This window comes from Crinia signifera, chromosome 1 (genome assembly GCF_055691185.1).
Source record: "Crinia signifera chromosome 1, ASM5569118v1, whole genome shotgun sequence".
Taxonomy (NCBI): Eukaryota; Metazoa; Chordata; class Amphibia; order Anura; family Myobatrachidae; genus Crinia; species Crinia signifera.
The window spans coordinates 65235549-65307637 of record NC_139217.1 but is presented as its reverse complement, the minus strand read 5'-3'; positions in this window follow the sequence as shown (position 1 = coordinate 65307637).

Below are 72089 nucleotides of genomic sequence, written 5' to 3'. Positions count from 1 at the left end.
TTCTTTCTTTAGGACATGAACTGAAATAGCAATAACAACAAACAGATACATAAATAAAGATGACACTAACCAAACACTAATGGAGTTCTAGGGTCACAAAAAAGTAAAAGCTAAGATGGAGCATAAGTATACATTACTAGGTGACTTTGATACTCAAAATAAAACATGATACTGCAAAAATATTAATATCAATGTCTATTAATTAGAATAAATGATATAAGCAACAATAAATGAGAAAGGCAGTTAGTTACTGATGCTACCAAATGTCTTTTTAGAACATAGTGAATGAAAGCATATTTACCCATCACCCCTAAGTTCAAGGTAAAATTAATTTGGCATCCTTTAGAGCTAGTCAATTACATTCAGATTTAAAACATAACGTTATAAAAGTGGTTCCCTATCTTTTTTGAATCACAGGGCCCTAAAATATCATTTTGTTTATGGCACCCCTAGAATGTTTTTTTTTTATAGATTTGTGGGAAAGTGTTAAAAAAAATTACATTAAATTGGAGAGATTAAGATTTGAGTGGGGTTTGTTCATACTGAAATCTTAATTGCAGTGTAAAAATAAAGCAGACAGTATTTACCATGCACAGAAACAAAATAACTCACTTAAATCTAACTCTCTATGCAAGTATTACATTTGCCCCAACTGCAGTGCACATGGTTTTGCCTATTTTGAGAATAGATTTGCCCAGTGTTTTGTTTCTCACCTTAAGAACGACAAACAAGGATATCCTGGAAAATATAGCAATTCCAAATAATGCAATTTTCTTTTCATTAATGTAATTATTTCTTATGTCCTATCTGTATCACATTTGGATTTAGTGTTAAGGGTTGGAGATCAGTCTATCAATGATAGACAATAATAGGATGAGAGATTCAGAAAGTGAAATATTTGGTAAGAAATCTCCAGTTTTTTTAAAGCGGCAATCATTTAAACTTCAAAATCAAACTGGTTTTGCAGTGTAAACGATTGCCGCTTTAAGAAATCTGGAGATTTCTTACCAAATCTCTCCTTTTCTGAATCTCTCATCATATTAAATCCCCCCCTGAGTTTCTTTCAGAAAGGGGTAGAGGGTAATCAATGTTGCAAGATATTCTCACTTCAACATTAACTAACTGTCCTGAGCAGATATCAGCACCTCTAGTTCCTGAACAGTTTCCTATTTAAAAAAAAAATTGGATCATCTTAACCTTTATTGAATGATATATTTTTCATCTCTTTTTTTAATTCACTCGTCTGTCTTCTGTATTAAAAATTATTTTGATTTTTTTTATTGTGTACCAACTCCTTCAGACTGTATATACTGTATCATCTTGTACTTTACGTGTCTTATTACTGTCATTGGTTATGAATATGATTTGATTGGTGTCATTACAGATTCAGGAGAGACCAACATATAATTGGCCATGTAATAAGATATCACTGCACAAGTCCACATTTATTTATTTATTTATTAACAGTTTCGGTACTCTTTACCTAGCACGGCGCCCACGATTTTGATCATGGGCATCGCAGGTAAAAAAATCGTGGGCATCGCGGGCATTGAATGCACAAAAAATTGGGTGCGACGCGACCGACGCGATGCCCGTGATTTCCCATAGGAATCAATGTTAAATTTCTCAATTGACCCGATTTTACTGTTCAATGCCTCAATTGACCCGATTTTTCCATAGGAAACAATGTTAAATGGCCCACAGAGGCCAAATAGCCACCCTGAAGTGTGAAATGGCCCCCACAATTGTTAACGCCACCCCACGATCAACGTCAACCCGAAGCGTGGCGAGCGCAGCGAGCCCGTGAGGGGCGGCGGTACGCGTCCTACGACCTTTTCATACCCCCACTATCCACGTCGGCGTGGAGTTGAGAATAGAATAGTGTGGCGAGCGCAGCGAGCCACCGAGCCCGAAGCGTGGCGAGCGCAGCGCGCCCCGCGAGGGGACGCGGATACCTTCACAGGTAAACGCGTCCCTTCGCGGGCTTCACAGGTATCCGCGTCCGCTCGCCACGCTTCGGGCTCGGTGGCTCGCTGCGCTCGCCACACTATTCTATTCTCAACTCCACGCTGACGTGGATAGTGGGGGTATGAAAAGGTCGTAGGACGCGTACCGCCGCCCCCTCGCGGGCTCGCTGCGCTCGCCACGCTTCGGGTTCACGTTGATCGTGGGGTGGCGTTAACAATTGTGGGGGCCATTTCACACTTTAGGGTGCCTATTTGCCCTCTGTGGGCTATTTAACATTGTTTCCTATGGAAAAATCGGGTCAATTGAGGCATTGAACAGAAAAATCGGGTCAATTGAGACATTTAACATTGTTCCCTATGGGAAATTGCGGGCATCGCGTCGGTCGTGTCGCACCCGATTTTTTAGTGCATTCAATGCCCGCGATGACCGCGATGGGCGCCGTGCTAGGTAAAGAGTACCACAGTTTCTTATATAGGGCACACGTATTACGCAGCACTTTACAGAGAGAATATTTGAACATTCACATCAGTCCCTGCCCCAGTGGAGCTTACAATCTATATTCCCTACCACATGTACATGCCCACACAGACATTCTAGGGTTAAATATGTTAGGAGCAAAATAACCTACCTATTTTTGGATTGTGAGAGGAAACCGGAGTACCTGGAGGAAACCCACGCAAGTACACGGAGAATATACATTCTCCACACAGTTAGGGCCATGGTGGGAATCAAACCCATGTTCTCAGCGCTGTGTGGCAGTAATGCTAACCATTACACCATCCATACTGCACATCAACTACATTGAAGGACTTTTCATGCATTTTGATTATTGTGATGCTAAAACATATCACAAAGGGACATTGTAAGTGCTTACATTCAAATGGCAAATATGACGGAATCATTTGGATTGTAGGAATATGATTTCACTTCCTGCAAGCTCCATCATAATGATTTCCGCAATGACATTAGGCAACAGAAGTCTAATCTGCAAGTGTGTGCAATTGCAAAGCTGGGGTAGCTTTATAGTCCTTAACATTATCCTTGGAATAGCAATTTCCAAATTCAATTCATGTGATGGTAAAGAGGATGTATAAGTGAGTCTGATAAATAGATAGAGAGCAACTTTTTGGATGTTTACCATTGTGTCTAAGGACTTTGGAAATTGATTGTATAGAGTGTATACAGCTGTTGGCATAAATACATCGAAAATGCATGATGTTTTCTGTTTTTAACTGTTTTATGATTTTTTTTATGAGATATGAAACTAAATCCGAACCAAAATACTTGATATTTTTTGAAACAATATATTGTTTTAAAAAAAAAAAAATACACAGAGGGTGAAATGTACTAGGATGCGATTTTATCGTATCGATTTTATCGTATTTTCTGAAATCGCACTTTTTAAAATCGCATTTTTTGCTGCGAATTCGCATCTTTAACGAGACGCAAAATCGTGGCAAAAAAGTGGGATATGATGCGGTTTTTAGTCATGAAAATGTGCGAATTTGAGGAAATGTGCGATTTTGTTTTACAAAATGAGACGCCTACAGCCAATCAGGGCTGAGTGCATCTAAAGCACTCTGACAGCATGTTCCTCCGCTGTCAGCACATCGGAGGCAGCCGGCTTACCCTGCAGTCATTGCAGCATGAGCTGCTGCAGGTGAGAGGGGGAGAGTCTGCGCTGGATCCTGGTTTTGTAAGTATGGTGTAATATTAACAGGTGTGTGTAATAAACTTTTCTCAGTGTCTGTGTTTTTTTAAACATTCTTTTTACAGGTGGACTACAAGTTCACCAAGTTGACACAAACACCAGTCACGCCGAGGCGTGTGAGCAGCGCTAAGAAAGGGTGACACACACTGAAGGTACAATATAATTTTTACTCATTAAAAAATGAACATATAATATAGCACAATACAATTAGCAATATAAAAACGATAAGGGTACCATAAAAACAGGTTCTTCACATCATAAGTGAGGGTGGGCGTGATGATATAAGTCCAGTTTGGACAGTAGATGAAAATGATGAAGTGGATTTGGAGAGGGGGAAAAAGCAAATAATCACAGGTAAGTGCACTTTACCAATTGATGGAGGGTCTGGATGTCCAATGATGACAACAGGTGATAGTTGGAATCCTCACCGTGGTATATAGTTGATGAAAGGATACTGTCGGTCGGCTTCCGCTTGAGGACTTCTGGTTCTTCACTCCAAGTGCTCCAAGTGCTCCAAGTGTTGGATCCTTTATCCAGATTGGACCCGTTTGCTGGTGTATTATCACCCACGGATTTACCTGATTCACCTATCCTCCCCACCACCCCATCCTTCCCATTGTGTTTGGTGGCCACGGTTCCTCCTAAATCACTCAGCGGCAAAATTCCAGCTTGCCAACAAAGGAGGACACTGTCAAACAAACCGATACCACCTCTTCAATTCGTCCCAGTCGTGTTTGGCGGACACCGCTCATCGGAAATCATCGGGGTAATTCCCCCCCTCCCCTTCAGTTACCATCAGTATTCATAAGGGGCATCTCCTCAAGCGGAAGCCGACCGACAGTATCCTTTCATCAACTATATACCACGGTGAGGATTCCAACTATCACCTGTGGTCATCATTGGACATCCAGACCCTCCATCAATTGGTAAAGTGCACTTACCTGTGATTATTTGCTTTTTCCCCCCTCTCCAAATCCACTTCATCATTTTCATCTACTGTCCAAACTGGACTTATATCATCACGCCCACCCTCGCTTGTGATGTGAAGAACCTGTTTTTATGGTACCCTTATTGTTTTTATATTGCTAATTGTATTGTGCTATATTATATGTTAATTTTTTAATGAGTAAAAATTATATTGTACCTTCAGTGTGTGTCACCCTTTCTTAGCGCTGCTCACACGCCTCGGCGTGACTGGTGTTTGTGTTCTCTTTTCGGTGGGGACTGACTATCCCCCCATTGAGCAGCAGCTAACACCCTGAAAAACACATCCTGTCAAGCGCCTGATTCTTTTCCCTTGGACTTTCCCTGGGAATATTTCCTTTCTTCAAGTTCACCAAGTTCCCGCATGCGGGGGAGGCCTGCTGGGACTTGTAGTTCACCTGTAAAAAGCAATGTTTTGTATGATTTTAACGTATCAGGCCAGCGTCCACCACCCATGTTCGCCGGTGACAGCCCCAGGGTTCAGCCCAAGACAGGTGAAGGCTGGGGGGACCCCTTTATTTGGGGGTCACCACTCCCCCAGGTATCCCTCCAGGGCTGACTTGCCACGGTGAGCATGATACGGCCGGGGGACCTTATGTAAAAAGTGTCCCTTGGCTGTGGCATGACACCACAGGATATTGGAGCCCGGTGCTGGTTCCAAAATATGGGGGACCCACAGTTTTGTTGTCCCCGTATTTTTGGAACCAGTACTGGTCCAAGAGTCCTGGGCTGGTTTCAGAAATACAGAGGACCCCTACGCTATTTGGCCCCCATATGTTTGGAACCAGGTCCAGCTCAATGAGCCCGGGGCTTGATGGAAATAGCTCCTGTGCTGGAATCGGTGGAGGATACGGTGTTAAGGGCTGGTTCGGATGGGTCCCAATGGAGAATGATGGATGTGGATTAGATACCAAGATTCAGTGGGATGTGGATAACACCACTGACGCGTTTCACTGTGTCAAACAGCTTTATCAAAGGAAGTTTTACACAGCGAGACACGTTAAGTGTGTTATCCACATCCCACTGAATCCTGGTATCTAATCCACATCCATCATTCTCCATTGGGACCCATCCGAACCAGCCCTTAACGCCGTATCCTCCACTGATACCATCACAGGAGTTATTTCCATCAAGCCCTCACCGCCAGCTATCCTCCAGGGTGGACTGGACATCATTTGGACCAGCTTACACACCTGCCCAGGAGGCAAACAACAGCGCGGGACTGTGCCCTAAGGTGGACGGTAAACAACACCCCTTTATTTACATCTTGGGAGTGACTCAAAGGGTTACATAGGAACGGACAGATCCCCAATCTACTATTTTTGATGTACCAGGAACTGTGTGGGTTTTAAGTCTAGTGCACCAGCACCTCAGCACTGATTTCACACTTTTTTTTATCCGACAAGTGATTTTATTTATAATGTTTTATTTATATTTATTTTCTGGTCATAACATTTTTAATAAATAGTTTTTTAATTGTAAAACCAGTCCAATTGTTTTTTAGAATATATTTCTTAAATATAATTAGCGCTGCTATTTGTATATTTCCCCAGGATCTGATTGGTTACCTATAGCGACATCAGTAACTCTGATCTTGCAGCTGATATTTATATTCAACAATATATTCACAGAAATCTCCTCTGAGTGAATACTGTACATGCTGCAGTAGTGTTCCTGATTCTGCATCCAAGTGTAAAACGAAGTTTAGTTTTGCAGGTCAAGAAATTCCAATGAACTTCATTGAATGGAAATTGTGCATTAGATGGTTGCCAACTAAGCATTTTTTTTTAGCTCTGCAAAATATTCTAATTGTTGCACCACTTTAAATGGAACAGTAATCAGGAGCTATCCATTAATGTTAATGGTATTGCTTTTATGCCATCTAGGTATAATTTATATGGAAAACAGCTATAATATGCACATGTAAATCAATGTAATACAAACATTGAAATGTACAACTGCGACACTTAAAATAAATATTGGATGACTCCTTTCTTTAATGATTTAATTAAAACATAAATGAGTGTTAGTGTATTAGCAGACAAAATGATATGTTGTCCAAATGTGCTAGAAGGTCTTACTTTATGGAGTTGTTTGTTATTAGCGCCCTCCATGCAATATCCCCAGGGGTCAATAGACTGTAGAATATTGTGAAAAGTATATATATATATATATATATATGGAAGGACGTGAGGAGGCACTCCACAAATATCCAATGTTAGATGTGGGGATGGAGCTGAACAATCCGGTGCCCTCCTGGCTATGCCTTGGCTGGGTGCCAAATACGTAGAGGGGGGTTGGCGGCACTCGGAAATAAAAAGCAGACCACAAGGGTGTACCAACGTTTCTGTGCCAAACTGGCACTTTTATCAAGGTGCAGGAACCCCCCTCTCTCTCTCTCTCTCTCTCTCTCTCTCTCTCTATATATATATATATATATATATATATATATATATACAGAAAACAATATACTAGCATTAACCATTGTCTACACTTGATTATGTGATATGTGCAGTCATAGTGACCCCATTCCCTGCCTAACAATGACAGAAATCTTGGCATGTTTGGTCTGTGTTCCGGGAGGAAATCTGGATGAGATGTCAGTTTTCACTATCCAATCACGGATATTTCCGTTGCTAGGTTACCACTGACCCTTTGCGGGGAACCAGGAAGCCGGAGACAGTGACGTCTCCAACAGGTGATCGGGTCAGACCGGAAGTGAAGGAGGGTCACCGGCACACGGAGAGAGATGGACCAGGGACAGCGCAGAGCATATAGGTGAGTGCACTTCTCTGTTGTATTTGTTCTAGCCTTGACAAGGGAATAAACTTCCGAAACGTTGGCCTCACCGCCGGTGTGTGGAGCAGTTATTCATTCAAGTCCGTCTGAGTGCCACGACCCCATCACGCATATCTACCCCCCCAGCATGCAGCACCACGGCAAAAATTTGTCCATGATTGCGGAGTGCCCTCTCAACTAATATTTATATATATATTACAACAATATTCCAATTTGCGCTTAAAGTATTTCGTGTCATTTCTACAGCAGCCTATACACTAAATCCGTTGAAGGAGGGGAAAAGGAAATAACATACAAAACAGTAGTGTATTGGCGCTAGTAATAAAATAAAATGTCCATAATGGTTGCCAATGTGAATAATGTATTTTTCCAAATATCCAGAGTACGAAGCAGAAGTCTTATCCAGTGTTTTTTTTTATTAAAAAGTAAATAAATATGAACTGGCACAAGCCAACAGGTTCTTCAACAGTTTTTTACGGTCAAGAAGAGGTACTTAACGTGTTTCGTCCTTAAAATGACTTCATCAGTGGTCAGGGCCGGCGCTACCCGCTCAGCGGGTCCTGCAAAGCAGGGAGGCGCCGTGCTGAAAAGGCGCACTCCCTTGCTCTGCGAAAGTTGCCTTTGCCGCAGCACAGGTCCGTGCGGCACCTTTTTCCCCCAGATCGCGATCAATGACAGGCACTTAGGAGCCGGGAGCCCTCAGTGTCAGCGTGGACTCTCGGCAGCAGCATCGCGGAGATCAAAGCAGTGGCGTGAGGAGGAGGACGGGAGTGACAGGGAGCTACAGTACTGCTAGCAGGAATCAGCTCGGAGGAGAGGCTGGGGGAGGAGCATGAGTGCTCCGTTCCCAGGTTAGTGCTTGTATTTCTGGCTGCCTCAGCACTGCTGCTCCTATCTGGTACTGTGTGTAGGCAGCAATGTGATGTAGTGTTTTTTTTTGTGCATACAGTATGTAACGTGGCACTATCTCTAATGTATGTTTTTAGGTGACCCATGAGTGTATCTATTAGACCTGCCTCTGCCCCCTGTTTTTGTGTGTGTGTGTGTGTAAGCTGGTAGTCACCCGTGTGTGTGTGTAGGCTGGTAGTCACCCCTGTGTGTGTGTGTGTGTGTGTAGGCTGGTAGTGACCCCTGTGTGTAGGCTGGTAGTGACCCGTGTGTGTGTGTGTGTGTGTGTGTAGGCTGGTAGTGACCCCTGTGTGTAGGCTGGTAGTGACCCCTGTGTGTATGTATGTGTGTGTAAGCTGGTAGTGACCCCTGTGTGTGTATATAGGCTGGTAGTGACACCTGCGTGTGTGTGTAGGCTGGTAGTGACCCCTGTGTGTATGTATGTAGGCTGGTTGTGACCCCTGGGTGTGTGTGTAGGCTGGTAGTGACCCCTGTGTGTGTGTGTAAGCTGGTAGTGACCCCTGTGTGTGTGTATGCAGGCTGGTAGGGACACCTGTGTGTGTGTGTAGGCTGGTAGTGACCCCTGTGTGTGTGTGTGTGTGTGTGTAGGCTGGTAGTGACCCCTGTGTGTGTGTGTGTGTATATATGTGTGTGTAGGCTGGTTGTGACCCCTGGGTGTGTTTGTAGGCTGGTAGTGACCCGTGTGTATGTGTAGGCTTGTAGTGACCCCTGTGTGTGTGTAGGCTGGTAGTGACCCCTGTGTGTGTGTAGGCTGGTAGTGACCCGTGTGTGTGGTTTAGTAGGCTTGCAGACACTTCCGCATTTTGCAGGAGGCTCCCACTTTAGCCACCAGTCCCCCCCAATGCCCCACATTGCCCTCCTAATACCCCCAGAATACTAGTAAGCCTGCCAAGCACCGCTGCTGTGGTCAGCGCAAGAGCCAATCAGGCCAGAAGAGCCTGCTAGTGACCAGCCACCATGGAAAAATTAATTTGGTGAAGCAAAATGTGAATTTTGGCTCATTCTGTGTAATATATTGTTGGCATACGTATATAAGCAGTGTTGCTGTCAGCCACTGGTGTGGGCATTACTTATGAGCAGCGCTACTTCTGTCGGCAACTGGTGTGGTCATTGCGTATAAACAGATACTACTGTCAGTTACTTATTATGTATAAGCAGCAAGCACTACTACTACTGTCGGTAACTGTGGGCAATATGTATAAGCTGCGCTACTACTGTGGGCATATGAAGGAGTACTCAGGGCATTACATTTAGCATAATGTGTGTCAAGGGGCATCATAATGTATGGTATAATGTGTTATGTGCATTAGTGTGTAGCATAATGTGTAATGGGCATTACAGTGTGCTGCATATTGTGTTAGGGGCGTCAAGATGTCTTACATAATGTATAATGGGCATTACTGTGTGTGGTATAATGTGCTATGAGCAGTATGATGTTATTGGTACTTTTATGTGGCCACACCCCTTCCCCATGAAGCCACACTCCTACATTTTTGCTGCACGTCTTCGGCGCGCACTCTCACTGTATAAACTGGTGGGCCAGTCAACAATTCCCTTTCTGGCACAGGGCACCAAAATGGCCAGATATGGCACTGGTGCTGTATAATATGAATAAGATTGTGCTACTGTGTGGTGTAATTTGGAATGGGAGTACTACTGTATGGCCATGCTCCTTCCTTGTGAGTCCACACGTCTTTCTTTCAGTGTGCACTGTCCCTATGTAAAGTATAGAAGGGCGCAAATTTATAGTTTGCAGGAGGGAGCCAAACACCCTAGCACCGGCCCTGTAAGTGGTAACAGATTCTTTGATATTAGCTTTATTATAAGATGCCATATTTAACCATATTGTTGGGAAATATCAAATAAATGTAATCCCTTTTCCTATATGGGCAGACAAAGCTCATCATAGTGGGTAAGAAAAAGACTGTTAAACATTGTTAACTTTGATAGGGGTTTGAGAATGACAATTGTCAAGAGGCCGAGGCATATAAACAAAATAAGTTTTGAGACAAACAGGGACAGACTACTATGTTACAGGCTGGTTGTTTATTACTCTCCACTTTATCACTTTTTGAGACTTGGCACATCTGGCCCATAATGAGTTCAATTGTCCATGGCAGTGAGATAGAGCATGCAATTTTTGAATTTAGCAGATAAAGATTGCTGCTTGTGGAGATGTTCAGTCCACAGAGCAAATGCATTGTATATTGGTCTTGTAAGACTGTAGTATCCATTCACTTTTGAAGGAAGTCGCAAATGCATCCAAAACAGCAAATGCCACCCACTATAGTGGCTTACTTTAGGAGGGTTATTGGTCGAACCAGTACAATGTAATCAAATTAGAAAACTGTTAAATGATTTAGGGGGAAATTTACTAAAATGGGAGTTCTATTTCACATAAGATGTTGCTATGGGCAACCAATCAGAATCCACTTATTTATTTAGCACCCTCTAGAAGATAATAGACAGTATCTGATAGGTTGCCCAAAGCAACATCCGGTACTTGTGTACTTTCACGGCTCCCACGATGTGCATCGTACAGAGAAAAATCGCATCGCATGCGATCGCATGAGATCGCATGCGATCTCATGCGATGCAATGTCATTTTTCACAGAAATTATGGACATGAGTTGACATCATGTAAAATGCACCCCAAATGTCATTTTTCACACTGTTCCACCCCCACTATCAACGCCAACCCGAAGCGTGGTGAGCGGCGGTGGTACGCGTCCTATGACCTTTTCATACCCCCACTTTCCACGTCGGCGTGGAGCTGAGAATAGAAAGTGTGGCGAGCGCAGCGAGCCACCAAGCCCGAAGCGTTGCGAGCGCAGCGAGCCCCGCGAAGGGACACGGATACCTGTGAAGCCCGCGAGGGGACACGGATACCTGTGAAGGTATCCGCGTCCGCTCGCCACGCTTTGGGCCTGGTGGCTAGCTGCGCTCGCCACACTTTCTATTCTCAACTCCACGCCGACGTGGAAAGTGGGGGTATGAAAAGGTCGTAGGACGCGTACCGCCGCCCCTCGCGGGCTCGCTGTGCTCGCCACGCTTCGGGTTGCCATTGATAGTGGGGGTGGTACAGTGTGAAAAATTACATTTGGGGTGCATTTTACATGATGTCAACTTTCTGTGAAAAATGACATCGCATCACATCAGATCGCATGCGATTTTATAAAAAAATGCATAAAAATACGGGAAAATCGCATCGCATCGCATCGCATGCCATCGCATGCCACTACATATGGCATGCGATGGCATGCGATGGGAGCCGTAAAAGTACACAAGTACCCAACATCCTATTTGAAATAGAACTTCCATCTTACAAAAATTCCCCCATAGAAGTGGAAAACAGATAGAGCCCCACTCTTCCTTGGCCAGCGCTCACCAGAATGTTCCCGCTGGCGAGTGTTGCCCTGCTGTATGCTCGCCTCCCCCGACTGCCAAAGCTCCTAGGGAACATGTGAGGGGATGTGTTCGCTATCAGAATCGTCATGTCATGGATTTAATGATCCACTGGCAAATTGTGATCGGGTCAACAGAGTGGGCAATTGCCAATACAATTAAGCACCTTTTTATAGTGGATACACCCAGATTTGCATGCGATTCGATCCCGATTCGATTGGGATCGAATCAGTCTTGAATGGAATGGTACGCCAAATGCATTAAATTTGACTATATAATACAGATCTGTACTATATAGTCTTGCCTACCAAGACTATTTTTCTATTCAATGCACACTACACGGGAGCACGCATTGGGATTGAATCTACATCGAACGTAGAAAAACCCATTTGATTGTCTATTCGATTTTGCTTCTATAAGCAAAATCAAATAGAAAAATAGTGCATATCTCACCTTGGGGGGAGATTCTCTAAGAATCTCCGCCCCCCCTTCGCCTCTCTTCGCAATTATAATTATCGCATATGTTCTAACATATGCGATAATTATAGCTAAGGACAGCTCTTGCATTAAGAGCTGTCCTTTGCGGTGAGAGTCGCCGGGTACCAGCAGGTCCCGGCGGCTCCCCCCTCCCTCCCACACCCGGCGCTGCTGCTGCTGCGCTGGGCTCTCCTCTTTCCTGCACCCGGAAGAGGATCAGTGCAGGGAGGAGGTCACAGGTCCGGGCAGCACAGCTCTGTGCTGCCCGGACACAGGTGAGGGGGGGATGCGGGGCGGCGGGGGAGCATTGCGGGGCGGCGGTGGGATGCGGTAAAAGCCCATTGGCTTCTATGGGGCATCGCCAGATTTTTCTGGCGATGTCCCCCGCCGGGTTACCCGGTAACCCGGCGGGGTTTTTACTGCACTTTTTGCTTAGAGAATCTCCCCCCTTGTGTACCCTCTATAAGAATGGTAATGGTAATTATTCCCAGTTAATACATTTTACTGTATAAATAATAAGTTAAAAACTCAAAAAGATTATTTAGTTGTTCTTTTTATAAGCTAGCAGTAAGGTATATAATAAGCAGTAAGGTATATAATAGTTATTCTAGTACTTTCAAAGTTTATTGAATTTATACAATATTACAATTAGCAAAATAAGCTTTGAAGGAGTGTGACAACTTCTTAATAACTTACATGTTGTGTTAGTAGTACTTTACACTTGGGATACAAGGCAGAACAAATTTTGTTGAATTGAGGAAAAGAGCAGACAAAGCAATAAATCACATTCGTTCTTGTTATAATGAAATATGCTGAGCACACTGTTCTTTCAATGAAATTTGGCCTTTCTTTTTTACTATTTTCTCTCTGTAAGCAAATAGACTAAAATCTGTTTTATGCATTGTGATTCTAAATAAAAACATACTGTGTAAAAACAAAACATATATATACTGTAAATTGACATATAACTCTGGCAACAGGTCATTTTTATTGGTATTTTTCGCATTTTTTTCCATTCATGTGAGAAATCTGAATAAGATTTTGAATGGAAAAAAAAATCTCTTCGCATTCTTGAAATGTAATTTAACATATTTTAATAGAGAACTTAAAAGACAATCTTGTTATGTAATATTAATTATTGCTGCAAGGTATTTAATTAGAACATGTTACATATTTAATTATTTTGTGGCTCATTTGGATGTGGATGGTTTTTCAGTTTTGTATTAATCCATAAATCCCTGTAACACTAATGTGTTAGCAACTGAATACAGTATCGGCTTCTTTCACCTTAGTTGGGTTTTATAATAGTAACTGTTATTCTGCTGGGAGGCAGGGATATGGTTAGGGGGACAGGGGGCGGTACTTAGGTCATCCATATTTATCCCATGTATGAATATACAGGTTGAGTATCCCTTATCCAAAATTTCGGAATTTTTTATATAGCACTGAGGTATAGCATAGACTCCCTGCAAACTGATAAGAAGGGGGCATCTAAATTTAGACGCTAAAGCGTCTACATTTAGTTCGGTCTACGGGTACATAGGGGTGCACTGTGCAAAACACTATTAAACCTGTTCACAATGACACTAGTCGACGTAACAGCTGTCGACCTTGTTAATTCCACTATCCACGCCACCCCGAAGCGTGGCGAGCGCAGCGAACCCCGCGAGGGGACGCGGTACGCGTCCGACCGACCTTTTCATTCCCCCACTATCCACGTTGGCGTGGAGTCGACTTTATAAAGTGTGTCGAGCGCAGCGAGCCACCGAGCCCGAAGCGTAGCGAGCCCCGCGAGGGGACGCGCGTAACTTCACAGGCATACGCGCCCCTCGCGGGGTTCACTGCGCTCGCCACACTTCGGGCTCGCTGCGCTCGACACACTTTAGCGTCTAAATTTAGATGCCCCCTTCTTATCGGTTTGCAGGGAGTCTAGATTTAGACGCTTTAGCATCTAAATTTAGGTGCTCCCTTCTTCTCGGTTTGCAGGGAGTCTAAATTTAGACGCTTTAGCGGCTAAATTTTAGCGTCTACATTTGGGACACCCCCTTTCATAGCGGTGTGCCGGGGTGTCTAGTTTAGAAGCCCCGTTCATTAGCGTTGTGCCGGGGTGTCCACTGTGGAACTACAAGTACCCCAATGACCTGTCAGCGCTGGGCAGCGCGCGTTGCTGCAGCCAGTGCTATGCTGATAACGTACATTACATCTAGAGCGGCACGCGCACAGTAAACACAGAGTCTGGCAAGCTGCCAAGTTTCATGAGAGACTGTGTGCACGGTGGCGCCGTGAAACTACACAAGTACCGTCTTGTCTTCCTAGCAGTGGAACCTTTTTTGTCTCCTACTAATCACGGATGTCTTAGATCAATCTGACTCTATGACATTTTTATATAATGTCACTATTATTTATAAATAGTATAGTTTGAATCCATGCAATTTTGTTGCATTTAGCAAATCACATGATTTACGTATTTTACATTAAATCACATGAAAATATGTGATTAGTTGAAAACAATTTAAAATACAGTTTACTTTTAACTTAAGAGTTTTAGGAGCTGATTCAATTAGTTGTGATAACCCAATACCCCACATACTGTATTGAGGCATTGTCGTTTCTACAGTGTACAGTATAACAACAGTAGTTTACTTTCAAAGAAGAAAAATTTGTAATGATAAAGCTGACAATGTGCCATACCAGAACGGCATATCACAAACAAACTGCTAATTGAATTGCCTATTTATAGCTTTATACTAAACAAAAAGAATCTCTTAGCATGTACAATGTGGTCTTACGTAACCACCTACACATAGGAGTGTCATAGTTTCATGGGATTGTGTTTGGTGTGTAGCAAAATATCTATGCATTTCTGAGGCATGGATATGGAGAATAGACACCTCGATAAAGCCATCCTAATGGCGAAACGCGTTGGTGGCTGAGAGGGAGTGCACTGCTGAAATTTTGTCTGCCATATAGGAACCTGCAATTGTCCCAGAGACCAGACCAGCCTCATAGAATCTTTCTCCATCAAAATCCTCCCTTCACCTCTTTAATCCAGCTCAGAAGTGCTGTACCAACTAATGGTGTGGAATGAAGAATTATGATAACAAGTTATCAGGGTAGAGGCACATGGTGATGGGTTGCTATGCCAAGCTGCAGTGTACCAAACAAGGGGTTGTCACACCCGTAAGTGAAAAAGGATGTAAAGAGAGAGGGTGTACAACGCGCTCAATTAAGAACAATTGTAATACAATTTTGGTAGTTGTTAAGTAAATTTGATTGAAAAAAAATATATAAAACATATGTATTTATTAACAATCAAAATATAAACAAATAAACCGATATTAAAATGTATATAAAGTAATAAACCCAAATGCTGCTAAGTAAAAGGCTGTACCAATAAACGATCAAGATGGTTCTCAAAAATTATACAAATTTATTACAAATAAAAAATAAAAACATTAAAATAGCTGGTATAAGGTGAATCGTTGAACATGAGGTCAATGTAAACAATTCAAGTTATATCGCAGGGATACTTTTGCATTATTTTTCATGGAAATAGATGAGGGCTGACAAAGAAATGATATTACCATCCAAGTAGATGTTGTGTTCAATGTCGGGTGACTCAGTAGTCCTTGGTTTGCTCTATAATTTCAAGGGCTCAGGTTTCCCACTTTAATGGATCTTCCTCCTTGGCTGGATTTTTTAGGAACAATGCAGATATCCCATAGATGGATCCAGATGATTGGAGGTTCGTAGGTGAAGGATGGACAAGGTCACTGGTGGACTGGATGGTGTCAGCAAATGCAAGATGAGCAGCTCAACGTGTTTCCCCGGATGTACCTCCAGCTTCCACAAGTGATGGACTTTTCTTAAGAGGCAACATAGGAATGGACCTGGACAATCAAGCCGATTATAAAATATGGTACCATATGGACTCTCATTTCAATCACTCCCCTCAAGGCAATATTCCATTTTTTATATTAATTGTTTTACTTTGTCTCTGAAAGCACCTACTATGGTTTTTAATGCTAAAAATACTTTTTATTAAACTTTATTAAATTGAACACATATACTGTACTAAAACTTGTGTAATATACAAAATTAATATTTACTATAGAGCAGAGCACAAACCTTTCTTTCTGTGTATACTTTTGTACGGGTGTGACAACTCCATTAGGTGCACCACAGCTATTTCGGATAAGAAGTTATCAGATCTCTACACCCATATGGAGAATGGAAGCTTGTCCTTGACTTATCTCTTGCACACAGCAGGTCTCTAATGCAAGTGCCAATACTAAGGATCCCCATGTAAAACTAATGGGTTTCATAGGCTTCCACTTGCATATGCACAAACCCCAGCATTACTTGCATGGATACTTGCACTAGCATATGCAACTGTAGTAAACCTTGCTCCTGTGGATTGCCACAACTCAAGTCCTCTATGTATGTTCACAGCAATGATTGTCTTCTTCTGTATGTGAAAATTATTGTAAAGCCTGTTCTTACTATAGCTAGTATTTAGGCCCTTACACAGATCTGATCGCAGTACAAATTTGTTCTCAAAATGGGCAAAACCATATGCACTGCAGGTGGGGCAGATGTAACATGTATAGAGAGAGTTAGATTTGTGTGAGTTATTTTGTTTCTGTGCAGGGAAAATACTGGCTTTATTATTTTTACACTGCAATTTAGATTTCAGTTTCAACACTCCCCACCCAAATGTAATTCTCTGCACATGTTACATCTGCCCCACCTGCAATGCACATGGTTTTGTCCATTTGAGAAGGAATTTGCCTCTGCGAGTGAACCAAAATAAGGGCCTTAGTCTGCAGATTTTTATTATAAAATGATTACCATCAACTGGTCATGATGATATATGTACGGGTTTAGTATATTACGTGCACTTAGTTTTATAAGTAATTGTGCTAAATGCCCTACTTGTAATAATGTATGAATATATACTGTATGAATATATACAGGTCGGGTATCCCGTATCCGGGCATCCCGTATCCGAATTATTCCAAAAAACGTGTTTTTTTGGAATAATTCAAATCCCCCCCCCCCCCTTCCCAACCGTCTTTTAATACTTACCAAGTCCTCCGGCGTCCATAGCAGGCCTTCAGCATCCTCTCCGGCGTCTCCAGCGGTCCCAGTAGTGCTTTGCGCGAGTGCGCGCGCGCCGGTGACGTCACCGGCGCGTCTGAGAACTTGCGCAAAGCACTCCTGGGACCGCTGGAGACGCCGGAGACGGTGCTGGTGGCCTGCCGTGGACGCCGGAGGACTCCATGGACGCCGAGGGACCATCGGGGACCCACCAGGGGCAGGTAAGTATGCCTAAAAAAAAATATTCCAAAAACCGGAATATTCCCTTATCCGGAATGCTCGTGGTCCCGAGCATTTCGGATAAGGGATACTCAACCTGTACTTATATCCATGAAAAAGACAATTCTAAACTGCAATAAAATATATACAGTAGATCCCTAACGTGTGCTGTAAAAAAATAAAATGACAATGTATTATATAAGTAATTACAATAAAAAGTATGATGCTTTGTAGGCACATAAAACTAAGGTAAAATTGAATGTGTACATTGTATTATTAATTAAGCCTAATTCATTTGTTCTGCTATTGCTCATCATTAGTTATTAGTTTCAACAATTTATATAAACCACATCTTAAACTTAGCAAATGTAAATCTTGAGCTGCAAGTTTCAGACAGTGTAATTAAAATAGGGAAAATGATAACAAGTTTAGCATGCAGAGTATGGAAAAAATAATAACACCATCATAGAAAATAATCTGGTGTAGTGTTATTATGTTAGTCACATTTGTATACAATCTAAATATTAGCACTTAAATCATGTTCATGTGAAGACTAACGTGATGATGCAGGAAAATAAGTGTTGAACATTTTAATTGCAGTATGTGTAAATGAAAATATTAAATAGATCAAACAATGTAGTTAAGCAGCAGCGGCAAGCGTAAATTAATGAGAAATTTATTGTTAATTGTATACTGGAACTATGGGGGTTATTTTGGTTCACTCTTTCTGACAAATTCCTTCTAAAGCTGGTTTCACATTGCAAAAACCTGCTTTCAACCCGTTTTTGTAAAGATGTCTTAAAACGGGTCAAAAGCCAGTTAAGCCCCTTTCATATTGCATGATGTAAAGGTATATTGCAGTTTAAATACCGTTTTTGTACCTTCAGATTCAACCCGTTTCACCCATAGAAAGCCATACAATGTCATTTTAAATGTTTTTTCCCTGCTTGTGGGCGGGGATCAAGTGTGGTTATCATTTATAGCAAATACCGTTTCTGAACTGTTCAGACTGCAGGGAAAACGGCTCTGAAACGTGTACAGTAGGATCCTGATTTTAACACGTTTCAAAATACCGGTATTTTGTAACCGGTAAATTGATTGTGGAGCTTTCAAATTGCAGCTGGTACCGCTTTAAAGCAGTTAAAACTCAGCAATATGCCATGTTAAATGTGAAAGGGGCTTGAGATGGACAAAACCATGTGCACTGCAGGGGGGCAGATGTAAAATGTGCAGAGAGAATTGCATTTTGGCGAGTTATTTTGTTTCTGTGCAGGGAAAATACTGACTGCTTTATTTTTACACTGCAATATAGATCTCACTTTGAAGTAAAACCCCACCCAAATCTAATTCTCTCTGCACAAGTAACATCTGCCCAAGCTGCAGTGCACATGGTTTTGTCCATCTAAAAAGGATTTTGACAGAAAGAGTGAACTAGAATAAGGCCCTATGTCAGTACATACAAATAATTGTACAATTAAATAAAATACAATGTAAATAGTAATATATATATATATATATATATATATATATATATATATATATATATATACACAATGTAGTGCATGCTATGACCATTTGAACCATCTAGGCAGATTACCAACACTTCCTGTACAGCAATTTATTTAAATGTATTTATATGTTAGATACATTTATGATCATTGATAATTCAGTAAAATATCCAACCTGAATTTCGAGAGAAAACATATAGATGATGTGTGAAGCTATACTGGTGAGAAAAATGTAACAATATCTATTGACTCTTATGGGTTTATTTGATAATTTAAGATGAGAGTGAGTTTTATTGAAGATGAGATGTTGCTATAGGCAACCAATCAGATACTATGGGGTATGGTCAGTGCCCTGATGGCGAGATATGATGGCGAGAGTGCCAATAGCTTGCCATCAGTGTATTCAACTCACTCCCCTTCACTTGCTGTTTCCGCCTCGCCTGTTCCCTGTGTCAAGATGGAAACGGCGAGTGTGGCCATTAAATCGAAGGGGCTCCCCAGATTAATCCATTTTGGACAAAAGTACATGACATCTTAAAATCTCTCTCTGGTCTTTCACTTCCACAAGACCAATGGTCTTTTTTACTATCCTGCCCATTTCCTAATCTAGACCCACCTCTGAATAAACTGCTCTCCCATATATTAACAGCAGCCAAATCGCTTATTGCCAAGAATTAGAAGTCTTCTGCTGCTCCTACAATACCTGCTCTAAACAATTATGTTTGGTTTGCTGCAAGCATGGAAAAGATCACATACTACTTACATGACTGCCCCATAAACTTGTTCTGATATGGGGTCCTTAGCTTCTAGCAATGGCTAATCCTATCCCACTTTAATAGCCTCACAGTAATTGATATCTCATTTGATTAACCTCTTCAGTGGCAATCCCGAGAATTTTCCGGGCTGTGCCTCAGTGCCCAGTCTGGCAAGCCCGGAAAATTCTCAGGATTGCCATTGTTTACAGCTGGGCAGCGCTGCTGATTTCAATCCGGCTCCCTCCCCTCTGCGGCGCCTCCTCCTTCCTCCTCATCCCCCCTCCCCTCCGGGTTTTGTATTGAAGTCCCTGGCGCCAGCTCATGACAAGCCGGCTGCCGGGGACAGGGACGCATTGCGGGGACGCAGGTCCGGGCAGCCGCTGATTGACAGTGCAGTGGCACTGCCCAGACCCAGGGAGGCAGTGGTGGGTTTTAGATAAGGAAGTGCTCCCCATAAAAAACTCGCCCAGTGGGGAGCACTCCCAAAAAAAAAACACCACTGAAGGTTTTAATACCCCAGAGCTTGGACCAACCCCCGGAGTCCTACCTGATAATAATTATTTCTGCATTAGATAACTCCCTTATAGTCCTCATAAATTCTCACTGTACTTATTGTACATCCGGATAATACTGTCCACCTTTGACCATCTTACCCCCCTCCTCTCCCCCACCCTTTTGCGGTACCCCTTTCTTTCTTTCTTTCTTTCTTTCTTTCTTTCTTTCTATCTCTTTTGTTGTTCATTATTAAATAGAAACATTTGGGGAGAAATGTATATGTTTTATATTTATCTGTTATATATGCCTGAAGTTGTATACTCTAAATTGCTTTCTCCTTAAAAAAAACAAAAAAAACCCGGCAGCGAACCTTGCTGTTTAAGGGTATCCATGGCAAGGATTTGGGCCATACATTGAATATGGCAAGGGGACAGCAAGGGGGTCCAATATATTATCTTATAGAAAGTGCTAAATAAGTTATAAGTAAATTCTGATTGGTTGCTATGGCCCATCTTTAACAGAACTCCCATTTTAGTAAATAAAACCCTAACAGAGTGTTCAATAATTGTAGCATTTTTACCAGCAGTAACAAAAACTATTTTGAACACAAATAAATTCTCAGAATTGGGAGGAACAAATACAGCAAAGTGTAGATCACTGCTCTATAGACTATAAAGGATTAACTTGTGGTGCTAGAAAGAAAGACAAATCTCCCATAAATAAATATATACAGACACAAGAATCAGGCACTCGTAAATGGGAAACTTGATTGCGACATTGGGCATAAACAATACTACAATGTTTGCAATCTCCAAAGGATGTTGTTCTTTCATTTTTTTCCTGGAACAGCTTCTTCAAGTAATTATATTATAAATATATGTTTGCAACATTTTTCAAATATAATTATTCAGTGATTGCATTTTTAAAGTGAAGGGATGTTTTGTTTAATTATTCTGTTAGTATTAAGACAATTACTGTATTTTTATTATCAGTGTGTGATCACAATGTTTCTCCCTACTAGATTGGGAGCGCCCAGTTTTATATTTCTTTACAAGAATACATAAGAAACATCATTTTGGTAGAGGGCACTGATAAAGGATGAGATATTCAGGATAAGGCCCTTTGTCTAACAATACATAAACTGTATCCCACCCCAATCTTGCACACTGTCCACCACATTCATTACATCCTCATATAGTATAGGTTTAGAATTGTGGTCCAAAGGAAGTTGTCATCACTATTTATTATTATTATTATTATTATTATTATTATTATTATTTTATTTATAGGGCGCTACAAGTGTTTTGCAGAGCCGTACAAAGGAACAGTACAGGGAGACAAAACTTAGCATAATTTTAATCTAATAACAAAAAAAGGGTAAAGAGCGCCACAGTTCAATACACATTACAGCTTAAATATAAGTAGTGAGGACTTGATCAACGTACTACTAGAGGCTTGAGGCCAATGATGGAGATGTGTATGCAGACAAAGATGGTTACTGAGTGTTTGAGTATGGGAGAGCTGAGTGACATGTGAACAGAAGAAGGCTTTGACAACAGGAGGGAAGAGGGCCCTGCTCTGAGGAGCTTACAATCTAGTAGGAAGGGAATACAGACAGATTACATGAGGTGCAAGCAAGTGGGAGGTGGCTTGATAGCAGGATGTAAGCAGGCAGGGGGTCGGAAAACCAGCCTCAGGACTAGTTTATGCAGCAGAAGGGTATGCTTTTATGAATAGGTGAGTTTTCTTTCATATTTCTTTATTTGATTTTTAAAATTTGCAGACATACAAATATACAAAACCTCACAGATACATGTGGTTAGATATAGACAGATGTTAAAGACCTATATTAATTCAGCAGATCAATCCAAGCACATGTATATAACATACAACACTTAACATACATACAACAATTGGTGAATTAAACATCCTACCGCTCTCACCTACCCCCCGTATCTCTTACCCTGTCCTAAGTTCAGTTTCTACAATACCCAGTTATGCCCCCAGATCCTTAGGCCTCCTAACTCCATACCTTAACCCCTGCAACATGGTTCTCCCTCCAGATGAAGGGTACTTAAGCCTCAGACAATGGGTCATATATCATAGATTATTTTATTTTAATATCGTTTTTTAATTTAGATTATCTATCCACTAAACCTATCGTGCATTCGTGATCTATTTTAATTGGAGATTATTATACTGAAAGCTACTATGTGTCGATCATTTTTATTTTATTTTTATTTTTTATTTATTTATTATTATTTTTTTTCGATGTTAAAATATAGAATAAATTTGATAAATTTAGCTTAAATGCACTTTAAGATTAAAAATTATATCAAAATCATGAGAGCACGAGTGGTTTATTAGTAAATCAAATAAAGCACATTTACGCCGAGGTCGGCACTTAAAAAATTCTTTCTCTAAAATAATTACTTAAAATGAATAAACAAATAAATAAAAAGAATAGGTGAGTTTTCAGTGCCCGTTTGAAGCTTTGCAAGGTCAGGGAGAGTCTAATGGAGCGAGGGAGTGCGTTCCACTAAAGGGGTGCAGCTCGGGCAAAGTCCTGAACTCTAGTGTGGGAAGCAGTGATTAGGGCAGAGGGAAGACGACAGTCATCGGCCAACCGTAGAGGTTGGGATGGTGTAAGAATGGTGATGAGGATAGAGATATATGGAGCAATGGAATTTGAGATGGCCCTGTATGTGAGTGTGAGGTGTTTGAAAAGGGTTCTATAGGGGAATGGGAGCCAGTGCAGATTTTGTTAAAGGGGAGTGACAGAAGTAGAACGTTGGGAGAGGAAGGTAAGCCTGGCTGCAGAGTTGAGGACAGATTGGAGAGGAGCCAGTGTGGATTGAGCGAGGCCAATGAGGAGAACATTGCAGTAGTCAAGCCGTGAGATGACCAGTGGATGATAAGCTTAGTTGCTCTCTTTGAGAGATAAGGCCTGATGTGAGCAATGTTGCGTAAATGGAAAAAACAAGAATAGACCAAAGCTTGAATGTGGGGTATTTAGAATCAAAATAATAAAATATAATCAAGTTGAATGCTGGGAAGTACAAAGATTAGATTCACGCACAAAGCTCCTGGGAATGATTGTCTTCTTTTCCTAGCCTAGATAATATATGATTACTGATCATTCCAAAAGTATGGTGCAAACTACTTACTATGTATAGAATTCCTTAATGATTGTCAAAAAATATTGTTTAGGGGTGAAGCAAGGACCAATGGCCTTACCATTTGGGAAATATAATATGGCCAATTGTTGGAGTTAATTTCCTTCTAAGGAGAAGAAAAATCCCAGTCCTCTTCAACATGATCCATTGTAGACCTTTCTGTTGAAAGTTTCCCTAATTGAAATGCAAGTGCTCTTCAATTTATGGAATCTGCACCAGAAAGGACTTTGTCTACATTGACAAAAACTTATTTTTACCTCAATTGTTTCAAGATATGTGTGATGAATCTTGCTTTGTTTTTCACATCCTGCAATGCTAATCTCTACTGGGAAACAAACTGGGCATGGTTATCTCTACTGGGAAATAAACTAGGCATGCTCATTTCTACTGGGTAATAAACTGGGCATGGTCATCTCTACTGGGAAATAAACTCTGCATGCTCATTTCTACTCGGTAATAAACTGGGCATGGTCATCTCTACTGGGAAAAAAAAAATATTTTAAAAATTGGATTGGCTAACATGGGTGCATTTTATAGAGTAGTTTATAATCTTTTAAGAAAAAAAATTGAGATTGTAGTTCACATTTGCAGCTTGCATAAAATAGACTTTAAAATAAACTAAATGTTTGCCTTGCTGCCAATCTCAACCTAACTCAAAAGTAAGTTAAAACATTTTATAGAATTAAGGAAAAGATGCAAATAGCAAAGATTAGGTTTAATTCAGCACTGATTGCTAAATTGAGAAAATGCAATTTGGTCACTAATCAAACGACTGTGCATGTACAGCATTTGCAATCAGTGTCCATGCATGCAATTTGCTAATTATTCTGCGTACTCATTCTGCTTTAATGCAGTTGCAATTTGTATAACAGGAAGCTAGCATTTAGGGGAGGAAAAAGGGTATTTTGTGGGTGTGTTTGTCCAAATGCAGGCATGATGTACTAAGCAAATTGCTTTCTCCCTGATTTTTGCCATGATTCACCATTTTGCATTCAACATCTTTTTAAGGTGAATTGGAAAGTGATCTTTTAAAATAAAGTTTTGTTTTTTTTTGGTGACAAAAAAATCTATTTTTTTTTCTGTGAAGGGGCGTGCTATTTTTATTCATGTGTTTGAAGCACATTAATATATATTTAATTTTTATTTTATTTATTTTTTTAACATTTTTTTTTTACACTTTCGCCAGCAGGGGGCCGGGAGCCACTCATTAATATTCATAAATTCACTGCACTCTGGTCCCGATCATTACATATGCAGGATCGGGACCAATGAGTGCCGCGGCTCCTTTTCCCATCCCTCTGCCAGCTCTTGGGGGGCTCTCCCTGTGTCCCTGCAAGCCCTCCTTAACCCCCTCAGTGTCCGGTGCAGGCAGGGAGGCTTCCACCTCCCTGCCTGCCACCGTCCCCCAGCTCCCTGTGGCATTAGCCATTGGGGTTAAAATTAGCCCCCCCTGATGCGTTGAATAGAGTGACACCGAGGGCTGGCAGTGAATGCTCCAGCCCTCTGGAACCTTGCGAATGTGCAGCAAATCCTTAACAGGATTATAATTTAGTATAATGTAGTTTCTGTTGTCTGTGTTTGGGGTGGAACAAATTTGAAAAAAAAAAATCAGCCTTTTCCATGGCATAATGTGTATAAGAGGCACTACTGTGGGGTCATTCTACTGTGTGGTGCAATTTTCTGCAAATTATACAGTCTACGATATAGTCATCTATTATCAGCTTTTATCATCTATTACCTCGTTCTTGTTCCCTTACTCACTACACTATCTCGGCTTTTCCTCTTTCTGACCATCACCTCATCTCTTTCTCCCTCACTGCTTCCCCCTCTCCCACCCCCCTCCCAAGCGCATTGTCTCACGGCAAAACATCAACACACTAGATCTTGCTGCCTTCTCAAACACGCTGTGTCCTCTTCTCGCCCCAATAGCTGTCATGTCCTGCCCGAACCTCGCTACCTCCCTCTATAATGACACCCTATCTTCGGCATTGGACTCTGCCTGCCCTCCCTCCTCTATCCCCCTTCAATGCTCCAACCCCCAACCGTGGCACTCGCCTATCACCCAAATCCTTAAAAAGTGCTCTCGCACTGCTAAGCGCTTCTGGAAGAAATCACGCTCCCTCGCGGATTATCTCCATTTCAAATTAATTCTTTACTCCTTCAGCTCTGTCCTTGCTCTGGCCAAGGAATCCTACTTTAAGTCCCTCATCTTTTCCCAATCATCCAACCCCTGCAGGCTCTTCGCCACCTTCAACTCCTTGCTCTCCCCCCTCCTCCAGCTCTTCCGTCCACCATCGTAGCCGCTGATTTTGCTACCTACTTTTCAACCAAAATCTCATCTCTCAGGACTGCCATCACTGCTGCCATGACCTCACCCTTTCCCTCCTCCCCTCCTACATCTCCTCTCACCTCCTTCCCACTCCTGTCCTCATTTTACCCCACCACTGCCGCTGAAGTCCACTCTATCCTTCAATCCGCTTCACCCTCCACCTGCTCGATCCTATCCCCTCCAATATTATCGATCGTCTCAGTTCGTCAGTCTGCTCTCACCTGGCTCACCTCTTTAATCTTTCACTATCCTCTGGGATCTTCCCTTCCTCCTTCAAACATGCTCTTGTCTCCCCAATTCTCAAAAAAACAAATCTGGACCCCAACTATCCATCCAACTAGAGGCCCATCTCATTTCTCCCTTTTGCATCCAAGCTCCTAGAACGTCTGACCTATAATCGTCTCCTAAGCTACCTTACTGCTAACTCCATTCTAAACCCCCTCCAATCCGGGTTCCGCCCTTTACATTCCACTGAAACTGCCCTGACCAAAGTCACTAACGATCTACTGTCGGCTAAATCCAAAGGCCTCTTCTCTATCCTCATTCAGCTTGATCTGTCGGCTGCCTTTGACACTGTTGACCACCCTCTCCTGCTCAACACCCTCCGCTCCTTTGGCATCACTGGCAGGGTCTTCTCCTGGTTCACCTCATACCTCTCTGATCGCTCCAACTCCGTCTCCACTCCAAGCTCCTCCTCTCCTACTACCCCGCAGCCAGTCAGTGTTCCCTAAGGGTCAGTCCTTGGCCCTCTCCTTTTCTCCTTCTACACCACCTCTCAGGGCACCCTCATCAGCTCCTATGGTTTCCATTACCAAAACTATAGAGAACACAATCAGGCGCAAATTGTAATAATATTGTTGATATTCCACCAGAGCCAATAGTTTGAGTCCAATAGACTTATTTTGATTAATAACTATATCACCACACTAATGTATACTTAAGGCTGCTCCCATTTGCAACAAGGAGATTGCCAAGTTACTGAAATGAAAGCTTATTTATACACTTTGAATATATCTGATTGTAAGTATATTAAGAGAGCGCCACACAATCAGAACTAACAATTATTTGTTTTTAATAATAAGAAGTAAGTAATAAAAAACACAATAAAATTATACACATATACATACAATTTTTTTTTTTAAATAAAGTTTAATTATCGGGAGATTTTCAGTAATAAGAAATATATATGCAATATTATCCAACTCCAGATTGTTTAGTGTGTATTGCACTGTCACTTTTTAATAGAGTTAATATCAGCATTAGTTGATGTAACTCTCTCTCACAGTCTTGCCGCTTTCACCTACAGTATGCAACATCTCGCGCATAAGACCATTCCTCTCCACTGACGCGACCAAAATTCTCATTCACTCTCTTGTCATCTCACCTGTCCTCCTGTCCTGTTCTTCCCTTCCTCTACTTCATCTTCAGTCTCCTCGACAATTTCGACACCTACTTCAGAACTGATGCTGATTTTAGTTCTACCAGCTATACCCCTATTTATGCTGTATTTTATCATCACACCCTGTACGTTACCTTGTAATTTGTTTTTTGTTTGCTATGTACGTCACTTTGTGGCGCCTTATAAATAAACGTACTACTACTACTAATACTTTTGATTACCACTTTTCCTTTATATTCTGCACCGTGAATGTAGTGTCCTCTTAATGACATATGAGCATTAAACTAATGATATTGTGCTGATGAATAGTGCTGAATTTAAGGAGCATGTAGCAACCTCTCTAGTAGTGAACTAGGGATGTGTTGGCACATCCAGGTATCACCCGCAGAGGGGTGACACCAAACTCCTCCAGTGACAGGAGCTAGCACTGCAGACCAGACTGTCTCCGGGGCAACATGCATCTCCTGTACCCCCAGAGTGATTCAAATGGGAGTTCAGACCCCAAAGCCATACCTCCTACACAAAAGGCTAATGCCTTTTTTCACTGGAGCATGTGGGAAAAAATAACCACCCGTACCATGTGTCAAAGGAGGTAGGGACACCTCTGCTCTCCACATGTATTGCAGTCAGTACCTTACTATACTGACATCTCCTGTCAATACCCTGATATAATACATCCAATTGTAGTCTTCACTTAGCTCTCTATCACAGACACAGCAGTTCCCAGCACTCTCTGTCTGCTCTGTATTCAAGCAGGTGTGTTTAGTTTCTCACTGCTACTCACTGTCTCTGTATGCTGGGTTTACCCTCAGAACAGTTATGTCTCCTCTCAGATGCCTCATCTCTACAGTCACTCACCTCTGCAACTGATTAGGCTGCAGACTGGAGCACTGGGTCTTGGAGGGGGGGCGCACCAGTACAATAGATTGTGCTGGGTTGGGAGAGATTTCTGTGTGCTGCTGGAGTTAGGGCTGAGCAAGGTCGCATGAGATCCCCCAGGAAATATGAGCAGCGGTGCCTGCTGGGATTGTTGGCATCACTGATGCAGGACACTTGGAACAGGCCAAGGCTGTGGTTGACACCACTGCCATCATTGCCAGCACTGATAGGGCACTCGCAGATCAGAGACACCATAGAGGTGTCTCTGATCTGCAAGTGCTGGAGAAATCATTCAATGGTCGCCGATAATCAAATGATTTCTCCCCTGCACCCAAGGCTGCGAATGGATGATAATGCAGGTGCAAGGATGGGCGGTCGGCACTGTGGGCGGCGTTAAGTCCATGAATTTTGCAGCGTTGCGCGTGGACCAGAATAAGGTCCCTGATCCAAGTCAGTGGGGATGTTATATGCAGTGGAGTTTTGTATTATAATAATCACCACTATGGCATCGTATACAGAATTCTGGGTGATATTTACATACTAAAGCAAGTACCACTATGGCCTAGCATACAACATCATAGGCCTCATTTCAGGCTGACCAGTACTGATGATGAACACAGTAAGCACTGCTATGGCATAGTAAAAACAGCTTTAAGGGGCTGATTCTAAAACTTAAAAGAGGTGATGTTGCCCATAGCAACCAATCCGATTCTGTCTATCATTTTTGAAAAATGTGCTGGGCATTCCAGTGTGGTTACAGGGGGGTGGGCTAATCATTCTCAGATGTAGCATAGCATGTGAGTTTTGCAGGCATGTTGCTGAAAGCGGTTACGTGCACAGCAGTGGTGTACCTAGGTGCCACAGTGCACGGAGCAAGGGCATGTTCAACCCCCCCCCCCCCAATTTGTAGTAGGTAGAGCTCGTGCATGGTGAAAAGGCGGAGAGGCCTAGCTGGACATGTGGGGGAGGAGGGGAGCGGGTGAGCAGGGCAGGGGAGCTGGTGACAGAGCTTGAGATGCACGGCTCCGGCGCTCTGTGATATTTCGGTGCCCGGGGCATGTGTTCCATCCTTTCTACACCCCTGGTGCACAGCCACTAAATCGCTCACATTGGATGCCATATTCAGATGGATGATCTGCACCTACTGTAGCAGGTGGTGCTACTGTTAGTGCACCAAGATGTGTTGCAGAGTCTGTATACACTGACAGTGGAAGTCTCAGTCCTTGCACAGTTGAGGACATAGATGTACACCAGAGAAGGTCTTGGTAGTGGCTTAAGGAAGGCCAGGTCAGGCTACATGATGAGGCAGTATCCCACCCATATTGACAGACCACACCGCAGGTTGAATTTCATTCCCCATCCTCCCCTGATGAGGGCACACATGTATACTTGAAATTCAAAGTTAAAAAATTTATTGCAAATACAATCTCAAAACTTTAGAAGTGATTTACTGTTCCATAGTAATGTTAGTTTTCTTGATTACAGAGTAAGGTTTGCAATGACAAGCTTAAAAGTGAAAAAGAAACAAATAAAAATGTTCCATTTGTTAAAAGAAAAACAGCAGGAGAACTACCACACAGCTACCTTATTACAATGGTCGTAATGCTTTTTTGATATTTTTAAGGCACTCAGTTTATGCATTTTTAGGGTTGTTAAATGTTGGTGCAGAGATTGCTTTGAGAAACACCATGATTTACTTTTTAAATCACCCATACATGAGTTTTATTTTACTCCTACATAACTAATAAAATGTCTTATTCATACAGTATGTGTCCACAATAAAAATTTGGAATGACATGCTGTTCCATTTAAGCAATTTTAATTTCCTAAGCCACATTTTGTTAAATTCTGCTGCTGTGGCTAACTGTTAATTAGTATGTGTTATTTCCTTAAATATTGCATGATTAACTATTCTATTCCAAGTGCTAATTATATTAATTGCATCCACTTTCAGTTTTTAGTTTTGTTTTGTTGTTGTTTGTCTGATGCTAATAAGCTCGAGACAGCTGAATATTAACAACAAAACATATTTTTTAATATAGTTAACAAATAATATTAAGCCATAATTTAATAACTTAGAGCTACTGTAAAATCCACCACAGCTGCTTTGTACAACACCTCCAAATTAATCTCTGGTTCCCACCACAACGCAAGCTGGACACAGGTTAAGGGGTGTACACACGAAGATATTTTGGCAGGAAATTTTAACCAGACAGTCAAATCTCCCAATTTTTGTATGGATTAGATACCGACGATATGTCATTATCTCCTAGCATAGATAGACTGTGCAGACAAGGCAATATAGACTAGGTCATAGACTATCATACTTCAAAATCAGTTAGTCAAAATCTCCAGTGCATGTAGCCAAAATCTCTTGTGCATCTAGTCAAAATTGCTTAGTCAAAATCGCAAAGTCAAAATTAGCCAATATCTCACCATGACTTTAGTGGTGGATCTTCCTCTTGCCAGAGAACTGACTCGCTATATGGTTTAAATGAGACCTGGGTTGGATGCCCCACATTACTTATTTACACTGCACCCTTACCAGGGTCCCTCCGGGCAGAATCCCAGGTAACTGGAATTGGGGCTATTTTTCTGACACCCTTTTGACTGAGCCACAACCTGGGTAGACAAGGCAATAACCCAGTTTGAAATTGGATATAACATTAAATAGGCTTGATATTGGGTTGGGCGCACATTAACTAAACATAAAGAAATTTGGTAAAATTTTGTGTCAAAAAATCTAACTCCAGATTATAATAAATGACAATAAGGTAAAAAAAAGAATGATGAATAATAAAATATGACTCGGATGCCACTCTAATTCTCATCTGCCTAACCCATTCAGAGTGAATAGATTGTGGATGCATACTCATGCTCCCGCTATCCTGCTCAATGCATGCATCGCAACAACAATCTATCAGGGCGTATCTATATAATGATCTGACAATAATTAAACAAACTTCAGTACGAGAAACTCACAAAAATACTTTTATAACAGGGAGTGAATACAATCAACAGAGCGGTGCTGCACTTATAATGTAAAATCAAAGGTATTGGTATGGCAAATTGATGTAATAAATACACTTATTATATAATAACACCATATAAAATAAAAATAAATTCACACAACAAAACAAAGAGATTTCAGACTCAAAATATATGGGGTAACGGGTTCGGATTCTCCAAATCCTAACACCACCGAACAGCCCGTATCTGAACCCGGTCTCCAAGCCTGTTTGGGAATTTCTGACCCAGGCGCATCTCGGGAAAACTTCAGATCCCGCTGTTGGATCTCACAAGATCATGACCCCATATAATTGCACTCGGCTCGGTGCCATTTTCAGTCCTGGTTTGGATGGAGAGGGGATACAAAGGGTCTGTGGTGTGCTCTGTGGTCTGGTGTTGAGCACATGGGGTGGCAACCTGGTGCTCTGTCCATGCAAAGTCAAAGTGCTGCTAGTCTAGTCCAGTGACAGTCTGTGATACTGCCGTTAAAATCCAGACTGGTGATACCACTGCATAAGTCCACTCCAGTGATACTGCTGCATAAATTCAATCCATTGATACTACTGTATAAGGCCAGGCCAGTGATACTGCCACATTAGTCCAGTCCAGTGATACTGCCACATTATTCCAGTCCAGTGATACATCCATATAAGTCCAGTCCAGTGATAATGCTGTATAAATCCAGTCCAGTGATACTGCTGTATAAGTTTAGTCCAGTGGTAATGCCGTTAACATCCACAAATACTGCTGCATAACTTCAGTCCAGTGGTACTGCCGATAAAGTCCACAAATACTGCTGCATAAGTCCAGTCCATTGATACTTCTGTATAAATCCAGTCCAGTGATACTGCTGTATAAGTTCAGTCCAGTGTTACTGCCATTAAAGTCCAGTCTAATGATACTGCTGTATTAGTCCAGTGCAGCGATACTGCTGTATAAGTTCAGTCCAGTGGTACAGCCATTAAAGTCCAGTGTCACTGCTGAATAATTCCAGTCCAGTGATATTGTTTTATAAGTCCAGTCCAGTGACACTACTGTATAAGTCTTGTTCAGTGGTACTGCTGTTAAAGTCCATTGGTACTGCTGTTTAAGTTCAGTCCAGTGACACTGCCATTAAAGTCCAGTCCAGTGATATTGCTGCATAAGTCCAGCCCAGTGATCATTCCATTAAGGTCCCTTGGTACTGCTGCATAAGTCCAGTCCAGCGATACTGCTGCATAAGTCCAGTCCAGTGATACTGCAGTTAAAGTTCAATATAGTGATACTACTGTATAACTTCATTCCAGTGATATTGCCATTAAAGTCCAGTCCAGTGATACTGCTGATTAAGTCCACTCAGTGATACTTCTATTTAAGTCAGTACAGTGATACTTCAGTTAACGTCCAACCCAGTGATACTACTGTATAAGTTCATTTGAGTGATACTGCCAATAGAGTCCAGTCCAGTGATGTTGCTGCTTAAGTCCAGTCCATTTATCCTGCCATTAAAGTCCAGTGATACTGCTGTTGAAGTCCAGTCCAGCAATACTGCTTCATAAATCCTGTCCAGTGATCCTGCCATTAAGTTCCATTGGTACTGCTGCATAAGTCCAGTCCAGTGATACTGCAGTTAAAGTCCAATCCAGTGATACTGCTGTATAAGTTCAGTCCAGTGATACTGCCATTATTGCCCAGTCCAGTGATACTGCTGCATAAGTCCAGTGATACTCCAGAAGGATAATAGAGAACCAAAATTTGGAAGATAAAATACTAAAAGAACAAGACCCACTTCCTCCTAGTGCTGAAGCTGCTGCCACTAGTCATGACATCAGATGGAGCGCCTCTCAGCCAGCGACAGGGATCACCAGTATGCCCCCGCTGGTGATTGCTGGCAGAGAGGTGCTCCAACTGACTGGAACAAGCGAGCATCCCACATACATGCACATCCCAGTTTTCGGGTGGCAGGGGAACCAAACCTTGCCCATCTCTGCTTCAGGGAGATGGGCAGGGTTAAGGGGGGTGCGGGGAGGAGGCAGGGACAGATGAGGAGCTCCATTGTAAGGGGACGCGTGAGCGTCTCTTGCGCGCGCATCCCCTTCTGGCGGCTGAAAGGGGGCTGAATTAGCCCGGCTCCATCTGTAGAACATGTAATTCCATCAAAGTAATATGCCGAGGCTGATACCCAATGTCATCGTAGAGGGCATTATTGGCATCAATAAACCTAAATGACCACTTTAGGGCAGCAAAGGTCACTTCTGCGACCCTTGCCATAGCTATTGCATGGTATTTAAGGTCTCACATTCATTTTTGTGAAATAAAGTAGTTCAAACTATTATCATTGGTGATTTACACATTTTTAAACATTTGCTATAAATAAAAAAATACATAAAAATCCATCAAACATTTTTTTAAACTGTGCCAGCATAAAAGTTGAAGTAAGATGATTCAGAAAATCCCCTATGTAAGATACAAAGGTTTGGTATCTTTTGATCTCTCATTCTCTCAAGTCACGATAAAAGTTACTTTGAACAGTTATACTACTGTTATTATCCACTACAATGAATTAAATCTTACTTTTAAAAATATATTTTTATTATGATGACACTGCAGCATTTCTATGCATTGGAGGCAAGCATAACTACAACCATACAAATACTTATAAAAATATAAACATATATCAATAAATAAGCAGATATAAATATATTTAGTTGTTGAGTTGTTCATAAATTAAGCGTCAGTTTTGCTTAAAAACTTGCCAAACTTGCATATCTTTACCTTTATACAAAAACAAATAGGTTCTATATTGTTGGAACTGTAGCATGTACAAAAGTAGTGTACAGTATCTACATATGTACAGTCTCTTTTTATGCATTAGAAGCATTAACAATAGATTTTATTTAAACAAAAAAACAATTTGCAAATACACAAATAGAATCAATTAATTAATTCACTCAGTAATACCCCTTTCACACGGAAATTGAAATTCCCGGGTGAAGAAGATACATTCAGGAATTTTAATGAAATACACGGGTCCTTTTCTGTGTGAAAGGGTCAATCCAGATATTAAGCTCTGGGTCTCTGACCCTGCAAATGACCAGGGTCAGAGACCCGGAGTTTAGGACCCAGAGATTTGCTCTCTTGTGTGAAGGGGTCTGACAGCATGCATCTGAATAATTCGGTGTTTCAAAAGCTGGGTAATTGCCGAGTTATTCGGCCGCATCTGTCTGAAAGAGGTAAAAGTGTTCTTACATTAAACCTGCATTTTTATGGTGTTTCCACATAATAGCTATATTTTATACATCAGCAATAATAAACACCACCAATAGTTACCATGCACCAGTACTCACATTGTATACATAATTATTTGTCCATGTAATCTATATTAAATAGGCCAGACTACCATAATGATGAAAGAGACTGGCTCTTCATCGTATGGCCTTACGACAAGCCTTATCTGGTAAATTACTAGACCAACCTGTGGCCAAACACTTTCCCGAGAAACAACCTTCCCTTGTATCTTTGAAATATATGGCAGTGGAACACATCCCAACATCACTCAGAGGAGGGGACAGGGCAAAGAAACTTTTATGTTTAGAGATCAAGATGATTTCTGTCCTCAATACCATCCAGTGGATTAGTACAGATGGGGCTGGCTTTTCTAACGCCAGTCCCGCCATCACGCCAGCCCCGCCAGGGGGTACGTGAGCATGAGACGCTCGTGCGCCCCCTGGCAACGGATCCTGCCTTTGGTCCCCACCGCCTCCCCAGCCATCAACGCCCATCGTTACAGGTACCCCTTGCCGCCCCAAGCGCCCCCCCCCTAACCCTGCCCATCTCCCTGAAGCAGAGATGGGCAGGGACATGCAGCATCCCCGCCAAGAGACTGGAACGCGTGTGCGTGTGAGATGAATGCGCATCCCAGTTCAGTGTAGCCCCTGCCGCTTGCCAGCGGGGAGGGTCTGGCGAGCCCCGGCCAAGGATGGCAGGGGCTCCATCTGTACTTCTTAGTTCTAGAAGAGACTTGATTCAAAAAGGGGAGCCATACCTAATGCCACTCCAAACATCACTGTCCTGGACTCGCTGGCAGTTGATGTGACCCCTCTCTTTGAATTATGGTATCTGCTAGAGTCCAACCTCTGTAACTGCCACTGGCAGGGAAGTCCAGGAACAGAGCATTTCGTACCTAATGGAATGGGTCATGTTGGAGGGTATGCTTTATTTCACTTTCTACTTTGTTCACTACTGTAATATGTTGATGCACTTTGGTTTTTCCAGCGGCACCCACACATGTCAAATATGGTTATTGGTTACCAGGACAACCGGATGTCAGCCATGCCCCATGATGCAGTGACCTAGGAGACCAGACGCAGATGACAGATGACATCACTGGAAGTGTTTCCAGGAGATTCCTGGAAGCACCATGGAATCCTGTGCAGATGTTGGTAAGGAGTTTGCCATTCTTGGTCACCGGGGCACCTCCTCCTTGCTTTTTATAGGGATGGTCTTTTCACTTAATTTGTTATTACATCTTGAAAAAGATGCATTCAGCCTCAAAATGTTGGTTCCTTTTTGTGTGATCAATACACTGGATCTCTTCACTTAATCCGCAAGTGCCGCTGTTTTTTTGTTCTCTACTTATACTGCAAGCAGAGGGCACCACGATCTGGTCAATTCAGCAAGGGGAGTGCCGGTCTACTAACTACAAAACAAAGACCAAGATCTAACCTTAACCAGTGTACTGTACATATGTCAGACTCATTCCTTGTCACAAAAAAATGCAGTTTTCACACACATTACACAAAATAACCTCAAGGAGTCAATAACTGTTGAATGGAAGATGTCCTGACTTAATAATCATTAGGTTAAAATACTTGCTACATCAGCTTCCACAGTATTTAATTAAAACATATAACTATTTTGGTGACTGAGAATGCAAAAGCTAGGTCAGCATAGAAGATTTGCATAAGTCAAAACATTCAAGGTATCGAGATGCAGTGCACTGCATTAATGCATTTTGGTGTGTTAAGAACCCACAGCATCTTCAAAAACATTTACAGTACTTGCACTCTAAAGGTGATGGCTTTATAGATCTAAGAATATCAATATTCCTATCCGGACCTTGTTCATCATGTTTACTATCTACCAGCCTCACCAGCTGACATCATACTGCTGCAAGGTCAACTTGCTAGAGACAATTTGATGGACTTTGTGGGTGTAATCGAGGTGATTATATTCCATTGTTCTCTGATAATTAGAAACCCTTAATTGTGCACATGAAGACCATTTTATATGTTTGCAATAGGACTAATTCCTAAAAAAATGTCAATACCATCAATGGTCTAGACTTCCTTTAGGTGTCACACATACATACCATTGACAGAAACGGCAGCCAATCGGGAGCGGTGGCAGGTGGGCTATTTTGCGCCCCTGGCATAACGTGTAATGGGAATTATGGCATGTAGGATAATATAAGTGTGTGACGTGTAATAGCTATTATGGTTTGATTTTTTGGCGCGGACTGTCTGTATTGTCCCTAGTTTTTTTTTTTTTTTATTGTCCAGTCATGGCATAATGTGTAATGGCCATGTAGTATACTATGTAATGGGTGTGTGATGTATAATAGGCATTATGGTGTAAATTTTTGGCGCGCACCTACGATTTAAAAAAAAGTTGGTGTGCCCTGGCATAACGTGTAATGGGAATTATGGCATGTGGTATAATATGGGTGTGTGACGTGTAATAGGCATTATGGTGTAAATTTTGTTCACGCCTTTGGTGCGCACTGTCCAGATTATCCCTTTATTTATTTGTTTTTATTTGTCCAGTCATGGCATAACGTGTGATGGGCATTGCGGTGTGTGGCATAATGTATAATGCGCATCACAGTGCTTGGCGTACTGGGCATCATGGTGTGTGGCATAACATGTAATGGGCATTACAGTGTGTGACATAATGTGTATGTGGCACAACCGTGTGCAAAATCAAGAATAGATTTGAAGCAAATGTAAAAAAAAACATGATAAGGTGGTTCAAGGGGTGTGGCTGGGGCGGGTCAGTGGGTGGGCTGTGGGTTTGTCAAGGGGCGGGCAACTGTCCGGGAATCTCTCAACACAAAGGTGTTTCCAGTGTCTGAATGCAGCTTCATTCAGTAGCTGCATTCAGACACTGGAAGCACAGGAGCTACAGTAGATCATTGATCCAGGTTAATGCACTATACCTAGTGGAAATATGTTCCTTTAATCCTACTTGAGATTCTCTTATCCTGTGGAAAAGAGTTCTTTTCCATAATCTTTAACACTATCAAGAAATTTTTAAACCTACTTCAAATGGTTTAGAGAACATAACCCCTGATGAAGTCATTTATGACGAAACGCGTAGGGTATCATTTTTGGAAGAATTGGATTATGGAATCCATGTCTGTTTTGATCTAATAAATTTTACTGATTTTAATTGTATAGTCTACCATTTAATTGTTGATTGAGGTGGTGTTGAATTGTTGATCATATCAAGCGCGCCCTATATCTTTTTCATATATATATATATATATATATATATATATATATTGTGCAGGTAAACAGCATATAAGGTTCACATTTTGGAAATTAGATTACAGCACCGCAGGTATTTCCACAGGATTCACAGACACGGTACATTCCATAGCACGTAACCAGCCAAACCTTGATCATATCAATTTAGGAAACCTGGACTGGATCTAATTTCCTGCTGCTGCTGTAAAAACCTGGACTGGATCTTCTACATTAGCCTCATGTGGAAATATTCTGTCTCTGTCACAATATTATATATTATACTACTAAGCCCGCTCAAAGCAACAGCTTTGAAATCTAGTCTACTATCTTCTGTGTTTGTGCATGTGTGAGAAAGAGGAGTAGTTTCACTCTCGGCCAGCAGATGGCAGTATTTCGGAGACTCACGGACACAAGACATATATATAGATGATATGTATATATATATATATATATATATATATATATATTCATACATACACACGCACACACATACACAATATTATTACTTTATTTTGTGTAATACACTTACAGAATAATGAAATGCATTCAGTCACTAGCTGAAAAATACACTTTTTTCAGTATCTATTCTACTGGTTTTTAGCAACACCTGTTTTGTTATATCAGTACTGTCTTAAGTAGTAGTGTTATTATCAAAATAATTTATGAATTTTACCAACACACACACGCAAAAACATTTCAGTAAATTTGGTAACATATATATACATACTCTTTATAGTTTTTTTTATGGATGGAAAAATTATTTTCTCTGGGTTTAAATATGATTTAACGTAATTTGAGTACTAAATTGAATCTAATGCAAGGAAATATGTTTTAGCTTGAAAGGAAATGTGTACCACTCCACAATACTAATTTTAAGGAACTGTTGAATCTCAAAGTGCACTTCATTGGTTAAATGCACTGCACAAATAATAAACACCCGCCAATGTTCCATTAGTTGCTAAGCAACATGTTTTTATGTTCTGTTTTGAAGACAGTTTTAGTAAATAAAATACCTACAAGGACTATCTGCTTTTAACCTATGTAGAGTTTAAAGAAATCTCATGCAGCACTCTTGTATACCTGTGGCTGCCCTTTTGTTACATCCGTGGCATTATAAAAGAGCCAAGAAAGATAAGATGCTCCACTTTAGGGTAGAAATTATATTTTAAGAATCTTTTCTGTAAAAATAACACTAAAATGTATTATTACAAATATACAAATGGAGTGTGTTATATATGATTTTTTTCTCCACAGTTTTAATTACTTTAAACATTGTAGATTTGGTGCAGAGTTGGAGTTAAACTGATTGAACAGTCTGTTGCACTCAAACGGAGTACAAGGAAACAAAGCGTACTGTCTGTTCCATTATATGCATTTTATAATATGTCTGCTATTATATGTGTACAACTACAACAGGTTATGATGACCTGCAGCTACTCCTTATATACGCATGCCATTTGCGGCATGTGTGACAGGAAAATAGGCGTCTGGGGGTGGAAACTGACCATTTATTGCGTGTTCCAGAAAAAAATGCTGTGAGTACGAGGAAATGCCAAGTGTGCCTTTGCGTTTTGAGGGAGGGTGTATGACATCAGCAATAGGCCAGATACACCTTTTTCCATTGCACAGCTGAGTCTCTGGGCACAAGTCATTGCAGACTCAGAGTAGCCAGTGTAAAAATCATTTGATGCTGAGCCTGTTGTGATGGGTGTTGGACATATTCGCTTGGCTGAGAATAGAATTGTAGCCGTACACATCCACTGGCCCAGCCAGCACATTAATTCGCAAGGCGGGACTTCACTCTAGTGGGGTTAGCAGCTTTACTGAATTCTGGCTGTGCGGTCAGGTCTGAATTACCCCCTATGACTTTATATACAGTATGAAGTGCTACAATGTAGAAGCTGCAGCTTTTTATTAATACAAGTTCGGTTGTGCCCTGTATATAGGCTCACTCACACACAATATATAACAGTGTAGCATATCAAAGTAATCAGCACAGTCTCCTGACGCATCCTTCTAAACAACACGTTGTGATTATGATTTATTTTTGGCTACAAAATATGCCTGATGCTAGCAGGGAGAACTGCATGGGACCCGGAGGTCAGAGTCAGCTCTACAAATATACTGCCTTAATCAACTGACTTTTGGGTTCAGAATAGGGGGGAATACTGAGTCTGAATATCAAAAATTTAAGGATTTCAGAGATTAGAGCGGTGATTTTGCACCACTCGGGAACAAGGCTTATTCGGTCCCTTTCCAATTGTGGGGGGTCTGCGCATGTGCAAATGTGTATTTGCGCATATTCAGACCCCCATCAATGAACGGCTTTGGCGAGGTACACACTAACCGAGCCGTTAACTGCGGGGAGGAAGGGCAGGGGGCTTACAGTGGAGAGAATGGGGATCGCCCATGGGAACAATTAGCATTTTATGGGCATCCCCATGAAAACACTAAGCCTTCCTATGGCATGCCTGCCAGGGGATGGCGGCTGACGTCACAGGATGTCAGTGCCCACCCCATCTTCTGCGATTTGCGGAAGAAATAAAAGTGAGTTCAGACTGACTTTTATTTCCATAGGTAGGAGAAATCATTCGATGGTCAGCGACCGTCAAATGATTTTGCCTGCTCGTGGAGACTGCAAGTTGATGTGTTAGCAAGCAAATCCCCTTGCATGATACCGAGGGGATGCGGCGGCGGTAGGAGTCATTCGGTAGGGAGGCGATTCAATGCTCAGTAAGCCACGTTCTTTGCTGCTTACAGAGCCAAGCTGAATCAGGGCCTAGAGGTAGATATAATGTATCAGGTAGTTGTACAGTATGTAGATATAATGAATAAGGTCCTAGATGTAGATTTGATGTGACTATTTCTGAATCAGGTCCTAGATGTAGATTTGATGTGACTATTTCTAAATCAGGTCCTAGATGTAGATTTGATGTGACCATGTCTGAATCAGATCCTAGATGTAGATGTGATGTGACCATGTCTGAATCAGGGCCTAGATGTAGATTTGATGTGACCATGTCTGAATCAGGGCATAGATAAAGTTTTGATTTGACCCTGTCTGAATCAGGTCCTAGATGTAGATTTTATGTGACCATGTCTGAATCAGGAGCTAGATGTAGATTTGATGTGACCATGTATGAATCAGGACCTAGATGTAGATTTGATGTTAACATGTCTGAATCAGAGCATAGATTTAGATTTGATATGACCATGCCTGAATCAGGGCCTAGCTGTAGATTTGATGTGACCATGTCTGAATCAGGGAATAGATGAAGTTTTGATGCATGTGACCATGTCTGAATCAGGTCCTAGATGAAGTTTTGATGTGACCATGTCTGAATCAGGTCCTAGATGTATACTTGATGTTACCATGTCTGAATCAGGGCCTAGATGTCGATTTGGTGTGACCATGTCTGAATCAGGACCTAGATGTAGATTTGATGTCACCATGTCTGAATCAAGACCTAGATGTATACTTGATGTTACCATGTCTGAATCAGGGTCTAGATGTCGATTTGGTGTGACCATGTCTGAATCAGGGCCTAGATGTAGATTTGATGTCACCATGTCTGAATCAGGACCTAGATGTAGATTTGATGTTACCATGTCTGAATCAGGACCTAAACGTAGATTTGATGTGACCATGTCTGAATCAGGGCCTAGAGGTAGATTTGATGTGACCATGTCTGAATCAGGTCCTAGATGTAGATTTGATGTTACCCTGTCTGAATCAGGGCCTAGAGGTAGATTTGATGTGACCATGTCTGAATAGAAGCGCATACTGTCAGATGCAACTCTCAATCATTCACTGAAATGTCACCATCCTCCTATTTATAAACCAGGCCTCGCACAGTGTCTTTAGTTTCACTCCATATTTATGGTTTTAAAATGCAGCGTATATTATTGCTGTCCTTTGAATTTTAGTGCATTTTAAAATAATTATGGTCATAAAAATATGATTTTAATAGTAATACAATATTAGTCTGGTGCGAAGTGTATTTGTTTCCATTTTCATTTGCAAGGTAGAGAACTTGAAAGCCGAGGATTGCCTGCAATTATTTCAATGTAGCGAGAAAGCAGAAAACAGTGTTAAATAATAATACCACTGAGGGTCTTCAATCTTTTAATATTACAGCTACTCACTTGCTACATAAAAGCAATTGCCAGTTTTTTTTTTACCCTAATCCTATAAAATGGGTCTGCTTGTGTGAGATTAATCCGAAACAATACCTGCCTGCTTTCCCGCTGCAAGCAGATGTCTTCACTCCTGCACAATTAGAGCAAAGCCGCTGTGGCCAGTATGATGCTGCGGCTGGTGCGATCCGTGTTATATGCACTGTCAATTCATCACACATAAAAGTGTCAGTGCACACATAAAATCCCCACTGCCTTCAATGGATGAATAACAAGGCTTTCAGAATAGACAAATAATGGGGCTTCCAGAGCAGCTCTCCTGCTTCTGTATATCATGACACACAGTTTTATGTTTAGTTTCATCTGGAACACCTGTTATTTGTCTATTGCAGACTTTGGAACTTTTTATGGGTTTGCTACTTTTTTTGTCATATACAATCAATGTAAAGCAATCATACTGTAGGCTGTAGCATACCTCCCAACAGTCCCGATTTTATCGGGACAGTCCCGATTTTCAGGGCCTGTCCCGATGTCCCACCCGCGGGCGGCAGTGTCCCGCGGTGTGGGGGGGGCTGTTGGGAGTCCCCCCTGTCAGCTGCTAAGCAGCGGGGAATAAACGCTGTGCGCATGCGCACAGCGTCTATTCCCGCAGCCAGGGGACTGGGGGCATGGCTAGAGGCTCACAGAGCCTCTGGGTCATGCCCCCATAGCGGCAAAATGGGGGCGTGGCCTTGCGGAAGAGCCGCGAGTATAGGCCACGCCCCAAATTAGCCCCCCCCCCCCCCCCCCGAAATTTTCAACGCGCCTCCGGCGCGCAGGAGCAGCGTCCCGCCTGCAGAACTTCAAAAGTTGGGAGGTATGCTGTAGTCTACATAATGATGCTAGTCACTGAAAAGTAATTAATACACCTGGACACTACAGACAAATGATCTTTTCTGAAGTGTCTGTGATCTCTCACAAACAGACATGGAAGCCAGGAGCTGTCAAACACTTAACTGAAGAACAAACATAAAGCAACACATTTTGCTGCAGGTTGTAAAACAGCATTGTAAAACAACACAGTGGTGAGACATGGTACTGCAGGGTTGAAAAAGCATTGTGAATCTAGCAGAGCCATATTCCAATATTTAAAAATTCCCTTCTTTCTATGGGCCAGAATTCCCTTCTCTCTGTGGGCCAGATGTATCAAGCTTCAAAAAGTGATGAAGTAGTTGAGAGTAATTAACAGCCAGCCAATCAGCTGTCATTTTTCAATACCCAGCCTGTACCTTGACAGGTAGGAGCTGATTGGCTGGTTGTTTATCACTCTCCACCTTATCACTTTCTGAAGCTTGATACATATGTCCCATACTGAACATAAATGATCCCATAGTCTTAAAATTCCAGTCTTGTGGTGCAAATCTTACATGAGGAGGCTACGTTATATTAAAATTCAATAAAAAACAAGTAAAAAACGAAAAAGTACAGGATAGGATAAAATCAGTCATGAGGGGGACTGGGGACTAAGTAGCAGCAGGTGAGAGGATAAAGGATAACAAAGTGAAATTGCTGGGGGGGGGTCTATAAGTGTGAAAAAGATGGAGCTCTAGAACAGAAAAAGCACATGGGGGAGGTGGAATGAGGTCAAGGATGACAAAACATACAGCCACTTGCACACACAGTCGATGTGTCGGTACAGAATATTGTGGGCTTGTAGCTGCAAACCAAGTTCAGCAGAACAATAAGGAACTGGTTCAGGTGAAAGTGCTTTTACATATGCAAACAAAGGTCTCAGTGCTTGTGAATATATACAGTTAGCTTACATTTATTTCTATAAGATTTTACACTGTATACAATGTGGGATCACGGCTGTCGATCCCCGCCGGAAGCCGTGATCCAGGCCCGTTTGTGGTCAGATCGACTGCATAACAGACGGGATTCAATGTCCCACCTAATGATGGAGGCAAAGGGGGCGTGGCCATGAAAACGGCCGTGGATTGTCGATCTGTGGCCCGGATAATGACAATCCATCGGCAGAACGGGCCCTACAGCTTCTGAAGTTGGGCCCGTTCTGCCGTGATCCCGCATCAATGCTGTCGTTAACGCTGTCCCACGTCGGAAATAGTGGCGGAAGATTGCATACTACCCTATGTCTCTATCTATCAATCACATATTAATCTATCCGGCCCCATTTATTAAGTGCCCATGGCCCACTGAAGGTTTAATCCAGCTCTGGCTATATGTAAGCCGCAGCATGACATCATGACATCATGACATAACGCAGTGCATACAGAGAAGGGAGCAGCAGTGCACAGCACAACCATACACCTCTATCTGAGGGATGCAGACACCATGACGATGTGGCTGAGGCTGACAGTGACAGGCAGGCAAGATATTTGGGCAGCAGAGCAATGTAAAATTATTGCAACTGTGCAGTTGCTGGTATCATCTTGGATCCCCCCATCATGTAATATACTATATGTTTATAGTATATCATTTATAATATAAGTGTATTCATATAATAAAAATAAAAGTGTTTAATTTTTATAGAACTCATTGGAAAAGTAATGAGGGGTGAGGATGGTATTGAGGGGGCTGAGGAAGGTAATGAGAGGTGAAGACGTGATGTCTGGGTCATACTTGCCTAACCTCCCGGAATGGCCAGAAGGCTCACAAAAATGGTGTCCCAGCCCCTGCCAGAAAGGATGGCAAGTGCCCCGCATTTTTACTTTGACTCCTGGACTTCCAACCCGCCATCCCAAATTGCCCTTAAGTAGAGAATTTAAAACGACCATTCTCAGCAGTCCGGGTGGGGCTAAATGACACAAACTGCATCATTTTGTGTCATTTACATCAGCATCTGCTCCAACCCCAAAACTGCAGGCTTCTCCCGGAAAGGAGGACACCAAGGTATGGTTTGGTTTGGGCTGAGGAAAAACAATAATGCATGTAAAAAGGAGGATTTCTACATAACTCAATATACCTTACAACATAAAGAGTTGGAAAGAATGATTAGTAAACATTGGGGATTACTAAGAGACCCTTTCCTGATGTTACATATAGGCAATAAACCAACATTTATTTATAGAAAAGCCAATTGCCTTAAGGCCCCCATATACAATGCGATGAGAAGCTGCAATGCCCCACGGGCATCCCATTGCACAGTACAAAAAGTATGTGCTGCACATACTTTTTGTACTGCCAGCGGATCACATCGCATGCATTCCGCCCGATAAAGTGTCGCATTGCACGCAGTTATCGTAACGTGTATGGGCACCTTAAGGGATGATTTGGTGAAAAGTGTCTTCCCTTAACAACCCGCATAACTTCAAAAGGTTTTTTTTCGATGTGGCGAATGCAGCATCTGTAAAAACTGTAAAACCAATAATAAAGTTGTAGAGTATAAGTCTAATATAACAAATGTTGCTTTTCCCATAGATGATTTTATTACATGCTGCACAAAAAATGTTGTGTATTTATTAGATTGCATATCTGGGCATCAATACGTTGGAAACACAGGAAGGAGATAAAAAAAAAACGTTTAACAGAACATGTCAAAAACACAAAAAAGGGTTTTGATAAGCATAGTGTGTCGATGCATTTTAAGGAACACCACAAGTGTAATATGAGGGGCTTATAAAGCTTTTGTGGAATTAAAGATTGTAAATAAAAATTGGAGAATCAATAATATGGAGACTTCATTAGCACGTTTAGAGAAAAAAAAATTATATGAGTTGAGAACCCTAACTGGGATACGGTCGTACTTTCGACCAGTCTTAGGTCGACAGTCATTGGGTTGACACCGTTGACACCATTGGCAACAAGGTCGACAGGGTTCTAGGTCGACATGGGTGAAGGTTGACAGGTGTCTAGGTCAACATGGGACTAGATCGACATGGTTTTATGTTGACAAATGTGTTAGGTCGACATGGGTTAGGCCGACAGGTCATGAGGTTAACATGGGTTTTTTCACTGTTTTTTGAGCTGACAGCTGGTATTTCATGCCCTACCATCCACTAGGGCATGGCAGGAGAATAAAATTGTGTGCCAAGCGCAGCGAGGCACCGTGCCCGAAGCATTGCGAGCGAAGCGAGCGATGCGAGGGGCTGCATTTGACTTCCAACTGTGTCCATGTCGACTGTGTCGACATTCAGGTAAAAAAACTGTGAAAAAACATGTCAATCTCGCGACCTGTTGACCCATGTCGACCTAGTCCCATGTCAGCCTAGAAACCTGTTGACCTTCACCCATTTTGACCTAGAATCCTGTCGACCTTGCTGCCCGTCGACCCAACAGTGTCGACCTAATGAATGCCAACCTAAGTCTGGTCGACAATACAGTTAGTCCCCCTAACTGGCGGACTAAATTTGGACTTGGAGACAAGTGGTTTATACTGTATGAGTGTAATACAGTATGTTAATACCTTTGTAAGAATGCTTCATTTTTGTTGCCACTAATATAATCTCCTTGCCCATCGCAAAATAATGCCAGAAGCGTGGCGAGCATAGCGAGCCCCGCGAGGGGACGCGGTTACCTTCACAGGTAAACGCGTCCCTTCGCGGGCTTCACAGGTATACGCGTCCCCTCGCGGGGCTCGCTGCGCTCGCCACGCTTCGGGCTCGGTGGCTCGCTGCGCTCGCCACACTATTCTATTCTCAACTCCATACCGACGTGGATAGTGGGGGTATGAAAAGGTCGGAGGACGCGTACCGCCGCCCCTCGCGGGCTCGCTGCGCTCGCCACGCTTCGGGTTCACGTTGATCGTGGGGTGGCGTTAACAATTGTGGGGGCCATTTCAGACTTCAGGGGGACTATTAGGGCTCTGTGGCCCATTTAACATTGTTTCCTATGGAAAAATCGCGGGCATTGAGGCATTGAACACTAAAATCGCGTCCATTGCCACTTTTAACATTGATCCCTATGTGAAATCGCGGGCATCGCGGGCATCGCGTCGCACCCGTTTTTTTAGTGCATGTGATGGCCGCGATGCCCGCGATTTTTTACCCCCAATGACCGCGATGGACATCGTGGGCGCCGTTCTAGGTAAAGAGTACCAATACATTGTGCCTTTCCTTCGTCTACTGTAATAGTACTGAATGTTTGTCTAGAATTTGCCCTAGCAGTAGTAATGACATCCGACGTAAGAGGACATTTTTCTGATCTGCTAAATGTTATCATTAGATGAAAAGATATCGGGAGTAACATGACATTTTTAAGTTTAACTAATAACTTTGAAGCTTCTTTCCAGTAAATGTGCATTAGCCCTAAATTACAACATAATTTACTGATGCTCGCTGATCCTGCAGTGATAAGTTTTGTAACTTCATTGGCTGGATTATGTTATCCACGATGAGAAGTACTGTATGGTTTCTGCTCAATAAATGTTACCATTACCACTTATAATACAGTCTATGCAATGCATGAGACTTTTTCGACAGGACAGAATACAGAGCAGTAGCGTTACATACCTTTTTTCCAATATGGAAATGTTCATTCTCAAATACTTATAAAAAAGAAAATAGAATACAGGTTGTTTACAATCTCATTCGCTGTCACATAACTTCAATCCATGTACTAAACAATGTGAAAGTATGCATTTATTTTTGGGCAAAAAAACCTACTTAAATGCCAATGATTTTGGCACATAAGGATAGAAGATTCTCATGCTTATGGCCTCACTGCAGGAAGACATTTTGTGGGCTTAACCAATATTCAGGAGGCTGCATATCAACTGACGATACACTGATGACATCACTGATACCTGTACCCCCTACTGCAGTGATGTCATACACTGAAGGAAGACATTTAGTGGGCTTAACTAATATTCAGGAGGCTGCATAATATCAACTCACTAGACACTGATGACATCACTGATACCTGTACCCCCTAATGCAGTGATGTCATTAAGCTCTAGTGAACTAATAGAAACAATATTGATGAGACAACAATTACTGTACTTGAATCAAAATCCTAGGTATATGAAGTTTACCTGGTGGTACTAGTGTTGAGTCACCCTTGCCTACAGGTATATGAAGTTTACCTGGTGGTACTGGTGTTGAGTCACCCTTGCCTATAGGTATATGAAGTTTACCTGGTGGTACTGGAGTCACCCTTGCCTAATTGGCCTGTATTTAGACTAACTTCTGCCAAAAAAACTTCTTTTTGAAATAGAAAATGTGTTTTAGTATTTTTTGTGGGCATATGCAGTGGATTTCACATCAACATCTTGAAAACTTGACTCGGGACTGGGGGGTTTAACAAAATATGTCTGCAAGCCATGCTTCCTATTTTCCGTTACTGTGGAGGCATGCCCAGTGCTTCGGGAGCTGCTGGCCATGCCCCTGTCCCTATTTCCCATGAATAAATGCTAATCAAAGCAGCAAGTGGCAGGTGCCCCCCCTCCCTTTCCCCCCACTGCGGGACACTACGGGCTGCAGATGGTAAAATCCTAGAAAATTGGGACTGTCCTGTAAAAATCAGGACAGTTGGTAAGTATGCATCAGTAGGTAACAGTTACCTACTGTCCCTTAATGAGTATTGCCAGATTAAGCCTTCGGGGGGCACTTTAGACAGGGGGCCCCCTTGCACTTGTCATTACTGGCCTCAAACTGCATGGGAGAATATTACACTGTCAAAACACAGAGTAAAGGCAGTATAAACTTGGTCAATGGGTAACTGCAGGGGTTATATATATATATATATATATATATATATATATATATATATAGTCCAGGATCCACACTCAGTGTGGAAGCAGAGCACTCTCCAAAATCACAAATCAGCCTTGTGATTTATATAAAAAGATGATTTAATCCAATAGGTGCAGTAAGGCAATATACTTAAGAGTATGTATGCTCCGACGTTTCGGTCCCAACATGGACCTTTATCAAGGAGCGTTTTGCATCAAACTAGCATTCAGTCAACGGCGTGGGTATCAGCCTGGTGCAGGATAGGGTCAGCAAGCTTGCTGACCCTATCCTGCACCAGGCTGATACCCACGCCGTTGACTGAATGCTAGTTTGATGCAAAACGCTCCTTGATAAAGGTCCATGTTGGGACCGAAACGTCGGAGCATACATACTCTTAAGTATATTGCCTTACTGCACCTATTGGATTAAATCATCTTTTTATATAAATCACAAGGCTGATTTGTGATTTTGGAGAGTGCTCTGCTTCCACACTGAGTGTGGATCCTGGACTATTTGTTGGGTTCATGCGTTTGCATGCACCTTTGCCGGGCACCCCAATTGTTGCTTTGTTGGGTGAGAGTGCGGTCTTTCCAGATATCTATATATATATATATATATATATATATATATATATATATACAGTATATATATATATATATATATATATATATATATATATATGTACATACACATAAATGCATACCACATGAAAAGCCTGTGTTTGTCCCTCTGCACCTTACTCTGTAGGAGACCTCACAATCCCAGTGCTGCCTCTGATTAAAAATCCTCCCATGACTAGGCTGCTGCTGCTCTCCATGGGCCTGAGAAGCATGTAATGAGCTGTACCAATCAGAGCTTAGCACAAACATCTCAGCCTCTGCCCTCTGGTGCAAAGTGTCATGGGACTTAGTCAACTCCGAGTAACGCATTGCACACTTGTGCAATCAGTGTGCCTTGGCTCCCGATGCTCAGCACCATTAATCATTGTCACATTGGCAGATAGGTGAAGCTGCAGCACTACCCCACTCCCATGCAAAAAAAAACCTTTAGCTAAAAAAAAAAAAAAAAACATGCCAACCACAGGGGGCCTCTAGCTAGAGGGTGGCCCAGGGGTACTGACCCCTTGTGCCTCCATTATAATCCGGCCTTGTTAGTGAGAACAATTTATAATTCCATGTCTTTAGTTCAGTAACTTTGCAGCGATTCTTGTTTATTTGTTTGTCTGTTTTACCGGTTATGGCGCACATTTAAACAACTGCTAAATTCTGAATACAATCTATTTTATTTTTAAATTAATATAGGTCTCCCACATTTCTTCATTTGTTGCTGTGTTATTCTAATTAAATGACTAGCATGCATTCAGCCAGGGGATATGAAATTCTGTAAGTGCTGTATTGGCCCAGTGCCTTATATAAAGTGTGCACAATAATGATTCTGTTGAAGTTTCCATTGCGTTAAGTGTTCTTGCATGTTTTACATATCCTTTCACTATGATTATATTATGGCAGAGAATAAATTTGTAATCATACCTTTTATTTGGCATTCAGGATATATGAGAAAATACCAAATACTGATGGAAAAACAATTCAGAATATTTTTACCAATAATTAACTTCTTTTGATAAATTATACTATTACAAAATTACTAGGTACATTTACTATACTGTCCCCATAATGATTAGTAGTATTACTCTTTTTATGGACAATTCCTGTTTAGTGAATGTCAATTTGACAAATCATTACATTTAAAATCAATTTTCAGAGAACGATTGTCTGTAATATGAATTTCGGTTTAGATTTGGCAATACTGCTCTTTTAATCACTAGACAAAAAAAATGTCACATAGAAATTTAAAATGTATTTCGAGGTATGCTAGGTATCACCACCTCAATGTTTTCCATGTATTTTTATAAAATGCCTAGAATAAAAAAAATCAGTTTATGTTATAAATAAATAATTTACTGATGTGTTTACATACACTATTGCTGCTGTCAAGCCAAAACCCCCTTCTGGGTGGTTCAGACTTGTTCCGGGCGTCTAGTAAGATTCTGAAAAATCACTGAACAAGACTGTGCTGATTAATCTGATATTCAGCACTTGTTCGTCTGCGAATGAGTCTGAGGGGGAAATTTACTAATTTATTTATTAACAGTTTCTTATATAGCGCACAAATATTCCGCAGCGCTTTACAGAGAATATTTGAACATTCACATCAGTCCCTGCCCCAGTAGAGCTTACAATCTATGGGCCTTATTTTGGTTCATTCTTTCTGACAAAATCCTTCTTAGATGGGCAAAACCATGTGCACTGCAGGGGTGCAGGTGTTACTTGTGCAGAGAGAATTAGATTTGGGTGGGGTTTTACTTCAAAGTGAGATCTATATTGCATTGTAAAATAAAGCAGTCAGTATTTACCCTGCACAGAAACAAAATAACTCACCCAAATCTAATTCTCTCTGCACATGTTACATCTGCCCCCCTGCAGTGCACATGGTTTTGTCCATCTAAGAAGGATTTTGTCAGAAAGAATGAACCAAAATAAGGCCCTATATTCCCTACCTCATGTACACACACACACAGACATTCTAGGGTTCATTTTTAGCTGGAAGCCAATTAACCTACCTGTATATTTTTGGAAACAGATATTGGGGGAAATTTACTAAGATGTGTATTCTACTTTGTGACGTCTCTATGGGCAACCAATCAGAATCTACTATTTATTTATTTAGCACCCGCTAGAAGATGGTAGACAGGATATAATTGGTTGCCCATATCTACATCACATGTGAAGTAGAATACACATCTTAGTAAATGTCCCCCAATATCTGTTTACAAAGTGCTACGATCTGTGGCTGTATTTTATTTCAAGTTCCATTGTGCTTTATCAATGACTTTAGGGTTGTTTCATTTTCAGTACTTTTGCAAAACTTTGCATAAGGACAACTGACATCGGTACTCTAAGGGGAGGGGGGAGGTATGATTATTGAAAATGTTCCAGCCCCCTGGAGAGGAGCTGACAGAGAGAGGATGCTTCATCAGAGAGAATTAAAGTGGATCCAACAACTTGGATATCCAAGGGGCCTAAAGGAGCATGTCTCCCTTAATTTTTTTAATGATTTTTTATTTTTATTTTTTTAAACGGATTGAGCAGGCTAGGGTACGGATGTCTATTTTTTTCCCTTATGTCACTAATTAATGATTGCTGGAGCACTTTTGTTTCAAAAATCAACACTGTCTTGTTTTTGTGTATGTTTTATATGAGTCTCTATATGTATTGGATGTGTTAAATAAATCCATTCGATGCCTATTAATATGAAATGATGTGAATGGAGAGGTGCATCTCAATTAGATGAAATGCATAGTACATAGTACATACTACATACTGCCCAGGTGCCTAGTTGTATATATATAGTTTAGAGCAGAGATGGGAAATGGGGGGCATGATAGAAACTTTCAAATATATCAAGGGTTTTAACAAGGTCCAGGTGGGAGACATTCTTCACAGGAAGAGGAGCAACAGAACACGAGGACATGCACTGAAACTAGAGGAATGAAGATTCACAGGAAATCTGAGGAAGAATTACTTCACAGAAAGAGCAGTAGATAAGTGGAATAGCCGACCATCAGAGGTGGTAGAGTTAAATTCAGTATAGCAATTTAAACATGCTTGGGATAGGCATATTGATATCCTTACAAAAAAAATAAGGATCAAATATGGTTTGAGGTGACATATTTAAAAAAAAAGGGGCAGACTAGATAGGCCAAGTGTTTCTTATCGGCCATCAAATTCTATGTTTCTATGTAAGCATTTTCACACTGAATAAGTTGCTACTTCCGGCAGAAGTATGTTCCTACTGGGTGGAATGCATGATGCTTCTGGGTAGGCGGGGTTTGTGTGTCTGGATGCCACTTCTGCTAGTGGGATGCATTGCACTGAGGTGGAACGCACAGTACTACCAATCCCACGAAGTTGAGATCATGTGTCTATTATAGATGCGCTGTACACTTTGAGGTATTGTTAATTATATGTGGATATGGCGCTTATCCTTCTGGTTTGACATATATATAATACATATTTAAATTAACTTTTGTTGTGAATCATGTACATTTTATTCACTATGGGTAATACTGTTTTGTGATTGGCTGAATTTGTAACTTCCTGTCTATTATCACACACAAAAACAAAGGTGCTAGATTTTAGTAAGGCTGATTTTGTAGAAATGGGAAACTCTGTAAGGGATTCTTTGGCAGAGTGGAGGAACTTGGAAGGAGTGCAGGAGAAGTGTAAAAAATAAAAAGTGCAATATTAAAAGCAACAGAACTTTGTGTCAAAAGGGTTAAAAAACACAAGGAAAAGGAAGCTAGTATGGTTTACAAAAGAAGTAGTAGAAGTATTGTGAAAGCAAAGAAGTTGGCCTTTAAGAAATACTGTATAAACAGATACAGAATAATAAAGACAAAGAGGTGTATCTTGTTACACAGAAGGAGGATAAGAAGGTAATCAGATATGCAAATGCACAGGCTGAGGATAAAATCACCCAGTCAGTGGGTACAGGGGGGGATTTTTTTGTATAATTGAAAGGAGAAAAACAAAAACTGGAGTAATAAGACTAAATACAGAGATTGGAAGTCTTCTTGAGAGAGACAATGAAATAGCCGATTATATTAATAATTGTTTCTGCTCAGTATTCACTGATAAAAGAGAAGGGAAGGGGCCAAAGTTAAGTTGCAAGTATAGTCAGGGAGAAAGTCCAAACAGAACTCACAAAACTGAAAGTGGGTAAATTAATGGGGCCAGGTGGGATACATCCAAGGATACTAAAAGAGCTTAAAGGGGAGCTGGTAAAACCATTAACAGAATTATTCAACCACTCATTAGCTACTTGAGTAATCCAAAAGGACTGGAAAATAGCTAATGTCATCCCACTGCACAAAAGGGGGAGCAAGGAAGAGATAAGCAACTACCGACCAGTGAAGCTTACATCAGTAGTAGGGAAATTGATGTAAACACTCTTAAAGAGTTCTAGAATATCTCAAAACCAGAAACTTACAGGATCTAAACAGCATGAGTTTACTGGGGGAAGATCATGTCAAAAAAATCTTAATGACTTTTTTTGACTGGGTGACTAAAGTAATATATTAAAGTGTGGCTGTAGATGTAGCTTATCTAGACTTTAGTAAGGATTTTGACACTGTCCCACATCGCAGACTGTTAAATAAACTTGAAAGCTTGGGATTGGATTCTAAGATGGTTGAATGGATACGATTTCGGTTTGTAGGACAGAAAACAGAAAGTTGTAGTAAATGAAGTGCAGTCACAGGAGGGGAAGGTTCCCAGTGGAGTAAACCAGGGATCTGTACTTGCACCAGTGTGTTTTAATATCTTTATTGGTGATATTGCAAATGGAATTGAGGGTAAAATGTGCCTTTTTGCAGATAACACAAAGGTATGCAACAGGGTAGACACACCAGGAGGGGTAAAACAAATGAATGATGGTCTAGGTAGATTAGAGGAATGGTCAAGAGCATGGCAACTACAGTTCAATGCCAAAAATGCTAAATCATGCACTTGGGTCTCAAACATCCAAAGACTTAATATAGTTTAAATGGCACTATAATGGCAACTAGGAATAGAGGGGTCTAGTTGTCACTATTTCAGATGTCTTAGAGACAGGTAGGCAATGTAACAAAGCAATGAAGAAGGCAAGCCAGATGCTTGGTTGCATAGGGAGAGAAATCAGCGGTAGAAAGAAGTAATAATGCCACTGTATATGTCATTGGTACAACTTCATCTAGAGTACTGTGTTCAGTTCGGGAGGTTATATCTCTAGAAGAAAATAAATACATTAGAAACTATACAAAGAAGGACATTTAAAATGGTGCATGGCCTACATCACAAAACTTACCAGGAAAGACTGAAAAATCTTAATATGTATAGTTTAGAGCAGGAAAAAGGGGGACATGATAGAAACTTTCAAATATATCAAAGGTTTTAACAAGGTACAGGTGGGAGACATTGTTCACAGGAAGAGGAACAACAGAGCATGAGGACATGCATGGAAACTAGAGGGAGGAAGATTCAGGGAAAATATGAGGAAAATTACTTCACAGAAAGGGAGAATAGCCACCCATCAGAGGTGGTAGAGTCAAGAACAATTGAGCAATTTAAACATGCTTGGGATAGGCATATTGATAACCTTACAAAGAAATAAGAGGTTTGAGGTAACATGCTTAAAAAAGTGGCAGTCTAGATGGACCAAGTGGTTCTTATCTGCCATCAAATTATGTTTCTATGTGGGTATATTAGCCTGCTCCTGATTCATTGGTAGTTAGGTCTCTCATGGAGTAGGATCTCATTCTAACACATGGCCTGATGTCTTGAAAAAGGTCTGAGATGCAGACCAAAATGTTGACCAAACTATTGATATAAATATGCTGCAATAAATGTAAGATTTTTTTCAACTACTCTGCTGAATGGTGAGTGCACTTTTTTGCTCTCTATATTCCCAACCACATATACACCGGATACCCGGTGTAAACCAAGGCAAAAAGAAATTGAAGGACTGAAAATAAACATATTTTTCTGCAAAAAGTTTTGACTTTGGAAATGTAATATAAGTATAAAATTACTGTAATACAAACACATGTTGTGAATGTATCATACTTTATGTAATTGGGTACAATTAGATAAATAAGTGATTTACTAGAAATAGAATTTTCACCGTTTGGTTAATGATTAAGATTCATGGCAAGCTACAGTAACTACTTTACAATAATGCATGGTAATTTCAGGTCAAAAATTGAATTTAAAAAAGTTTTAAAAGGTGCATTTGTAGTTTGCTTATAGCACTTTTTATTGGAGTTAGAAATATATTCTAATTAGAAGACGAGTGTAGGAAAATATAAATATATGGGTGTGGTATAAAGATCTACAGTATTTAGGTTGGCAGTCAATAGGGTGAGCCCATACAACAAACATTAGGACAACCGGTACAAAAGGTTACCAGGGTCAAAGGGTTGACATGACAGTTGGTGACAAGCAAATGATTGATTTTGCATTCAATCTTGCATGTTCGGTAATACGTAGTACTATCAGTAGAAACATATTTTCTTCCAGGCTCGCTTTGCTCCACACATTTCGGGCATGATTACTTCCAGTGTTGTTAGGAAACATGTCAAGCATTTGTGTCTAGACCATTGTCATGTCTACCCTTTGAGCCTATTATACTTAAGCACTCTAGATCTTTACCTAAAACATAGAATTTGGTGCAAGATAAGAATCACTTGGCCCATCTAATCTACCACTCTTATTAATTTACCTATTGACCTTTTGTACGTAGATCTCATGATTGTTGGCCATATGGGGCCAAATGTAATAGGGTGTGAAAATCAGAAAGTGTGATATTTTGGGAGAGTTTTCCCATTTATTTAAACTGGCAATCATTCACACTGAAAAACCTGGTTGATTTTGCCATGTAATTGATTGCCGTTTTAAAAATGGGAGAATTCTCCCAACATCTCTTAAATCTAACACCCTATTACATTTGGTGTCAACCTATTAACTGTCTACCTAGACACTGTAGATCTATCATCCAGATACTGAAAAATATCAATTTTCGGTACTTGTGTATTTTGGCGGCGCCCATCGCATCGCATACCATAACACATACGATGGTATGCGATGCGACGCGATATCGTACGATAGAGCACGATGGCATACAATTTTGAAATTGTATGCCATTGTACATGGCATACGATGCCATACGATGCGATGCGATTAAACATTGTATAAGCACCCTAATGGGTGCTTATACTATGTTAAGCACCCAAATGGGTGCTTACAATGTTAAATGCACCCCCACGCCACCCCCCACTATAAACGTGAACCCGAAGCGTGGCGAGCGCAGCGAGCCCGCGAGGGGCGGCGGTACGCGTCCTACGACCTTTTCATACCCCCACTATCCATGTCGGCGTGGAGTTGAGAATAGAATAGTGTGGCGAGCGCAGCGAGCCACCGAGCCCGAAGCGTGGCGAGCGCAGCGAGCCCCGCGAGGGGACGCGGATACCTTCACAGGTAAACGCGTCCCCTCGCGGGCTTCACAGGTGTCCGCGTCGCCACGGACACCTGTGAAGCCCGCGAGGGGACGCGTATAACTGTGAAGGTATCCGCGTCCCCTCGCGGGGCTCGCTGCGCTCGCCACGCTTCGGGCTCGGTGGCTCGCTGCGCTCGCCACACTATTCTATTCTCAACTCCACGCCGACGTGGATAGTGGGGGTATGAAAAGGTCGTAGGACGCGTACCGCCGCCCCTCGCGGGCTCGCTGCGCTCGCCACGCTTCGGGTTCACGTTTATAGTGGGGGGTGGCGTGGGGGTGCATTTAACATTGTAAGCACCCATTTGGGTGCTCAAAAGCACCCTTTAGGGTGCTTATACGATTTTTGGTCGTATAGGGGGTCAAAATCGCGTCGCATCGCATGCCATCGGGTGCATGGCATGCGATGCGATGCGATCTGTTCGTCGTACGACGGACATCGGGGGCGCCGCCAAAATACACAAGTACCCAATTTTCTAACAAATTTGATTAGCCAGAGATCTTGTAATCAGGGGCAGATTTACTAAGCATTGGAGAGAGATAAAGTGGCCAGATACACTGATATCTCTGGTGCCCCCCTAACCCCCCTACCCTCCTTTGAGCAGCAGATTTTTATTAAATTGCATATTGACTGTTTTTTATTACAAAATAATATTAATATTCAATATGCAGTCATAAACATCTGCTGAACTACTGCTGAGCACAGTGGCCATAAAGCACTTGCACTGTTTATACATTTACAATTAGCTTTGTGTGTGTGTGGTTATAACTAATAACTGCCTTTTCATAAATCAGACCACTTGGGTGGTCGCACTTTCACACTGTCACTTTTACCAATGCTCCTTCCTGGTACTGCCGTTGCCACTCGTCAGGCTCCAGGTTCCTGTCCACATGTCCACATTGCCTGTGTTTCTTCACCTAAGTGGATAGACTGTTGCCACTCTAGGGACAGAACAGGGAAGGACAGATGGGAGGCTGCAGCATGTACGTAATGTGGTTCAGTGCGCAGCATGAAGTCACCAAATTCATTAGAACGGGTAGGCGGACAGGTGACCAGGCCCGGTGAGGTTCCGGAAGGAGGGTCCAAGTAGGTGCAATCGCCCCTGCATCACTGGCAAGACATCTGCTAAGTTTAATGATCTCATGGTCTATGTACTTTTACATATATAATGACGACTGGTGCTGTACATTTATAATAGACAACATTTCTAGTGTTTTTCCACTGATTTTCTCAACTCACTCAACTTTGCCATTATTAAAACAGCCCAAGCTGACCAATATTTAATAAGGGTGAAGTAAGGTTGTCATGTGGAGATTATCAATTGCTGAGTAGAGTTGTTGTCACTGTTTGACTTTAATTAACTAAAACTAGTCAACCACATTGATTGCAATCAAGAAAAAAAATATCAGTCATTAGCAACAGCAGGAACACCTATGCTATCATCACCACCCCCCAAAGACTGGATAGGAGAGGTTATTCCCTGATGTATGCGAAATGTGTGCACCCACACCTTGGAGCCAAGAGTCCCTTGGAGGGTTCATCTCATACACCTTTGTTAGGGGCAACATAGATGAAGTAGAGGCAAGACTAAGACAATGAGAAGATAAAGGTGTTGGTGAATTGGTGCCTCTTAAAGTGTGACATCGTGGTGCCTGGGTATGGAAGGCTTCACTCATTTGTGGACAGTCCATGGACAGAGGAAAAGAAATAGGCGTTTAGTTACTGGTGTTTGGAGGGGGCTAATGCTTGTCTCACATGTTATATATGTGTCTCATATGTCAGTCAGCTGTGGCAACAGAGATACACCACACATGTATGGACAGTATATATGTGATCATACTGTACTATATACACACACACTATGTTGAATGCAGGTACCATCTCTGTGCCCCTTCTGTGTTGGTGCCTGGGACATGTGCCTAGCTCACCAATGCCTAGTTGCACATCTGTTCCTTAGATGTGTCACACAGAAGGAAGGGGCATGGACATTACATCTGCCACCTTCTGAGAGCGCCACCAAGGAGAAATTAGTTATAAATTAAAATAAAGAGAACTCATTGGGGAGCCTTATGTCCTCATATGGACCATACTAGCCCGCACTTATGTACTGTAGATAAACTTTATGTTTAGTGGCCACGTAACATAAACAATTAATTACACAAATGTGTGGAAATGAAGAATCATGTCTCCATTGTTTGCAATGTGAGACAAGCAATAAGTCAATTTGTTCATTTCTTTTTAAAATAAGGTTTATGGAGTAGTACACATGGATTCCATTTAATAATGGTAGTAATTGGCAGCAGCACACTGCATTCACAGTAATACTAACAAATATGCGGCCAGAATTTAGCAAGACACTTCTCTGGCATGGACCAGTGACATACTCCTCTTTCACTCTTCCATAGACCTCCAATCTGTTACTGACAGCCTATAGCTGACTGCGATAGGCTGTTATGTAATGTGCATTCTAACTTCTATCTGCACAGACACATTACACTTCAACCTGCCACACAATGCTAAGCAGCATTACGCTTACTGCTGTTTGTTAATACAGAAAGGAAGACATAGGGGTTTATTTAGTAAGATGGGAGTTCTATTAAAGATGGGATGTTGCTATGGGCAACCAATCAGATTATGGACCTTATTCAGGTCCATTCGCAAAGCCGTGTGCATTTGCATGCTGCCACGATGAACAAACTGTTCACTTGGTGCACGCACCCATCCTTGCGAGTGGAGGGCGGGGGCGTGTGCTGGACCTTTAGCATATGGGAACACCCAGTGTTTCATGGGCGTTCCCATGAGAACACTGGGCATTCTCATGGTAATGGGTTGATGATGCGGGCATGGGGGGGCGGTTAGCTAACATCCCCGGATGTCAGCCACCCGCTCACTTCCCTTTCAGGGCTATTATATCCTTTTTGTACCTGTAGTATGGATTCATTTCTACTGTTCCTGAGGGCAGCGGGGTTTGCTGTCAACATTTGGGAGAGTGCCAGGCTGCACACTGACATATATATATATATATATATATATATATATATATATATATGTATACATGTATATACAGTATATACAGGTATATATACTAGTAAGCCCACTGCAAGCAAAAGCTTCAAAAGCTATTCTGCTACCTTCTGTGGTCGTTCATGTTGGAAAAGGAGATGCAGTTTCACTCTCTGCCAGCAGATGGCAGTGTTTTGGAGACTCACGGACACCAGACATTATATATATATATATATATATATATATATATATATATATATAAACCCTTTCCCTGCAGCCATGGATGTATATTGCATAATGATGAAGTCATGTTGGAACACAAGCATTGGTGTTGCTATGCAACGTGCTGCTGCGGGCTGCAGGAAGTAGGTCATCTGATGCACTGGAGGGATGTAAAGTGGTTGAGTACAGTATGTTCATAGCTGTAGTTTTATTTGACTTATTGAAAACGCCTCTTGAGTGCCGTTACTTGTGAAAGTTTTATATATATATATATATATATTTATGTAATTTAATTATATATATATATAATTTTATATATATATAGATGATAGATATGCATTAAAATTATTAAGCAATATAGGAAGACTTAAATGTCACTTTCTTCCAAACGTAAGAAATACTGTTCCTCCCAGTGGCGCCCTAAAAAGAAGAGTACGTCCCTGTGAATAGGGGGACGATCCTCTTCTCCGTATAGACGTGGTATTGTATAATACCCCAGACTTCCCTCCTTTTGATAAAGGGATCCTCTTCTCTGTATCACAAAGGAAAGCCAAAAGTAGGTGTTTAATCCCTTGGATCATCCACAGGGGGCAGAATTCCCTCCAATAGCATGGATACCGAAAAAAAGAGTGAAAGGAGGTACATAGAATAATACCCTTTATTTAAACATAAAATGAAATCCACACAAAACAGAGGTAAACAGTGGCCAATTACCCAGGTGTTGGAGAACTTAAGTGGGTACAGAAGTTCTCTAATGCGCATGAGATGAGGGTGAATACCCGGGATACACCTTCACATCCAGGCCAAAGGGGTAACAGGTCCAAAGTCCAGTCCTCACTTGAACAATAGGCAACAGGAGCTCCAAACGTTTTCGATCATCCACTGTGATCTTCTTCAAAAAGGGAGTGCTCCTGTTTGCCTCTCCTACCTATTTAACAGAGTCTAATCCAATCAAATATCCTGAAATCTAAAATCCTCCCATTGTAAACACCAATCCAATAGATGTTCCTAGATCAGTGTATATTAAATTCAGAGCGGAAGCAACCCACTTCCGGGTTGCGTTCCACCCGCACTATGTATGCACGCTACGCCGGAAGGTTCATACTTCCGGGTTGCGTTCCAGACATGAAAGTATCCGGCTGGTGAAGGACGCGTATAATACATTGCGTCACTTCCCCCGGATGTGTGGCTCCGTACGTCTGCCGCCATCTTTGTAGGGGAAAGGGAGAAGCGGGCTTCCCACGATGTTCTGGGTCTAGTTAGTCGCGTCACTTCCGCCGGATGTCTGGCTCCGTATGACCATTCGTCGCCATTTTAGTGTGGGAGACAGATTTTCTCACGATGATATGGGGTTTCTTGCTTTTTCAGTACGATCTGTCCCCATGCGGGTTATTCAGTCGCCATTTTGTTGGTTAGATGACTATTCAGCACAGCTCAGTGTCCTCATTTCAAGGCTGGTATTAATAGTAACAGATCATATTGGAAGGAGTAGAGTGTTTTCATCCATATTTTACTCCATATCCACACGACCAGATTTTAACCTCAAAAATATAAGGGGTATAAGTATAAGTAGGTAAACCATAAATACTATCAATCATGTGCAAAATTGCATTTAAACTGTGCAAAAATTAGCGAAAAGAGGAAGTTTAATCACCCCCACATAATAAGGAACATAAAATACATTTTAAAATATAATAGGATCACATGCAAATACTAAGCTAAAATCAAGTGGAATAAAAGCAAGCAAAAGCAAAATCTTGGGGGATATTTTACCGGATCGTCCGAAATTTATATATAGAAAAGCCCCCAACATGAGAAATAAGATTGTACGAAGCGCCCTTTTAACTACCCAAAAAAAGGGAAGGACACTGACCAAAGGTTTCCACAGGTGCGGATTATGTAAAGGATGCCGTGAGATCAAAAGTAATGGCACCTCCAAACATACCGCAGTAATCATCAATGGAGTCTCTTTCACTATCGAAGATTTCATTACGTGCAATAGTAAAAATGTAATTGTCACGGCCGCGGTTAGGACGCGCCGCTCACCTGTTCATCTCCGGCGGCGGGGCCTGCGGGCCATCCGTCCGGGTGCAGGGCGGGGAGCGCGGCGTCTAGGTCTTCCGGCTGCGACCATCCTTCTGGGGCCTGCGGCACACGCGTCCAGCATGAGAGCTAACCAAAGTTGTTTGTCTCCAGTCCGGTCGCCGCCATGTTGTTGTAGCCAGCCAATGGTTCAGAACCCCAGTTCAGCTCCTCCCATCCAGATCCGCCCTGGGGTATAAAGCAGAGCCCTCTGGGGCATACAAGCGCCAGTACTTTGTTGTCAATCCCTGTGGAAGAGGCTTCAGCCTGTGCTCCTGCTCTTGCCCTGTGGTATCTTTCATCCCTGTCTTCGTTACCTGCAGTTCAACACCTGATACCTGGATACCTGCATTTGCATTCTGCTTCCAGCCCTTACAGAGTCACACCTGTTTCCTGGACTTTGCAATTGCATCCTGCCTCCAGCCCTTTCAGGTTTACTACAGTGTCTCAAGCCTCTGCACATGCTTCAGCCCTGCGTGTCTGTTGACACATCTACACTCCTGCTGTCGACCAGTTGCATCTACTGCCAGCCCTGCGTGTCTGTTGACACATCTACACGCCTGCTGTCGACCAGCTACACCTGTTGCCAGCCCTGCGTGTCTGTTGACACATCTACACGTCTGCTGTCGACCAGTTGCATCTACTGCCAGCCCTGCGTGTCTGTTGACACATCTACACGCCTGCTGTCGACCAGCTACACCTGTTGCCAGCCCTGCGTGCCTGTTGACGCATCTACACTCCTGCTGTCGACCAGTTGCACCTGCTGCCAGCCCTGCGTGTCTGTTGATACATCTACACTCCAGCTGTCGACCCGCTGCTCCTGTCGTCAATCCTGCGTGTCTGTTGACACATCATCACGCCTACCTGTGGTCCAAGTGCACCTGCTGCCAGTCTCCGTGCCTGCTGACGCTTCATCATCCTGCTGTCTGCCTCCGCACCTACTGCCAGTCTTCCGTGCCTGCTGACGCCTCGCTATCCTGCTATCAGCACTTCCAGCTACTGCCAGCCCTCCGTGCCCGCTGACGTTTCTCCATCCTGCCGTCTGCATCGGCACCTGCTGTCAAGTCCTCGGATGTCGCTGACTTCCGGCTTCCACTGCCCACTGCCGTCAGCTCCCACAACTAGCCATTGTGTTTCCCTGTGAACTAACAGAGACTCTGGGATCACTCCCATCATTCTGGACTTTCAGCTGTTACCCAGGTACTTCACTGGGTTCCCCGATCTACAGTTTCATATATGGTTTTACCTTCTCTTGTTGGTGCTACAATAAAGAGTTATATTAAACCTGCTATTCTCCAGTCTCCTTCAAGCCACAAACACCCAACCTCCGGGCCTCAGACAGATCCACGAGGTACCCCGAGCGTGACAGTAAGTACTGGCCCAATGGATCCGTCCGCCAGCCAGGAGTTCTTTCAAAATGTGGTCGCTCGGCTGCGAGCACTGGAGGAATCCCAGCAGCAAGTTACTCAAGCCCTTCAAGGCATATCCCAAAGGCAAGCCGCAAACCCTCCGTCCCAGACTGTTTCCCCGTCTTTACGATTGTCTACCCCTTCTAAGTATAATGGTACCCCTCGTACCTGCCGGGGGTTTATCAATCAATGTGAAGTACATTTTTCCCTGCAACCAATGAACTTTCCTTCTGATCGTGTTAAAGTGGCTTACATTGTCTCTCTATTATCAGATTCTGCATTGGACTGGGTCTCCCCCCTTTGGGAAAGAAATGATCCCCTGCTCTCCAATTACTCTGACTTTATTTCCCAATTCAGGAAAATTTTTGACGAACCAGGACGAGTATCTTCTGCTGCTTCAGAAATCCTACGGATTCGTCAAGGCTCCCGCTCCGTTTCTCAATATGTTATCCACTTTCAAACTGTGGCATCTGAACTGAAATGGAATGAGGAGGCGCTAATTTCCACTTTCTTGGCAGGGTTATCTGAACGCATGAAGGACGAGTTAGCCACCCGAGATCTTCCTACCTCGCTGGGTGAGGTCATATCGCTCTGCAATAGGTTGGACCTCCGTTTCCGTGAGCGTCAACTGGAGAAATCCCGACAAGAGCGAGGCAAGTCTATTCCCGTGTCTCCTCGCCTTGGGCCTACTCCTCCTCCAAATTCTTCTGATGAACCTATGCAGATTAATCATACTCGTCTAACTCCCGAAGAACGCCAGAGAAGACGGCGACAGAATTTATGCCTGTACTGTGGGGAGTCTGGTCATCTTTTAGCCAAATGTACCCGTCGTCCGTTAAACTCCCGGTCCTAGTTGGTTGTGGAGAGGCCAACCTAGGACGAGTAGAAAATTCTCCAATCAAGTCCGACTCTTTGCTATCCATACAGGTGGTGTTACCCAACGGGTCACTCGCAGTATCTGCTTTACTGGACTCTGGGGCAGCCGCCAACTTCATTTCAGCCCAGTTTGTGTCCTATCACGGCCTGGACTCTCAGAGACTTTCACAGCCGCTCCATTTATCTGCCGTTGATGGGAGTCTCATTCCTCAAGCCTCCATCACTCATCGAACTCTGCCCATTAAAATTCAAGTTGGGGCGCTGCATCAAGAAGAATTGTCTTTTTTCATCATTCCTAAAGCGAACCATCCTGTGGTGTTGGGGTTTCCTTGGCTCCAGCAGCATTCTCCAAAAATCAATTGGAGTACTATGGAGATCCTGTCCTGGGGTACGAACTGCCGTCATACCTGTCTTCCCGAATTAGTGCGCATCCAGTCCACCTCGCCTACGTCTCCTGATCTTCTTCCTCAAGCCTATCAAGCCTTCTCCGACGTCTTCTGTAAAGGTTCAGCCGACAAATTACCTCCGCATCGGCGCTGGGACTGTCCCATCGACCTTATTCCAGGTAAAATGCCGCCAAAGGGCCGAACCTATCCACTCTCTTTGCCAGAGACAGAAGCCATGTCCCAATATATTAAAGAGAACTTATTAAAAGGCTTCATCCGGCCTTCCACATCTCCAGCGGGAGCCGGATTCTTTTTCGTTAAAAAAAAAGATGGAGGTCTGAGGCCCTGTATTGATTATAGGGGACTGAATACCATAACAGTCAAAAATAAGTACCCGTTACCCTTGGTGACTGAGTTGTTTGACCGAATCAAAGGGGCTAAAGTCTTTACTAAATTGGATCTCAGAGGAGCCTATAACCTTATCCGTATCCGAGCAGGCGATGAGTGGAAGACAGCTTTTAATACTAGAGACGGTCACTACGAGTATCTTGTTATGCCATTTGGTCTCAGCAATGCTCCAGCAGTATTCCAAGAATTCATGAACGAATTATTCCGTGATTTACTGTACTATTCTGTGGTTGTTTATCTCGATGACATTCTTATTTTTTCTCAGAATATTCCGGAACACCGTCTGCACGTGAAGGAAGTGTTACAGCGTTTGCGATCCAACCAGCTATACTGTAAATTGGAGAAATGCGAATTTGAAAAATCTTCAGTTCCTTTTCTTGGCTACATCATTTCAGGTACCGGGTTAAGCATGGATCCTTCTAAAGTGCAAGCAGTTCTTGATTGGCCACAACCTCATACCTTAAAGGCAGTTCAACGCTTCATTGGCTTTTCCAATTATTATAGGAAATTCATCAAAAATTTTTCTTCCATCATCTGTCCCATCACAGCGTTGACTCACAAAGGATCCAATCCTGCCAAGTGGCTTTTCGAAGCGGTGGCTGCATTTCAGCAATTAAAAGATGTATTTACTTCAGCTCCAATTCTTTTGCAGCCTGATTGTTCTCGCCCGTTTATCCTGGAGGTAGATGCCTCTTCTGTCGGGGTTGGGGCTGTACTTTCACAGAAATCTGAGGATGGTCACCTACACCCATGTGGGTTCTTCTCCAGGAAGTTTCTGCCAGCCGAGATGAATTACCCCATTGGTGAACAAGAGTTACTAGCCATTAAATTGGCCTTGGAAGAATGGCGGTACTTGCTGGAGGGGGCTAAATTTCCTATATCCGTCATCACAGACCATAAAAACTTGTTATATTTGCAGAACGCCCAGTGTCTGAACCCCAGACTAGCCCGATGGGCCTTATTCTTCACGAGGTTCGAGTTTGTGTTATCTTTCCGTCCTGGGTCTCAAAATGGCAAAGCGGACGCACTCTCCAGGTCTTTTACGTCCTCTACAGAAGATCGTACCATAAGCCCAGTTCTTAGCCCTACAGTGTTTGCCAAGACTGCTGTAGTAGCCATTCCTAGAGGAAAGACTTTTGTTGATCCTGGACTCAGATCATCTTTGCTTCAGTGGGCACACTCTTCTCGTTTTTCTGGACATTGCGGTATAAAGAAAACCTTAGAATTCATTAAAAGAGCGTACTGGTGGCCGTCCATGAGGAAAGATGTCACTGACTTCATTGCGTCCTGTACCCAATGTTCTCGTCACAAGTCTTCTCGTCAAGCACCAGCTGGTCTTTTACAACCATTATCCATACCCGAGTCACCCTGGTCACACATATCGATGGACTTTGTCACCGATCTGCCCCTTTCACAAGGGTTCAACACGATCTGGGTCGTCATCGACCGTTTCTCCAAGATGGCCCATTTCGTTCCATTGAAGGGCCTTCCGTCTGCTCCTAAATTGGCCCAAATATTCATAGCTGAGATATTTCGTCTACATGGTCTTCCGAGAGAAATTGTTTCTGACAGAGGGGTACAATTTGTATCGAAGTTTTGGAGAGCGTTGTGTAGTGCTTTACAGGTAAAGCTGAATTTTTCTTCATCTTACCATCCGCAGTCCAATGGTCAAACAGAAAGAGTAAATCAAGATTTGGAGGCCTTTTTACGCCTCTATCTGTCCTCCTCGCAAGACAATTGGAAGGAGCTTCTGCCTTGGGCCGAATTTGCACATAACAACTCTTATCATTCCTCCACCGAAAAGACTCCCTTCTTCATTGTGTATGGTCGTAATCCACGTGTTCCAGAATTCCAAAATCTTCCTGTTTTTGATATACCAGCAGTTAATTCATCTGTCCAGTTTTTCTCAAGCGTTTGGAGGAATGTTCATGCTTCATTAGAGAAAGCCTCCCAACGTTACAAGAAATTCTCTGATCGGCACAGACGGGCAGCTCCGAAACTCAAGGTGGGCGACAGAGTTTGGCTCTCCACCAAGAATATTAGACTCAAAGTTCCGTCTATGAAGTTTGCACCTCGATTCATTGGGCCATATACAGTAACTTCGGTGATCTCTCCATTGGCTTATAAATTACAGTTGCCTCGTTCTTTGAAAATTTCTAATACATTCCATATCTCTTTATTAAGACCATTGATATTAAATCGATTCCAGGATAAAGTACCCAAACCTCCTCAGCCTCAAGCTCATCATGATGTTGCTTTTGAAATTAAAAAAATTGTGGACTCTAAAATTCGTTCAGGGCAGGTTCAGTACCTGGTAGACTGGAAAGGCTTCGGTCCAGAGGAACGATCCTGGGTGGATGCTACTCGCGTCGATGCTCCCACTTTGGTCCGTAAGTTTCATCAACAATATCCAAGAAAACCATGGAAGTGTCCAGAGTCCACTTCAAAAGGGGGGGGTACTGTCACGGCCGCGGTTAGGACGCGCCGCTCACCTGTTCATCTCCGGCGGCGGGGCCTGCGGGCCATCCGTCCGGGTGCAGGGCGGGGAGCGCGGCGTCTAGGTCTTCCGGCTGCGACCATCCTTCTGGGGCCTGCGGCACACGCGTCCAGCATGAGAGCTAACCAAAGTTGTTTGTCTCCAGTCCGGTCGCCGCCATGTTGTTGTAGCCAGCCAATGGTTCAGAACCCCAGTTCAGCTCCTCCCATCCAGATCTGCCCTGGGGTATAAAGCAGAGCCCTCTGGGGCATACAAGCGCCAGTACTTTGTTGTCAATCCCTGTGGAAGAGGCTTCAGCCTGTGCTCCTGCTCTTGCCCTGTGGTATCTTTCATCCCTGTCTTCGTTACCTGCAGTTCAACACCTGATACCTGGATACCTGCATTTGCATTCTGCTTCCAGCCCTTACAGAGTCACACCTGTTTCCTGGACTTTGCAATTGCATCCTGCCTCCAGCCCTTTCAGGTTTACTACAGTGTCTCAAGCCTCTGCACATGCTTCAGCCCTGCGTGTCTGTTGACACATCTACACTCCTGCTGTCGACCAGTTGCATCTACTGCCAGCCCTGCGTGTCTGTTGACACATCTACACGCCTGCTGTCGACCAGCTACACCTGTTGCCAGCCCTGCGTGTCTGTTGACACATCTACACGTCTGCTGTCGACCAGTTGCATCTACTGCCAGCCCTGCGTGTCTGTTGACACATCTACACGCCTGCTGTCGACCAGCTACACCTGTTGCCAGCCCTGCGTGCCTGTTGACGCATCTACACTCCTGCTGTCGACCAGTTGCACCTGCTGCCAGCCCTGCGTGTCTGTTGATACATCTACACTCCAGCTGTCGACCCGCTGCTCCTGTCGTCAATCCTGCGTGTCTGTTGACACATCATCACGCCTACCTGTGGTCCAAGTGCACCTGCTGCCAGTCTCCGTGCCTGCTGACGCTTCATCATCCTGCTGTCTGCCTCCGCACCTACTGCCAGTCTTCCGTGCCTGCTGACGCCTCGCTATCCTGCTATCAGCACTTCCAGCTACTGCCAGCCCTCCGTGCCCGCTGACGTTTCTCCATCCTGCCGTCTGCATCGGCACCTGCTGTCAAGTCCTCGGATGTCGCTGACTTCCGGCTTCCACTGCCCACTGCCGTCAGCTCCCACAACTAGCCATTGTGTTTCCCTGTGAACTAACAGAGACTCTGGGATCACTCCCATCATTCTGGACTTTCAGCTGTTACCCAGGTACTTCACTGGGTTCCCCGATCTACAGTTTCATATATGGTTTTACCTTCTCTTGTTGGTGCTACAATAAAGAGTTATATTAAACCTGCTATTCTCCAGTCTCCTTCAAGCCACAAACACCCAACCTCCGGGCCTCAGACAGATCCACGAGGTACCCCGAGCGTGACAGTAATTTATGCCGTGGAATGCTCGTGCAACTTATTTTACATTGGACGTACCTCCAGACCTTTAAAAACTAGAATAAGTGAGCATCTGAATAATATAAAGAAAGGCCTGGAGACACACTCATTACCCCAACATTTTAAAACTAAGCATAACTCTTCATGTAGCCATATTATCAAATTTGTGGGTCTCAAACATATCACTACAAATGTGCGGAATAGGAACCTGGCCAGTACTCTGGCCAGGGAAGAAATGAAGTGCATTTATGAGTTGAACACACTCACCCCAGGGGGTTTAAATATGGATTTTGAGGTGAAATGGTTCCTTTAAATCTTTTTAACTTTTAAACTGTTCTACCACCTTACTTTATTACATTGCCCCGAAACTTTTATTGGCCGGTCTCTGGGTTTTATTTGTCTTTTTACACTAGGATTTTATGGGTGCACATGCTTTTGCTTGCTTTTATTCCACTTGATTTTAGCTTAGTATTTGCATGTGATCCTATTATATTTTAAAATGTATTTTATGTTTATGAAAACACTCTACTCCTTCCAATATGATCTGTTACTATTAATACCAGCCTTGAAATGAGGACACTGAGCTGTGCTGAATAGTCATCTAACCAACAAAATGGCGACTGAATAACCCGCATGGGGACAGATCGTACTGAAAAAGCAAGAAACCCCATATCATCGTGAGAAAATCTGTCTCCCACACTAAGATTGCGACGAATGGTCATACGGAACCACACATCCGGCGGAAGTGACGCGACTAACTAGACCCAGAACATCGTGGGAAGCCCGCTTCTCCCTTTCCCCTACAAAGATGGCGGCAGACGTACGGAGCCACACATCCGGGGGAAGTGACGCAATGTATTATACGCGTCCTTCACCAGCCGGATACTTTCATGTCTGGAACGCAACCTGGAAGTATGAACCTTCCGGCGTAGCGTGCATACATAGTGCGGGTGGAACGCAACCCGGAAGTGGGTTGCTTCCGCTCTGAATTTAATATACACTGATCTAGGAACATCTATTGGATTGGAGTTTACAATGGGAGGATTTTAGATTTCAGGATATTTGATTGGATTAGACTCTGTTAAATAGGTAGGAGAGGCAAACAGGAGCACTCCCTTTTTGAAGAAGATCACAGTGGATGATCAAAAACGTTTGGAGCTCCTGTTGCCTATTGTTCAAGTGAGGACTGGACTTTGGACCTGTTACCCCTTTGGCCTGGATGTGAAGGTGTATCCCGGGTATTCACCCTCATCTCATGCGCATTAGAGAACTTCTGTACCCACTTAAGTTCTCCAACACCTGGGTAATTGGCCACTGTTTACCTCTGTTTTGTGTGGATTTCATTTTATGTTTAAATAAAGGGTATTATTCTATGTACCTCCTTTCACTCTTTTTTTCGGTATCCATGCTATTGGAGGGAATTCTGCCCCCTGTGGATGATCCAAGGGATTAAACACCTACTTTTGGCTTTCCTTTGTGATACGGAGAAGAGGATCCCTTTATTAAAAGGAGGGAAGTCTGGGGTATTATACAATACCACGTCTATACGGAGAAGAGGATCGTCCCCCTATTCACAGGGACGTACTCTTCTTTTTAGGGCGCCACTGGGAGGAACACCTTCACTTTGCTTGTATTTGTTCTGTTTTATGATATTAAGGGATATCATTTAGGTGTACCTTCCCGCAGGCTGCCTAGTCGCACAGAGGGACCTTTTTCACTCTTTTTGTATCCGTAAGAAATACTGTGCACTTCTTACTTAGAAATCCACCGATGGAAAAGATGGTCAATTTATCTTCTAACATCATCTTCTCGTGTTTTGACTTCAGATAAAGGATAATCTTTTAGAACTTCCTCTGAGAGTAATTTGGATTTGTGCTCAGAATACAGATGGGTTTGGATACAGCTAGGATAGAGGTATCATTGTTAATAAAACATTTATTGTTGCCCATATACATTTTCTCTATAGGTGAAAAGCAATTTTCATAAAGTCTAAATTAAAATGTTTTTACACAGGTAGATAAACATTGACAAAGTAAAGAAGATGAGAGTTTGTGAAATCCCCTTAATAGTTTTTCTTCCATCAGTTTCTTAAACAATATGCACGATAACGATATCGGTAACGTAATTTAGTGTGTATGCACTCTATCTGACGGTCGGAAAACTTTACATTCAACCTACAGTGTTCCATCTAAGGAGGTTATTCTGCGCAAGGGTGCGCTATATTTTCACTCTGTTCATGCGCTGGGTGCAAGCGGTCACAGTGAACAGAGTGTTCGCTGGCTGTTTGCACCCACCAGTGCAGGTGGGGGGCGGCAGCGGGTAGTCGCGCCCATGGGAACACCCAGCATTTTATGGGTGTTCCCATGAAAATGCTAAGCATTCCCATGGTAATGAACCAGTGATGTGGGTGCCGGGGGCAGGCATCTGACATCACTGGATGTCAGCTGCCCACCATATTGCCCTCCAGAATACACGCAAATCTAAGGCATCTGAGAGTGTCTTCGTTTTGCGTGTACCTTCCACATCATTCGATGGTCGGCGACCATTGAAGGTTGTGGGTGTCTCCCCATAGGCTGTGAATGGATGTTTATGCAAAATATTCAATCACACCTGTGCGGGGGAATTTGCCCATGGAGTGGGGCGGCAGGCAGGTAAATAAAGAAACACAGCGCTGCAAACTTCACAGCGCGGCATGTCAACCAGAATAAAAAAAATAGGCATGAATAGGCAAGTCCGAATTTTTAACAGCATAATACCCCCCTATATTGTAAACGGCTGCATGTTCAGCAGCGGCCAGGTGACATCATTGAACAATATTGTTAACAATATCTTTTAGTGTGTATACACTAGATTGTTTGTCCAGGAGCACTGCTGATATATTTATCGAAATCGGAGTTGCAGCAAATAACATAGTGTGTACCCAACTTTATTTTCCTTTAATTCGATTTATTTTCTTTGGAAAACCTACACTGAACTGAATATACTGTCATAAAGGGAATATTTGACATATGACCGTACAATATCTAGGTTACTGTTATTATGCATTTTATTACTTGGTTTAATTAAATAGAATTTTTGTTATCATATTGTTTATACTACTTTCTTTCCTCTTAAATACACCCTTTGTATTCTCATTCTTTATCTTTTCACAAGCCACACACTAATTCAATCAAATATTGCACAAAAGTAAAGGTGAAAAGGAAGAAAACTTTTAATAAAGGAACAAAATAATATGTACAGCTTATTTCATGACAAAACAGGGTACAGCCAA